The sequence below is a fragment of the Artemia sp. Qi Xiang Cuo genome, chromosome 16, assembly GCF_049724085.1.
Source record: "Artemia sp. Qi Xiang Cuo chromosome 16, ASM4972408v1, whole genome shotgun sequence".
NCBI lineage: Eukaryota > Metazoa > Arthropoda > Branchiopoda > Anostraca > Artemiidae > Artemia > Artemia sp. Qi Xiang Cuo.
In genome coordinates, this window is record NC_142809.1 from 6,604,529 (window position 1) to 6,676,617 (window position 72,089).

General features: G+C 36.0%; 2 protein-coding genes and 1 non-coding gene across 5 annotated transcripts in view; 2 read left to right on the plus strand and 1 right to left on the minus strand.

Annotated features, from left to right (window-relative positions):
* Positions 1-8,177: 8,177 nt before the first annotated feature.
* LOC148942510 (interferon-induced very large GTPase 1-like) lies at positions 8,178-58,457 on the plus strand. Of its 3 annotated transcripts, none has more exons than XM_089102171.1 (5): positions 8,178-8,295; positions 32,955-33,059; positions 44,534-49,058; positions 53,349-53,511; positions 57,379-58,457. In XM_089102171.1, exons 2-5 carry the CDS (start codon positions 32,973-32,975, stop codon positions 57,707-57,709), a joined length of 5,106 nt encoding a protein of 1,701 aa, XP_088958297.1. In that variant the 5' UTR covers positions 8,178-8,295; positions 32,955-32,972; the 3' UTR covers positions 57,710-58,457. The 3 variants fall into 3 exon arrangements, with proteins under 3 accessions (XP_088958297.1, XP_088958299.1, XP_088958298.1); XM_089102173.1 differs by lacking the exon at positions 8,178-8,295 and adding an exon at positions 19,070-19,159; XM_089102172.1 differs by lacking the exon at positions 8,178-8,295 and adding an exon at positions 22,140-22,276.
* On the plus strand, positions 31,537-31,642 carry LOC148942511 (U6 spliceosomal RNA). The gene has a single exon (XR_016143123.1). It is a non-coding gene; the product is annotated as a U6 spliceosomal RNA (small nuclear RNA).
* Positions 58,458-63,630: 5,173 nt separating the features above from the next.
* Positions 63,631-72,089, minus strand: part of LOC148942512 (ubiquitin carboxyl-terminal hydrolase 4-like) — a 124,728-nt gene continuing 116,269 nt past the window's right edge. Inside the window, exons 17-18 of the mRNA XM_089102139.1 lie at positions 68,385-68,582; positions 63,631-63,775 (exon numbers count right to left, since the gene is read on the minus strand). Of these exons, the coding sequence (XP_088958265.1) occupies positions 68,448-68,582 (135 nt within the window). The 3' untranslated portion in view covers positions 63,631-63,775; positions 68,385-68,447. The remainder of the gene's footprint in view (positions 63,776-68,384; positions 68,583-72,089) is intronic.

Genomic DNA, 72,089 nt, shown 5'->3' on the forward strand with positions numbered 1-72,089 from the left:
AATGCCCTTAGGACATAACTTAGAACGCCTTCCCTTGTGCCCTGGGGGGTTCTATTGACAACAGATTTTTTCTTTTCCAACCTTTGAACTATTTTTAATAAGATCTATATCTTAAAATTTTCATCAGATGGGCCTTGAAAAAGAAGGCGTGGGGGGGGAGGCTAGCTGCCCTCGGATCTCTTTTGACTATTAAAAAGTGAGCTTTCAATATCCAATTAAATGAGCCCTCTCTGAAGTTCATACGAGCATCCCTTTCATACGAACAATATATGCCCTAGGGCATGACTTACAACGCCTGCCCCCGGGCCCTGGGGGGTTGTGACGACACCTGAGTTTTGTTATCTGACTTTTGCGAAATTATTATCTTCATGGCTATCTCAAAAATTTTATTGGATGCATTTGGGGAATAGGGGGCTTGGGGGGGGGGCTAGTTTCCCTCCAATCTCTTTTGACTCTAAAAAAATTAATTAGAACTTTCGATTTCTAATCAAATGAGCCATCTCTGAAGTTTTTACGAGCATCCCTTCAATAAGAACTATATATTCCCCAAGGGCATAACTTACAACCCCTGCCCTCGGGCCCTGGAGGGGTGTGTCGACCCCTGAATTGTCATTATATGGTCTTTAAACTATTTTAAAAAAAAGCTATCTCAAAGTTCTTATCGGATGGGTTTGAGGAAAAAAGGGCGTGGAGGAAGGGGGCTAGGTGCCCTCTAATCTGTTTTGACTCTTAAAAAGGAAACTAGAACTTTCAATTTCCAATCAAATGATTCCTCTTTGAAGTTTATACGAGCTTTCCTTCCATAAGAACCATATATGCCCCCAGGGCACAACTTATAACCCTTGCCCCTGAATACTGTGGGGGGAGTGTCCTGCTCAAACATATAATTTTCATATAATCTTTGAACTATTTTTAACAAAATAGCTATCTTAAAATTTTTATTGGATGCATTAGGAAAAAAAGGGTTTGGGGGGGGGGGGGGAGGGAAGCTGGTTACCCTCCAAAATCTTTTGACGCTTAAAAAGTGAAATAGAACGTTAAATTTCCAAGCAAATGAGCCCGCTCTAAAGTTTATACGAGCATTCCTTCCATAAGAACCATATATGCCCCCAGGGCACAACTTATAACCCTTGCCCCTGAAGACTGTGGGGGAGTGTCCTGCTCAAACATATAATTCCCATAGCTTTCAACTACGTTGAACCAAATGGCTATATCAAAATTTTGATCGGATGTGTTTGGGGAAATGGTGGGCGTGGAAGGGGTGTCAGTTGCCTTAGAATCACTTTCGACTATTAAAAAGGGAACTATCCATTTAAATTTCCAATCGAATGAACCCTTCTTGAAGTTTTACGATAAAGTTGTCTATACAAAACCTAATATGCCCCCGGGGCATAACTTACAACCCTTGTCCTGTGGGTTGTGGAGGAGTTGTCATCCTCAAAGACCTAATTTCAATAACTCAAAACTACGTTTAATAAAATGGCTGTCTAAAAAATTTGATTGGACGTGTTTGGGGAAAAGGTGGGCGGGAGAGGGGGGTTATTTGTCCTCAAATCACTTTCGACTATTAAAAAGGGCACTAGCCCTTTGAATTTCCAATCGAATGAGCCCTTTTTGAAGTTTCTACGGCAACGCCTTCTATAAAAACTTTATACATATTTTCTCCCAAAAACATATTTTCTATCTGGAAATCAACTACGCTGTACAAAATGGTTATCTCAAAATTTTGATTGGATGTGTTTAGGGGAATGATGGGCGTGAGGGGGGATAGTTACCCTACAATCCCCTTCGACTATTAAAAAGGGGCACTAGCCCTTTGAATTTTCAATTGAATTAGACTTTTTTGAAGTCTCTATGACAACGCTTTATATAAAAACCTTATATCCCCCCAGGGCATAACTTAAAGCCCTTGTCCTGAGGGTTGTGGGGAGTGTCCTCCTCAAAAACAAATTTTCTATCTGGAAATCAACTACGCTGAACAAAATGGCTATCTCAAAATTTTGATTGGATTTGTTTGGGGGAATGGTGGGTCTGGGGGTTGGGCAGTTGCCTTCCAATCACTTTCGACAATCACTCACTCCAATCACTTAAAAAAAGCACTAGAACTCTCGATTTCCAATCGAATGAGCCCCCTTTAAAGTTTCTACGACGACCCCTTCCATATGAAGTGCCTCTGGGAAAAAATAATAATAATGAAACATTGGAGCCGTATGGCCTTTACTATAGGCAACGCTTTAGCGTTGTCTCTGAAAATCGAAAGTTCTGGTTGATCCCAGTTGATCCCAAATCGATACTTGATGATCGTAAAATGATGGGAAAAGGCTCATTTGATCCCAAATCGAAAGTACTGGTTTATCCCAGTTGATCCCAAATCAAAACTTGATGATCGTAGAATAGGCTCCTTTGGAAAAGGCTCCTTTGATCCCAAATCAAAAGTTCTGATTGATCCCAGTTGATCCCAAATCAAAACTTGATGATAGTAGAATGATAAGAAAAGTCTCCTTTGATCCCAAATACAAATTTATATTTGATCCCAGTTGATCCCAAATCGAAACTTGATGATCGTAGAATGATGGGAAAAGGCTCATTTGATCTCAAATCGTAAGTTCTGGTTGATCCTAGTTGATCCCAAATCGAAATTTGGTGATCGTAGAACGATAGGAAAAGGCTCCTTTGATCAAAAATCGAAAGTTGTGATTGATCCCAGTTGATCCCAAATTGAAACTCGATGATCGTAGAATAATAGGAAAAGGCTCATTTGATCCCAAATTGAAAGTTCTGGTTGATCCCAGTTGATCCTAAGTCGAAACTTGATGATCGTAGAATGATAGGAAAAGGCTCATTTGATCCCAAATCAAAAGTTCTGGTTGATCTCAGTTGATCCGAAATTGAAACTTGATGATCGTAGAATGATTGGAAAGGAATCATTTAATCCCAAATCGAAAGTTCTGGTTGATCCCAGTTGATCCCAAATCAAAGTTTGATGATCGTAGAATGATAGGAAAAGGCTCTTTTGATCCCAAACCAAACGTTCTTTTTGATCCCAGTTGATCCTAAATCGAAACTTTATGATCGAAGAACGATAGGAAAAGGCTTTTCTGATCCCAAATCGAAAGTTCTGGTTGATCCCAGTTGATCCCAAATCGAAACTTGATGATCGTAGAATGATAGGAAAAGTCTCCTTTGATTCCAAATCGACAGTTCTGGTTGATCCCAGTTGATCCCAAATCGAAACTTGATGATCGTAGAATGATAGGAAAAGGCTCCTTCGATCCCAAATCGAACGTTCTGATTGATTCCAGTTGATCCCAAATCGAAACTTGATGATTGTAGAATGATAGGAAAAGTCTCCTTTGATCCCAAATTGAAAGTTCTGATTGATCCCAGTTGATCCCTAATCGAAACTTGATGATTGTAGAATGATAGGGAAAGTCTCCTTTGATCCCATATCGATAGTTCTGGTTGATCCCAGTTGATCCTAAATCGAAACTTGATGATCGTAGAATGATAGCAAAAAGCTCATTTGATCCCAAATCGAAAGTTCTGGTTGATCCCAGTTGATCCGAAATCGAAACTTGATGATCGTAGAATGATAGGAAAAAGCTCATTTGATCCCAAATCGAAAGTTCTGGTTGATCCCAGTTGATCCAAAATCGAAACTTGATGATCGTAGAACGATAGGAAAGGAATAATGTAATCCCAAATCGAAAGTAATGGTTGATCCCAGTTGATTCCAAATCGAAACTTGATGATCGTAGAGTGATAGAAAAAGTCTCCTTTGATCCCAAATCGAAAGTTCTGGTTGATCCCAGTTGATCCCAAATCGAAACTTGATGATCGTAGAATGATAGGAAAAGGCTCCTTTGATCCCAAATCGAAAGTTCTGACTGATCCTAGTTGATCCCAAATCGAATCTTGATGATTGTAGAATTATAGGAAAAGTCTCCTTTGATCCCAAATTAAAATTTCTGGTTGATCCCAGTTGATCCCAAATCGAAACTTGATGATCGTAGAATGATAGGAAAAGACTCCTTTGATCCCAAATAGAAAGTTCTGGTGGCCTTTTAAGTTAAAAAACCACACACAGTGCGGCCAAGTATCATTTCATCGGAATTTGTTCCCCAAAGTGTTCCTACTACCGAGAATGGAATGGAGCCAATATGTTGAATATTGATTTTTATCATAACACTCGAAAAGGTAAAAAGAATACGCCTTTGGAGGCAACTTGACATTTGGGGCTCATAGGACAAGATTCCCAAGCTGTGGAAAACTCATTTTAGAATAAATCCTCACAGCAAAATTCTAGTAGAAAGGTGGGGGATCAATGCCTTGTAGAAATTGAAATCGTACGAAATATTTTGTTCTATCCCTGATACCTGATCCCTAAGACGTTACATCCTTCACTCCCTCCTCACTCTGACTTTGTAGACAAAAATATGTTGCACCTCTTTTGACTTGTGACTATAGAAATCCTTAAGAGAATGGTATTAAGTGATTAAATGGATACAACTGGAGGAGCATAAGCAGGAACCTACTTTTCGGCAATCATATAATTCCTCGTGTTATTTCGTCTAATTTCTGATCTCTGCTCTTTGAAGGGGCTCATCACAATAAAGCCGATGAACAAAATCATTCTCGACTTCTACTCTGTCTGAGAGAACCCATAAGGGATCATTTAAAAGACAAAACGGTGAGTGACCGGCGTAATGATGGTGCACGTACTACTGGACAACTGCGAAACTTGGCAGTTAAAAGTCTTGGATGCCAAAAATCTGGATGTTTTCGATTGTAAATGTCTGTAGTATATATTAAAAGAGAAGCTGATGACAACACGACAGATGTAGTCATCCCAAAACAGAAAGACCCAATCCAAGCCTCGCTCCCCCTGTAGAGGGATCTTTTTGAATTTCAAAAATGGCCCATTGCCTGGATGGTCAGTTTCAATGCATCGAAAACAAAATAGCTGAAGATCTCCCGATCAAAAGTGCCGCGCATGCACCCCGACTCTCTCTTCACGAATGAACCTGTAAAGAAAGTTGACAAGCTTCGCCTCATTGGAATCCACTTATCCACACATCTCTTTTGGAAAAAAACCACCTCGATCCGGTGAGAAACTCTTGTGCAAGACAGCTGGGATCCCCATTCGCTGCAAAAACCTTCTATCGCTAAGTTCGATCATCCCATTTTAGAAGTCTTGCATCCGACCCGTCGTTGAGTATGGATGCCTGTTGTATATTGGTGCTCCAAAAATGTTGGTGGCACCATTCCAAAAAAAAATATATACAGGGTTAACAGGGTGGGTTCAGTCATTCCTCGTGACTCTCTCCGGTATGTTAGTGAGAGGTTTGGCTTAGCGTCATGGCTGTTTTCTACAAGTACATGGATGCACCTTCTTGTATAGACCTTTCTCTTATTCCCCCCCCCCACCTCATTTTCGAATCAAAGAGGCATGCACGAAGGTACGCAGATCGGTCCAATTATCTTGAGGTTGGCACGCTGAGGACAGAGTATTTGAAGAACAGCTTCATCCGACGTTGCAATTCGACTTGGAATGACCTTCCTCGGAATGACATCCTTAAAAGTTTCTCTGTTGATTCTTTCAAAAGAAACCTCAATAGTCATTTAAAACATCAATTAAAGACTAGCAGCAAATCATATATTGAATCACACGTGAATTTACGAATAAAAAACAAACAAAAAAGACCCAAAAAAACGGTTCAGCCAAACACGTCACCTGTTCTGAACGCCACGATTAACAAGGGCTGGCAACGGGAAATAAGAACATGTAACCACGTCCTTCCTTACCTCAGGCAAGAACTAAACGCAGTTTTCTAAAATATGTAATGTCACATTCGAATCCCCGCTTGATGTTCATATTTTCCGTAAGAACCGTAGAGGTCAACCCCTTACAAATTTCTCACAATATATTTAAATCTACGGCATCGGAAAAAAACAAACAAACAGGAAAGACAGTTAAGAAACACATATACAAATTTAGACAGGCTTTAAAATTAGGTATGTTGGTGTCAATATAGTTTAAAAGGGGCTTGATATAAATGACTAGGCTAATCTTCATGTATTTCAGTGACTGGAGATGAGTTGCCGTTATAATAATGATACCAATAAAATAATAAGAAAAACACTAGTAAAGCTAGAGTCAAAATTAGACATTTTGAACTTAGCAGTTTGAAAATGTGAGTCTTTACATGTGAAGGTGAATACGAATTGAACTATATCCGGCTGAATTCAGCACCCGAGGCCTAATTGAAGTCAAACTAAACGATTCATACAACTTGATAAAAGGTGGGAGACATACATTGTTCTCTTTCCCTCCTTCTTCTGGCCATTTCTGGGTGGAATATGTATTTATTTAGTTGATTCAAAAGCAATATGAGTACATTCAGACCATGAACAACTATAGTTGACTACAGTTAACTTGACTGCAGTCAGAGTCAGAGTCACCGTAGTTCTTACTGCTGTATATCGTCTAAGCGCGGGAAGTTTACTTACTCTTTTGTGTGACAAAAAGTTGGAAAATGTTTACTAATTTTTTTCCAATTATAAAAAAAATGTCAGACGAGCTTAAATACTACTGTTAAAAATTGCAATATCCCTAAGTAGAATTCCGAATATCCTCGATTGACTATATGTTGGCTCTTTTCAGTGAGAGGAGTTACAAAAAGTCAACTAGAGTTCGAGTAAAGATTTTTGACAATTTTATAAAAATTCGAGTCAGAGTTCGAGTCACAAACTCATCTGTCAGAGTATTTTAGAGTTATTGTTTTTATTTTATTTAATTGACAAAATACCTGATTAGGTAGGCTATTTTAGTCAAATACAATGAAAAAAAATTGCCCGGTCCCTGATTTCAAAAAATAAATTTTAGCCATCCCTTACAATTTCCTTGAATCGGTGCCACCCACATAATTTTTAGCAGAAAAGATAAGGCCAATGAATAAAGTTATTTTTCAGAACACCATACTATATTTATGTAGAATTTAATACAGTATTTTACGTCATGTTGTGTCTTCTTATTGAGGTTTAACCCCGCCTACCCCGGTACTTGTTAAGAATCCAGTAGTCATGTGAGAAAGACTGAGATGCTACATAAAAAACTGGTTTTCTCTGCCTTGTAAGGTGTTGCTCACTCCGTGACAAAGATTTAAACTTTATTTTTTTTGGGGTTGAAGGGGCAATAAAAGATACCTAGGTTAAGTTACGTATTTAATATTTGCTAGTCTTTACCCCCCCCCCCCTTATTGTACATATATCTAGCCCAAATTTGTTTCTGAAATATTATATTTTCATCCTATTTTGTTTTATTTCATCAGCATTAACGAAACTTCACTTCTCGCGTGACTACTGGATTCTTAACAAGTACCGTATCCCCTTCCTCAATGCCATTGGCGTAACTGGGTGACTTACCCAACCCAGGCCTAGCAAGCTTTCTGTTTAGAATCAACTATCCGGCCTGTCTGCCTTAATGCCATAACCTTGTATCAGTAGCCCCGATTCACATACTATAGAGGGGCCAAATGTATTTTTCAGGCATTTTTCAATCATAATTCTAAAATAGGGTATATTTCTAAATCTAGATATATGGTCTAAGTGTGGAAAGTTCATTTATTCGTCAATTTGACAAAAAGTTTGGAAATGTTTACTAATTTTATTCCAATTGGAAAAAAAATGACAGATGGGCTTTCAGAAAACCATACTATATTTACGTAGAATTTTACACAGTATTTTACTTCATGCTCTGTCTTCTTACTTGGGTGTAAGTGTAAGCCCCTTCCTCAATGTCATTGGCGTAACTGGGTGGCTTGCCCCGCCAGCTTCCTGTGATGAATCAGCTGTCCGGCCTGTTTGCCTTAATGCCATAGCCTGATACCAGTAGCTCCGATTCAAGAAAATGTAGGGGGGATAAATGTATATTTCAAACTCTGGGGGGGGGCAATTTTTTAAGGCATTTTTCAATGAAAATTCTATAATAGGGTATTTTTCTAAACCTAGGGGGTCCACCCAACTGGCACCACTACTTATATGTTATTACCCTTTTAATCACCTTATTTTGCAAATGCATTCAGCCACGGTTCAACTCTAAACAATTTGAATTCTTGAAAGAAATGCAACCATAACTCAGTGTGTTTTTAAAGGATTGGTTTTTAGATGAAGCGCACGAATACTAGAGAATGGTTATCCTGTGCCTTTATCAACTTGATGATACAGCAAATCGCACAATGCAAGTTTAGTTGTATTTGCAAGCCCAAAGGAAGAACCACGTGCAACTTAGAAAGAGTGAGTTTAGCATTAGTTTTTCCCATTAGCTTGATTAACTTTTATTAAACCAGATAAAAATGGCCTGGTCTAAGTACATTGTTATATCTTCGATATATATTTTATAAATTCGTTTATAAGTTCAGCTCTGTTATAAATTCAGCTACTTTTTGCTATCTTGGAAAGTAGTTAGGTTAGGAAAAAGAAACTTTCAGGGATGGGTCTACAGACCAAAGTATGTCCCGGGAAGTTATTTTGAAGGTACATTTCTAGGTGGCCCTATAATTTAGCTAGGATGGAAGGGAAACATCATTTGATGCCTTTTTGGTAAATTTTTTGTTATTCATATTATTTACTTACGAATAAAGTAAACATACCATTCGATGCCCTTTTTTATGCTCTCCAATTATTATAATCAATTTTGTCAGAAATGAGTCGAATATATTTGCACAAAAGGGGGGTGAGGGAAAGTTTAAACTTACCGCTCTTTTATATCAGAAATAAAATTTACCCCCTCACCCCCCTAATGTGCAAATATATATCCTGAATTGGTATATGTAAGGGTGTGGGTAAAATTCATTTCCGACAAAAATGATTACTATATTTGGAAATAGCATAAAAAAAGGCATCGAGTGGTATGTTACAGATGTTTATAGGGAGGGAGGGAGGCAAGAATGGTCTACTTTCGGATGATCAAGGAGTATGGGCTATATAATAATTTTTTCTTCACATTACTGGGGGCAACTGCCCCCCCTGCCCCTCCCAAACGACAACCCTAGGGACTTCGTAAAATTCTTTAGGGCACCCTGGATTCATCACTGAAAGTTTCATTTTCCTAACCTAACCCCTTTTCAAGATAGTGAAAAGCAGTTGTCTAGAATTTTACTCCTCTCAAAACTGACGGGTAAAGTTCTGCCAAATTATATTATTGAGTTAGGACAAAAGTGAATACACCATTCGATGCCTTTTTTATGCTGATTACGAATATAATAATCATTTCTATCGGAAATGAATTTCAGCCCCCCCTATATATGCCAATTAAGGGTTAGGTTAGGTTAGGTTGGGTTAGGTTAGGTATATATAGGGGGGGGGGGGCTGAAAATAACTTCTGATATAAATGATTATTATATTCGTAAAAAGCATAAAAAAAGGCATCGAATGGTGTATTCACTTTATTTCTAACTCAATAATATGATTTGGTAGAACTTTACCAACTGACGTCATTTTCAAGGGGTTTCAGGCTAATATGGACTGTTTTACCTCTTCTGGCTTCATTAAGGGCTCAAAATGAATTTGCCCCAGAAACGATTATTCAACTACGAAAGAGGATAAGAAAAGGCATCAAGTGAGGTATCTATTTCCGTCCCAGCTAAATTATATTGAACCCTGCAAATTTACCTAAGTTTCATCGAGTCGAGACTGTTGAAACTAGACCCCGGTGCCGCGCCGATCAGGGAAGACCGGCGGCGTCGGGGATAAAAACAGCGCGTCGCGCCGCGCCACTGGTAATACATCGGCGCCGCGCCGCCGGTAAGACGTCGGCGGCGCGACGCCGGCGCGATCAATGTTGACCGCAAACATTAACGTTTTCATTAGTCTTTCTCAAATCACAGCTTAAATTTACAACACATTCGAGCCTATTCATGAGTTCAAAACTTCACATGTCGCTGGCTGGAAACTGGTCTTCTTTGTTATTCATCAAGAGAAGTAGAAATCTGGTAGAAACGAAATAGCTACCCTTGCATAATAGTTGAAGTATCTATTAGCTATGTATTCTTAACACAGATAAATATCAAAATTAGTAGTTTTTTTATCGAGCATTACTGCATACAAAACTTCAAATACCGTATCACAAAATTCGTCAGTTATCTGGATAAAAACTTTGAACATAAGTTTGAACTTGGAAGCTTAATTTTTTCATAATGCCCTTTGCCAGTATCTGCTTTGTCACCTTTAAAACAGTTGAAATGGGCGACTTTGATATTGATCGTTTTTTTTTTTTTTTGGATTCCTAAAGAGCCTTCCTTGTATTAAAAACGGGTTTTAATAACATTTAAAAAAAAATCAAGTATAACTCACGAAAATCTTGTTAATTTTTAAATTATCATAGGGACTGGACAAAGATGTTGTACGGAGTATTTTTGCTTGGCTTCTTCCTTCTTTAATTTACATGTGTTGATTAATATTTCAAAACATTATCCAACTGTCGAAATATACCATATATAAAACAAAACAATATTTACAATACACAAAAGAACATACAATGCAAGCAGAAATATATGTAAAACGCAAAAACACATCAACCTGTCCTACCAATTTTTTCCACAATCATTTATAATCATTTTGAATAGGATAGCTTAAAATTTCACCTTAAAAAATAATCAAATGTCAGTTCCCAATGACGAAATGTGGATGACCCACCTCAGTACTGGAAGGAAAATGGAAGTTAATTTCTAATCAATGTGTTAGTCTCAACCAATTAGCTTGGTCGAACTTAAAATGAATTTATATAATGGACGATATCAGAAAATTGAACAGCTTTTCGAAGAGCATGCATAGCAATTCAACGTAGGCTAATCTTGTATGATTCGAATAAGTTTCTCAATTATAACCAAACTAAAATGAAAACATTATGACGTTAGAAACTTTTAAGTAAGACTGTGAACATTTAGAAATTTTCCTTAGGGGTATTCTCATTGAATTTCCTTTCTTTTAAGATCGTGGCAACGCGTGACGGGTAAGCTGGTATGCTAATGAAAGTCCAAATATTAGTATGTGTAAAAAAAAGGTATTTTTCAGGATAGTGTGGAGGACGAAAAATCTAGGGGTCAACTGGTCGAAAAAAATTCCTTCAGTCAAACTTGAAAGTCTATTCTAACTGCGGGATGTGGCTATAACTGCGGGATGTGGCTATAATAATGATACCGTCTCTGCTTTAAAAAAAAAAAAAAAACTTTTTGGCATCCCTGCTTTCAATAAAAAAATCAAAGTACTATCACTTAAATATAATAACTCCCTATGCCCCCCACCCTCTGGATACCATCTTGATAGGATAACGTCTCTGCTTTAAATTAAAAAAAAAACTTTTTGGCATCCCTGCTTTCAATAAAAAAATTCAAGATATTTTCATTTAAATATAATACTTCCCTACCCCCCCCCTGGATACCATGTACCTTGATAAGGTACCTTCTCTGCTTCAAATTAAAAAGATAATTAATTTTTTGGCATCCCTGCTTTCAATAAAAAAATATCAAGGTGCTATCACCTAAATATAATAACTCCCTAAGCCCCACCCCCTTTGGATACCATCATTTTGATATGATACCGTCTCTGCTGTCAATAAAAAAAAAAAATAATTAACTTATTGGCATCCCGACTTTCAAAAAAAAATCGAGGTATCATCATTTAAATATGACAGCTCCCTACCCTCCCCCACCCCCTCTGGATACTACCTTGGTAGGATACCGTCTCTGCTTTAGAAATTTTCCTTATGGGTATTCTAATTGAATTTCCTTTCTTTTAAGATCATGGCAACGCGTGACGGGTAAGCTGGTATACTAATGAAAGTCCAAATATTAGTATGTGTAAAAAAAAAGGTATTTTTCAAGATAGTGTGGAGGGACAAAAAATCTAGGGGTCAACTGGTCGAAAAAAATTCCTTCAGTCAAACTTGGAAGTCTATTCTAACTGCGGGATGTGGCTATAACTGCGGGATGTGGCTATAATAATGATACCGTCTCTGCTTAAAAAAAAAAAAATTTGGCATCCCTGCTTTCAATAAAAAAAAACAACCAAAGTACTATCACTTAAATATAATAACTCCCTATGCCCCCCCCCCCTCTGGATACATCTTGATAGGATACCGTCTCTGCTTTAAATAAAAAAAAAAAAAATTGGCATCCCTGCTTTCAATAAAAAAAATTCAAGATATTATCATTTAAATATAATACTTTCCTAACCCTCCCCCCCCCCGTGGATACCATGCACCTAGATAGAGGCTATAATTGTCATGAATAAAAATCAACTTATCCACTTTGTGTGCCTGAGGCTACTTTCAATAAGAAAATTCAAGATATTATTATTTGAATATAATAATTCCCTACCTCCCCACCCCTCTGGACACCACCTTGATAGGATACCGTCTTTGCTTTAAATAAATAAAATAAAAAAAACTTTTTGGTATCCCTGCTTTCAATAAAAAAAATCAAAGTACTATCACTTAAATATAATAACTCCCTATGCCCTCCCCCCCCTCTGGATACCATCTTGATAGGATACCGTCTCAGCTTGAAATTAAAAAAAACACTTTTTGGCATCCCTGCTTTCAATAAAAAAAAATTCAAGATATTATCATTTAAATATAATACTTCCCTAACCCCCCCCCCTGGATACCATACACCTTGATAGGGTACCTTCTATGCTTTAAATTAAAAAAATAGTTAAATTTTTGGCATCCCTGCTTTTAATAAAAAAATATCAAGGTACTATCACTTAAATATAATAACTCCCTATGACCCCCTCCCCTATGGATACCATCATCTTGATAGGATGCCGCTTCTGCTTTAATAAAAAAATAGCCTTTTTGCATCCCTGCTTTCATTAAAATAAAATTCTAGATGTTATCAATTAAATTTAATACCTCCCTACCCCCCCCCCCTCTGGATACCACTTTGCTAGGATACCGTCTCAGCTTTAAATTAAAAAGTTATTTATCTAATAATTAACTAGGTCACTATATGGTTCAAACAAACACGAGAAATAACGTTAAAAAGATTAGTGTTCCTTTAAAAAAAAATTGAGGGTATGAGTAAAGGGGTACGAAGATGACAACAAAAAAGGCAAAATTATTCAGATATACCTCAGACTATTGGAAAGCTGAGTCATAGATTCGCCGTAGCATTCAATAAGATCCAAAGAATCTAATTAAAAGGGAGCACACACAAAAGCCAAATTAGGCCAGTAGTCTTATGAGAAATCCAAAAATACCCAAGAGAAGGAGCAAGTCCCAATCGGGGGTCCTGGGTCTATCAAAATATTTCAATGGTTTCGCAGGGAATTTGATAGCATTTTTTCCATCTCCGCTTTAAAGGAAAAAAATAAATATCTTTTTGGCATCCCTGCTTTCAGTATGAAAAATGAGGTATTATCATTTAAAAATGATATCCCCCTATCCCCCCCTCCCCTATAGGAAATAATTTAAAATTTATTTATGAATAATATTTTAAGGTCAGCTTCCGTCTCAATATTTAATTCCCCAACCTTTTGCATAGCTTAGTATTTAGCTAAATTTTTTATCAGTAGATTGTTGTTTTTTTTTTTGGGGGGGGGGGGCGGGGGGGGTCAGAGTATTTTCAGACATAATTTTGTATTTTCTTTATTATATCAGGCGTTAAACAAATGGGTATTAAACATTAAGAAATTCTTATCTAACAACAGCAAAAGAAAAAAAAATTCTGCAAACTTACAATTCACTTGTAGAAACGATCTTCGATCTTCAAAATCGAACTGTAGTGAATGTTGCGTTCTATAATTCTATTCAACTTGAAAATAAAATTCTTGAATACGAATGATGTAAGGAATTGCAAGTGGGAAACTGGATTCGAAATGATTTAAACTCATTTCATAAAGACGATATTATTTTTTTTTTCTCAACATATGAAGAACTGTGTATATTGCAATATTTGCAATGCAATTGCATAATGCATCTGTCTGGTTTTTAGGCAAAATAACAAGAGACGAAAATTAACGAACTAGAGAGTAGTAAAGAATTATGGTATGCAAAGGAATATTTGGCAGGGAAAGTCACTGGTGATAAATCGCTAGAGATGGCATCGTGATTGCGTGATTTTCGGGGATTCGGGAAACCAAATTTTTTTTCGGGGTGACGCATAGATTTTCAGGGAAATACTCGAAAATTCGGGGATAGTGCAAGCCCTGCTTGATTTCTAATCAGGAAAATCGAAATACTGAACCACACGAGAAGGAAAAGCTCCGACTTTGCGGTTGACGCAATAAAGAATTGCCGCAAAATTAATTTAAAGTTGACCGAACGCCGCCGCCTTTGCCGGCGGCGGCGTGCCTGCAGAGCGCCGGCGGCGTTGCGACACTTCGGTGGCGTTCGATCAGGCCTCTTGTCGGCGAGGTTCGGTCGATCCGCCGGCGCGGCGCCGGGGTCTAGTTGAAACCCCTTTTAACAAAGAAGCTGTGACGTATAACGAGCTTGAGTTGACGGGAAAATATATTTTTACGACTATAGGACTATCAAAGGAGAAGAGGGGGCGCATTTTCAGAAAAACAACCATGATATTTGTAACGAGCATAAAATAAATATTTAATATATATATATATATATATATATATATATATATATATATATATATATATATATATATATATATATATATATATATATATATATATATATTGGTTAGGTATTTAATGTAGTGCGTTCTGGGTGGCTTAATTTCCATAATTCTCTGTTGTAGTTTCCATAATTTTATTACTAAAGTATTATACTTTCGTCAATTTTGGTATATTTCGTTATGATTTACCTAACTTTATTTCTTGAGTGTGGTCATTTTAATACTTAAGTACCAAAAACTTGAAAATAGTTGTGTTAGGAGAATGAAACGGTACTTATGCATTAGCTGGTTCACACGCGAGAAGTCAAGTTTGGTTAATGCTAATGAAATAAAACAAAATATGACGAAAATATAATAGTTTAGAAACAAATTTGGGCTATATATTTGCACATTAGGGGGGGGGGGGGTAAAGCAAAGCGTATATTTAATACATAACCTAACCTAGGTATCTTCCCCCCTAAATCGCCCCAAAAAATAGTTTAAATGTTATAAACGCAATAACAAACCTAGTTTGGTTAATGCTAATGAAATAAAATAGGAAGAATATATAGCCTAACAGTTTAGAAACAAATTTGGGCTATATATTTGCACATTGCATAGCATATGCATAAGCATGGCATATATTATTACGTAACCTAACCTAACCTAGGTACCTTCCCCCTCTTTAAACCCCCCAAAAAACCACCGGTTAATTATCGCCTCCGCTCTGAACACCACGCTATACATTGTATTACTCTATAGCAGTGTCTTGAATTATCCCGTCAGAAACGGGTTTTTCGTGACTGGTTTCCATTGCAGTATATAAATGAGTCCGTTTAGTACAAACGGACGCAATAACAAACATCGCTTGTCATTTCTCTATTGACAGATACCCGGTTGACTAGGTATCCTTTAGTATTTCCCTATACAGTATATCTCGTGAATACCAGCTAATGCATAAGTGAAACTTTTAGAAATACAAGTCTTGTGCCTATCTTAACTATAGGAAAAAATGTCGTTAATTTTGGTTGAGTTTGCGGTTAACGTATACGAGATTCCATAACTGACATAGGGACAACACATTATTTGATTCTGCTTTGTTAATGCTCTTTCCAAACATTATAACTAATTCACTCGCAAATGCAACCCCCACCCCTGATGGTCCCATCTTTTATCTTCATTATGCTTTGTGTCCCTATACGTAGCGGTACTCCTATGTTATATCTACTCTTTTATATACTGCTAGTTTGGTTACTGCTAATGAAATAAAATAAAATAGGATGAATATATAATTAGAAACAAATTTGGGCTATATATTTGCACATTAGGGGGATGGGGAGGTGGGAAAGTAAAGCATAGCATATATTATAACGTAACCTAACCTAGGTACCATCCCCCCCCCTAAACCCCAAAAAACAACAGTTTAAATATAGTTCCCAGAGTGAGAGACCCCTGAATTCTTGTTTATGAAGCATCAGACGGCAGGTTTTCGTGACTGGATTCCATTGCAGTATATAAAAAAGTAGGTATAACATAGGAGTACCTACGTAGCCCAATAAGTATATGCTAAATGAAAACGCTAAAACAATGAAGTTCTTACTTTATAACATGCAGAATATTTTTATTAACCCGATTATCATTTTTCCTTTCCTTCCATCAGAGCCGTTCAAAGGGGGGGGGGCTGGTTAACTGCCTCGGGAGCCACAGCTGGGAAGGGGGCGTCATGGCTGGGAGGTTGCCCAAATTGATCAGATTTTTCTCTTTGATTCGCCTTTTTGCTTATGTTTGAGTCAGGAGGGGGGGGGGGGGTGCTGTAATTAATTTTTCCCTGGGCGTCACCAACCCTAGGAATGGCTCTGCCTTCTATTGTTATCCACGTTTTAAAATTATTTCATATAATATTTTGGTAAACTATGCATTCAATCAAATAGAGAGACAAATTTCAGACTGAGAAGATAACCCGTTTAATATAGGACCTACGACGTACGACTCGATTGAATAGTAATGGAGAAATACATTGATAGGGCTATATAGGATCATCAGGGATGGGTGATGGGGGAGGGGATATTTGTGAGTGAATAAAAAGGGAATCATATAGTGTGCTGCCCCTGTGTGAAGCTCGTATATATTTACCAACTTTTATTTTATTTTACTCTTGTGTTTTGAAAATACGATTGTCATGACTTGAGCAAGATTTTCGTAAATTTTTCGATTCTCTGATTGTTGAGATAACTAAGATACCTTAAGAATTGGAACTTCATCCTGAATCCAAATATAACATCAATTTTAGCCTTTAACTTACTTTAACCCCCCTCCTCCCTAACGGTCGAGTATATAACCTGGGTTGTATATAGGCTTGAATTTTTCATTGTTTTGATAAACCGTCAAATCAATTTGAGGAGAAGAGTTGCATAAAGAAAAGTTTGTACTTACGTATTATATCGACCACACTCAAGAAGTGAATTTAGGTAAATCAGAATGAAATATACCAATATGATGAAAATATAATACTTAGTAACAAAATTATGGGAACTACAACAGAGAATCATGAAAAGCAGGCCGCCCAGAACGCATTATATTAAATACCTAAACTAACCACATCTATATATTAAATATTAAATTGAAATATAACTGCATAGTAGTTTCTCTAACTCCGGCTAAGGTAATTATCTCCGAGGGCACACAAAGAAACCGGTTTCACAGCAGATCAAGAACAACAGTGCGGTTGATATAATACGTAAGCACCGGAAAATTAATGTAATATACAATTCAGGGTATATATTTGACCATTTGGAAGTAGTAAAGAAAATTTGCGATGGGAGTGAATAATATATTTGGATTCAGGATAAAATTCTGATTCTGAAGGTATGCTTACTACTATAGCTATCCCAATAATCAGTGGATTGAAAATTTCACCAGGATTTTATGCCTTAGCAGGATTTTTTTTTCTTATTAAATTTAAGACCCAGTTTTTCGAACTCTTTGAAGCATCGTTAATCAGGATTTAACGAAGTTTTTAGGCTCAAAACACGGTAAAGGTTTCGTATAGGGAAGAAATAAGATATAAAAAATATATTAGTAGATCCAATGCTTTTCCAACATATAATCATTGCGACTATTGCAATTTAGCCAAGCTCCCCTCCCCTTCATGGGGCCAGATATAGCCCTAGGCTATATAAAAAAGATTGCTGATTTAAATAATTTCAAACTATAAATTACTAATTACTGTATACTATAGAATTAATTTTTAACTATAGGCCTACATTTACCCAAAATATTTCCATCGGGCCTCTTGTGTGCTATAGATTTATTTCCAAAAGTTTCGCGTTTATGCCCATCAAGAGTAAGTGCCCTTTGGATAGGGAGGGTTGGAGGTCTTCCTGGGGCATAGTCTAGACTTTGGAAATATTCAGCGAACTTCCAATCGTGCAACTCAACTACTTTCCAAAATAATAAAAACCTCTCTTTTTCCCAACAACATTTTATAATCCCAAATAATCCGAATTTGAGAAAAAAAAACCTTAAATAATCGGAAAATTTGTGTATAGCCTGCATTCGCGTCAATTCATGGAAATTGGGGGGGGGGGTCATGATCAAAACTTAGGATTAACAATTTAGTTTTTTTCTGAATTAGTCAATGTAAATACTTAAAATAAATATGTTTCAATGAAAATACCAAAAAATATATTTTTCAAATTTTTCAATGTAAATAATAAAAAATTAAAAATTAAAAATTTCAATTAAAATACCCAAAAAGTTATTTTTCAATTTTTCAATGTAAATATTGAAAAAAAATTATTTCAATGAAAATACCGAACAAATTATTTCCCAAACCTTTGGGGGTGCAAAAATCATGAGTGGAGACGCCCCCCGCCCCTCTGCCAATTGATACCACTAGCCATTGGTCTGAGCCTATGTCCACCGATAGGGGAGAAGTAGGGGTAAATTATGCTCTGCGCCCCCTCTGCCAATTGATGCCACTAGCCATTGGTCTGAGCCTATGCCCACCGAGTAGGGGAGAAGTAGATGTAAGTTTGGAAATATTTCCATTACTGATCCTCTTTCCAAATATAATAATCATTTTAGTCTGAAATTCAATTTTAAGACCTTAATGGACCCTTAAAAATAATACACTTTTCTATTGTTTTTGGCTATAGAAAAGGGTTAAAAACAACAATTCTTGCTTCATAATATGCAAAATAATCGTTTTTAACACATTTGCAGATCTAGTATATTTTGCCCCCTTCCCCCTGATGTGCAAATATAGAGCCCAAATTATATATTTCCCATGCGTTCTTCGGTTCTTGATTTCGTCACAGTCAATTCAGTTTACGGGTAAACTGGTTAAAAAAAGAATAATGCTAAAGACTTAAAGTAAACATAATAGTTTTAAAAGTTTTATTTTCTATTCAATCTAAAATTTTCAAATTTTTTCAGATTTTTAAAATTTTCAGATTTTTTTAAAATTTTCTATTCAATTGGATTATGATGAATCAATGCCTGTGGATTACATAACTTCAACAGAATGGAGTTATAATCAAATAGTAAGTTTTTAACCAATATTTAAACCCTTTTATGTAGCAAAAATTAAGAGTAAAAGTTTTAAACTCAAGTTCCGAGTAAAACAATTATTATATTCGGGAAGAACATAAAAAAGACATGGACAAATTTGTAATAAAGATCACTTTTGGAAACACCGTATTATAATAACAGTAGCCCCGTTTTTAGCCAATCAATGTGCTAAGATCTTATATCTTTTGACAAAAGACGAATCTAGATTTCTAGGTTTCTAGACCTTTAAATTTCTTCGTTATTAAAATTAGCAAGTTGAGGTCCATGCACAAAGATGTTTTACTAGGTGGCCGGCGTTTACCCCCCCCCCCGGCGTTTACCCTCCTCCCCAAAAAATACCCCCCGGAAAATACCCCCTCCCGGAATATACCCCCCCCCGGAAAATACCACCCCCCCCCGCGAAAAATACCCACCCGCGGAAAATACCTCTTCCCCGTGGAAAAAAAGGCTTTCCAAATTTGAGAATTTCATTCGAGTTTTATTTTTTAATTCCTGTAGGGGGAAGGAATTTTGGTACTTGTGTATTGTGCTCCACTCACTCAAGTTTACGCTGTGTAAAATTCGAGAGTACACCGGTTTTTTCGATAGTTTCTTCGTTACTAGAAATAAATTTGGCTATAGATTTGCAAATTAGGGGGGGGGGGGGTAAAGTATAGAGAGTTTGCATGCAAAATTTGTTTGGTACAATTATTCTGCATATTAGATATATAGATAGATAAGTGTATTTTTAAGCCAAATATACGGCCATGTACATAGTAAAATAACATAAATGAAAGGCAAAAATACTATAAACTTTGATCACCGATCATCATAAAACACTTGAATGAAACACAACGTTAACCTAATATTAGTAGACTACTTAATACTTGGAAAAACGGTCATTGAAAAAAAAAACACTTAACACTTGGAAAAAAAACTTAAATGAAACATTAAATTTACTATATACTGGGATTTTTTTTTTTCTTTTTTAGTTAACAAAATTTCCAGATACCTCGCTATTCTTCTGTCATTTTTAGTGGCCATATACCTAGAAAGAATTGTTTTATAACTTCAAACTGTCCAAATAATTTACACCCCCCCCCCTTATAAGCAAATATATAGCCCAAATTATATATTTCCCATATATTCTATCACTTGTCTTTGTCTTGTCTCGCTCTATGCTGAAACAAACTAACGAAGAAACCAGTTTGTTCTCGAGTTTTACACAGCATAAACTTGAGTGAGTGGCGCATAATACACAAGTGCCAAAATTCCTTCCTTCTACGGAAATAAAAAAAAAAAACTCGAATAAAATTCTCAAATTTGGAAAGCCTTATTTTCCACGGGGGTATTTTCCGCGGGGGTATTTTCCTGGGGGTAATCGCCGTGGCGAGTGGTAAACGCCTAGAACCATTTTACTAATATCGAGGTTTAGCTAGTGCTAATTTGAGCTAATGGGATTTTTTTTCAGAAGTTTTTGATTGGCTGATGCCAATCATACTGGCTTAAGTTAGTGCTACCTAAATCTCAGTATTAATAAAATCTCAGTGTGAATGGGCCTTTACTGTTCCGGTTTTAGATCCATAGAAAACTGATTCGGGTGCTAAAGCCCGGGCTTTAAGTTTTACCATACCTCATTCTTATCGACAAAGCTTAGGCTAATGAACTTTTATTGGGGTTTTCGGCTAAATCCAAGTTTTTATTCAGTTTATTCTATCTATAGATTTCCAATGGATTAGTAGATCGCTTAACTACAAAAATCACTTCATAATGATTCGAGTCTGCTTTTCTAGGAATTCTTGCTTTAAGAACATAATTCTGTTGACTTGAGCAAGGATTCTAAACCATATTTTGAGTTTATGCTGTGTTTTAATTATTATTTCAACATAACCTAAGTCAATAAAGTGATAATTTCAAATACTTTAGAAAAGCAATGGAACTTGATTTAAATTTAAAAAGTAAAGCTTTGTTGAGTAGAATGTTATAATAGTTGTCTTATCATAATAGTTAATTCCCAAGCAGAATTTCGCTATACTCGGAACCGCCTTTTAAACCCTCTTTTGAGTTGCGTTAAATTTTGCACTTTTTGTTTAAATTTTGCACTTTTTTGTTGACAATAAACTTCAGGTACTGGTTGTCATAGTTCCATACTACTTATGATTAATTAAAAAAACTTTTTCCAACAAAGAAAAGTTCTTCAAAAAAAAGTAAAGAACTCCATTAAACCAAAAATGAACAAAAATAAAATCAAATAACCAGACTTGAGAGTTTATGCTGTGTTTTAATTATTATTTCAACATAACCTAAGTCAATAAAGTGATAATTTCAAATACTTTAGAAAAGCAATGGAACTTTATTTAGATCACGTTTGATTAAATCAATGACCATGTTGATTTAAGCAATAATTGTTAACAGTATTTTGACTACAAATTCTAGGTTGGAAAAGGAGGGGGATTTTAAATCATACGGATTACTGCTCTTTACAATTCTTAGTCTTCTATGGAGCTGAAGCCATTCTGATTAGCTGAAAAATTGTGGTGGACGGAGACGGGTATTATTGTTCATGTGGATAGAAGTCCTGCGGGACTTGGTCTTTTACGTGGCAAAATTGTAAAAAAAAAGTAAATTTGATCGTTAGTTCGACTTCAATAATATTCTGAATGCGATTAAACTCTTAGATTACCAGATTGCTTAACTCAATACGACCGGCGATTTAAATCCAGAGGGCCGAAAGTATATGTTGATGATTTTTGTACTTCAATGTTCAGGTTTCCTCGTATTAAGAAAATAAATATAAAGCATGCTATTAGATCCTTTGCTCAAATTTCTTGCAAATTTGCAGAAATTTATTGCTAGGCAGATCCCAAGAATATTGTGTTTCATTGGCTTTGGAATTTAATTGTTTTTTTGTTGTGCCCCAAAAGAAAACTTTATGTGGTCAAAAGCTAGCCAATAAAGGCTATTTTATTAGATTTTAGATTTGGAATTAGATATGTATTATGCTGAAACAGTTCATGCTATGAAAGTTGCGGCTTCCGTTGCAGTTCCTGCTGTTAGAGTGCATAGAAATACAGAGAAAAGGGATGAGCTGAGTTATCGTGAATTGTTATGTAAGCATTTTTCTCAGTTGAACCCATACAAAAACCTAGTTTGTTTTTCTCAATCTTCGGTTTTGATTCAAATTAGACCACTAAAATCCGGGAAGGCCCCAGGTCCAGATGGTATGTTGTCAAAGCACCCTTTGTATGATACTACAAAACTACTGATTTAAATTAAAGCAAGAATATAATTTGTACTTTACTGAATTTTTTTTTAAATGTTTTCACTTTTATAACTTTAATCAATCAAGAATTAATTAAGATTTTAAGGAATAAATATCAGCATATGTATATTAAACTAACAATGCACATTCATTTGAATTTTTAAGTAAAGTACAAATTATATTCTTGCTTTTAGAAAGCATAGGGGTTTTAAACCCTACTCATATTAATTTGTGCTCGTTTTGAGTTTGACTCGGTAATTTATTTGAATTTCTGTTCGTTTTGGGTTTCATTTATTTATTGATACTAATTTGTGGTAGTTGTATGCTTGGTAGATTATTTGGTTCTATTTTTGTTCATTTTGGTTTAATGGAGTTCTTTAATTTTTTGTAAAAAACTTATTTTGTGGAAAAGGTTTTTTTTAAAATTAATTTCTGTTCGTTTTATATTTACATAGTCTTTTTCAGGGAATTGAAAAACAGCTTGAGTCTTTCCGGTTTTCCTTTAAGAATTTATAGTTTGGCCTTCTATTTATATGCTGGAAAAACTTTTTCAGCAATTTTTAACAACATAAACTCATTTAATTCAGTCATATACATCATATACAGTGTTTAATTCAGTCATATACATCCTCTAGTTGACCTGATAAATAAAAGTTAATACCATTCCCAAAAAATTATATCTATCCTTTTTTACAGCCTGGATACAATTACAATCTTTTGATTTAGTGAAATTTTAGGAGCAGAAGTGGTAATAGAAGTAGCCCGAAAATTTGAACTTAATACTCTCAGTCGTTCTTGGTATATTGCTGAGATGTGTTATTGGCAACCAGCATACAAACAGTGTGTTCTGATTTAATTCCAAAGCAACATTTAGTTTTTAAGCATAATGGGCAAATTACATAACTGTGGGGGGTTGACTTACCCAATAACCCTAGAGATATAGTTACTAGACCATTCAGCTATGCTGAACAAAATGGCTGTCTTAAAATTTCGATTGGAAGTGTTTGGAAAATTATGAGCTAAAAAGGAGGGCTGATTGCCCTCTAATCATTCTTGACTCTTAAGAGGGCACTAGAACTTTTAATTTTCAATTAAATTAGCTCCTTTAAAATATCAATGATATTACTAGCTATGATAGAGTATTGCAGCAGAAATTATTTTTATACTACGTTGTAGAAAAAAAAAGCTCAACGACATATCCAAAGTTGCAAATTCTAGGTTGCCGCAAAACTAGTTTTTTTTTTTGATTTTGGTGTCAATTTTTTCAGTTAAAAAAAAATGAATTGTCGGTAAATGTTCGGTTTTCTGTGTACGAAGTACTGTCACGATGTAAAATGAAGAGCTGAGCCCGAAAATGAAAGCTAATTTGTTGTAAAATGTACCAGAAAAAAGTTTCATAATCAACAATATTGGATATTACCCTTCTCATCGTTGTGACCTCTTTTTCACCATACTATCAGAAGGCAACTATTCTGACATAAAATGATGAGTTGAGCCCAAAAATCAAATTAACCTGATGCAGTGTCTACTAGAAAACCCGTTTCATATTCATCAATATGCACTTTTTTATTTTCATTGGACATGTTTCTTTTAACGCTTATTGTCCACCAATTCTTAGATTGTTGGTAAAAAAAAAAAAGTGGGCTGATAAATTATGTTTGGCTCGTTAGAAGACACAGAAGGCAGCTAGACCACTTTCATTACCTTCGTATACAATTAATTATATCAACGTTTCGTCCCACGCTTTGTCTAAGTGATTTCTCGGATAAGGCCGTAAGCTAAAAAGTTACAATTAAAAATTACCCCGAGTAATCATTTATTAAGTCACTTTTATGCCCGTGTTTGATATCTTGCCATCTATAGATACAAACAAGTTATTCGGTATATCCGCCATCTAACAAGCTAAAAAAATTGCACTTCGAATGTTTATCAAGTTTTACTTCACTGTTTATCAAGCCTTCCAGAATGGGATGCATGAAGTAAATCTTCTGATGGAGAGTATGTCAGAGGTTTTCTATGGAACTAGTGAACAACATAAGGAAACTTCCGAGCCGAGGCAGCTAAGAGGCTGTAATGACACCTAGATCGTTATCGATTTCTTAGAAAAAGGATCACCATTTAATGGGGATCTTAAACTAAGAAACATCACCAAGGAATCTGCCAACGTCGATTCTGCTTGAGATTTAGGTCTAAAAATCATTGAGTCCATGTCTGGAAAGCTGGTCGCTGATTTCGTGTTTCGACAAAAACAACAGGCAGTTCAAATTACTACAAAGCAGAATCCAGGTGGAGATTACAAAAGACTAGACTCCACTCTCCTTTTGAGAGGTTCATCAGACTAGCAAAGAAGATCCATCTCTCGGAATCTGAGTACTTTCAACACGAACTGTGTTCCCACCCGGCATCACTTTTTGACAGTTCTTGCATGCTCCGGTTTCCGAACAAGCCAAAGTTTGCCACGGCTATAGCACTGGCTTGCAAAATTGAGGAGCGCTCGACTCCCCTTCCCAAAGGCATTCGATATATCATCGACGGTGGAGCTCTTCTGCACAAAATTTCATCAGTCAAAAACGAACGATATTCCGAATCCTTGACCATTATGCTACTTACGTGACCCAAAAGTATCCAACTGCCACTATTAGATTCGACGGCTATATTGGCGGAGCTACCATAAAGGATATGGCCCAGTCGAAGAAAGTTGTTTAACCGGCCGTGGGATCTTCTTCACATTAGACATGCAGCCGAAGGTAAGAAATGATGAGTCCTGTAAGAAAAACAAGGCCAGGTTTATCTGCGCGTTGGCTGTTTATCTCCGATCAAAGGGCTTCGTCGTAGTCCAGGCACCATGTGATGCAGATGTCCCAATTGTATAAGCTGCTGTTGATTCTTCCCGGTATTACGACACTGTCGTCATTGGAGACGATACTCATCTTTTGGTTCTATTGTGTTATCGTGGTGACTTATCAAGCAAGAAACTATTCTTTGCACCTGAGCCAAAGTCGAACAAAGCTCCCCGAATATGGGATATTCACAAATTCAAAGAGAAGCCGAGCCAAGAGACATGCCACCTGATTTTTGTTTCTCGCACCATCTTAGGCTATGACTCTTCTTCACGGATCCACAGTGTGGGAAAAGGTCTTGATCTGAAGAAGCTAATGCCAGATGCCGATTTTCGTACATCAGCTGCAGTTTTCGTGCTGAAGTCAGCTTCGGAGGAGGAAGTAAGGGTTGCTGGAGAAGACGCTCTGCTCAAGATATATGGCTCATCAAAAGGGGGAAATCTGAATGAACTCCACAGGAAAATTTTTAAAAAGAAGGTGACTATTGCTAGCTCGTTCATCCACCCAGAACAGTTACCACCAACTTCTGATGCGGCTAAATTCAACAGTTACGGGGTTTTGTACCAAGTTCCGGTAAGGTGTGGAGATCCTGATTCTGAACTGAAAGCCAAGGAATAAAGTTGGAAAAATAAAGATGACTTCTTGTATTCATTGACTTCTGACGTCCCACCAGCCCCTGGTCTGCTTCTGAAAAATCGTGGAATACTTAGGTCAACTAGAATGTGGCTGAACGAAACAGCGATACCTTAAAAAAGTTTTAGGCTTTCCTGCACCATGTGAAACCAGCACAAGGACAGCATGTTCTAACTCTCCAAAAATAGAAAACTATGACGATGAGGAGGACGTCAAACCTTAGGCATCTGAATCGAAAGAATAAGTTGTGAGTAGTATAGGGAGTTTTATTGTACATTTCAAATGTTCATGAAGTTGATTTGATAATTTCATCAGTTTTGATGGCTAGTCAGTGTGTTGATAATAGTTTTTTCTAAGAGGGATTTTAAATGTTAGCCGCTGAAAACTAGTTTCATAAATGATTTCCCTTCTCGTATATTTTTCATCTTTTAATAAACATCTTGCAATCATGTTTTTTAGGCCAACCCATCGTGTGATGAAGCCAGCGACGATTAGATTCAGGCAAACTAATTATTAGATTTCAAAACCGACAATTTAGCCAGCGCGTCCAGGGGACTTGTTGGTCATGTGTCAATCCTATGACACGGTATTCCACCTTGAGACTACAAGCAGCCAAGTTTATTAGGCTTAGGTTTCACTTGTTCGCCGCCTGTGAGTCAAAGCAAATTCAGTCCCAGATTTTGCATACAAGTCCAGTGGACATTGTCTGTCACGCGTCAACCCAAAATCAATCCAATCTTTCATCCCTTAATTTTATTATTATCTACCTTAGTTCTGCCCTAGGAATCACCTATGGATGGATGATAGATAAACTTATCTATCAACAAATGAAATGAAATCATTTTTATACAATCCTAGAAAAGGTTTATCCCAGATTTGCTTCTCAATCACTCGGGCTATCTGTCTTGGATTTTTCTACAATTAGCCATGTCTTGATGCCTGCAAATCACTTGATTTTAATTCAAGTATGCTAAAAAAAAAACTAGCTTTGTGTCGACCTAGAAATGGGCAATTTTGGAAATGTTGTTCAGCTTTTTTTTTCTCTGCGATATTGTGTAAAAATCATTTCTGTTGCAACTTGCTTTTACCAACAATCGCCGAATTGGTGGACAATAAGTCCTAAAAGAAACATTTCAAATGATAGTAAAAAAGTGCATATTGATGAATATGAAACGGGTTTTCTAGTACACATTAAATCAAGTTAATTTAATTTTTGGGCTCATCAATTCTGTTGCAATTTGATTGGGGGTCAAAGTCTAGTAGTTTGCAGTTTGCCTGTACTAAGTGTCTTCTGGCTAGCTCAAAATCCACGACCTATGAAGGTATGAAGGTGAAATTTTCAGGGAATATTTCTGTTGTACGGATGACAACCTGCCATCCGTGTGCAGGTTGTCAGAAGGGCATATCAGCAATATCTTAGGAACAGTTTCGCGTGTGAAATTGAAAGTGCTTGTTGTGGGGGATGTTGAACTAACCAAAAGACAATATTTGCATCATAATACTAATGCTTCTACTCCTACAACTGCTGCTACTATTACTATAACTGCTACTACTACTACTGCTATTAAAGTTAAGACCACTATTATTAACTGTTTTCCAACTGCTACTACTATATTTACTGGTGCTACTTCTACAACTAATAAACCTAAGGGTATTAGGGCAATATTGTAACTGTATTGAAATAAATCGGAACACACTATGCCGGTATAGGTTTTCAAGAGGACATATAAGTAATGCTTCAGGACCGGTCGGTGGTATTAAGTTAAAAATTTCATCTTGTGTTGAAGGGGATGTTGAAAAAAAAGGTACTATGTGCATACTGCTACTAATGCTACTACTACTACTATAACTATTGCTACGCCTAATTATTGAACCTTTCAACAATGCTGAAAAAATTGATGTCTACAAACTTTGTTTAGATATATGTTAGGGGAAATGATGGGCTTAGTGGGGGGCGGGGTTATCTCAAATCTTTTTGACTCTTAAAAAGAGCACTATAACTTCCAATTAAAAATAAAATGACTTAACACTACCCATCTGAATTTAACACTACCACCCATTCCATAAAATCCTTATATGCCCCCAGGGCATAACTTAAAACCCTTGCCAAACTTAAGGCTCTGGGGGGTTGTGCCAACCCTGGAAGCATTGTTGTAAGTTCTTTGGACTATTTTAAAAAAAATTCCTATTGCACAGTTTCAATCAGATGTATTTGGTGAAAAGAGGGTTAGTTGCATGGGGGGAGGGGGGTGGCTAGTTGATCTCCATCACTATTGACTCTTAAAAGGGAACTAGTACTTCCAATTTCAACCAAATGAGCCACTTCTAAAGCTTATACAACCATCCCTTCCATAAGAACCTTAAATACCCCAGGGGTATAGCTTACAACCCTTGCACTCAGGCTCTGGTGGTTTGTATCAACCTCAAAATCTTTCGTATACGAAATTTGGACTGTTTTGAATAAATGGACTATCTCAAAATCTCTACTATCTCCCAGACATTATTATATGTTCTTTGGACTATTTCGAAAAAAAAATCGCTATCTCATAATTTCAATCAGATGCGTTTGGTGAAAAAAGGAGTTGTAGAAGAGAAGGGGGGGGGGGGCTAAATGCCGTCTATCACTTATGACGCTTAAATGGGAACTAGAATTTCAAATTTTCAACCAAATGAGCCTCTTTTAAAGTTAAACAACCATCTCTTCCATAAAAAGCTTAAATACCCCCTGGGCATAACTCACAATTCTTGCCCCTAATCTCTGTGGTTTCTTTCAACCCCAAAAGCCTTGTTATACGATATTTAGACTATTTGAATATAATGGCTATCTCAAAATTTCTATTAGATACATTTCAGGACAATACGACGTGTCTGTTGGTAGGGGGGGGGTGTAGCCTCCTTCTGATCACTTTGACTCTTAAAAAGAGCAATAGAGAGGCTGATTACCAATCCAATGAACCCCCTCCAAAGCTTTTATGACCACGCTTTCTATAAAAACCCTATATGCCCCCAGGGCATAGATTACAACCCTTGCCCCGAGGGCTTGGGGGATTTGTTATCCTTAAAGACAAAATTTACAGACCTTTTAAATACGTTGAACAAATTGGCTATGCAGTTTCTACGACAACGCTATTTATAAACACATCATATGTCCCCAGGGCGTAACTCACTGCCCTGAGGGCTGTGAGGGGGCTGTCATCCTCAAAGAGCTAAATTCCAGGATTTTCAACTACGTTAAACAAAATGGCTATCTCAAATTTTTGTTTGGATATGTGTGGGGAACTGGTGGGGGTGCGAGGGGGGGTTAGCTACCTTCCAATCAAATCGACTATTAAAAAGAGCACTAGCCCTTTCAATTTGCAATCGAAAGAGCCCTTTTTGAAGTTTGTACGACAACACTTTCTGTAAAAAAAACTTATATGCCGCCAGGGCATAACTTACAATCCTTGCCCTGAGGGCTGTAGGGGGAGTGTCATCCTCAGAGATATAATTTATGGACCTTTGAACTACGTTGAGCAAAATGGCTATCTCTAGATTTCGGAAAAATTTTTGGAAAAATGGTGGGCGTGAGAGGCGGGTTGGTTGCCCTCCAATCACTTTCGACTATCAAGAAGGGTACTAGCCCTTTCAATTTCCAATCGGGTGAAACCTTCTTGAAGTTTTTACAACAACGCTTTGTATAAAAACCTTATCTGCCCCCAGGTATAACTTATAACCCTTACCCTGAGGGCTCGGGGGTGGGGGGTGGGGTGGGTGGTTGTCATCTTAAAATACATAATTTACGGATCTCTCAACTACGTTGAACAAAATGGCCATCTCAAAATTTTGATTTTATGTTTTTGGGGAAATGGTGGGCGCGGAAGGGGTGTTAGTTGCCTTTCAATCACTTTCGGCAATTAAAAACGGCACAAGCCCTTCCAATTTCCAATTAAATGAGCCCTTTTTGAAGTTTTTACGACAACTCCTTCGATATGAAGTGCCCTGGTCTAAAAGAAAAAAAAACATTGTGCCAACATCGTTCTTTACTTAGGCAGCGCGATTGCGCTGCCTATGATCATTAGTTTTCTTATTGAATCTGCTTTGAGTTCCGGAATTCACTTATACGAGCTTTGTTGTGAAAAAACAAATTTTTATCTGTAAAAGTCCTTTCTAGAATTTACAGCATATCTTTAATTGTTTTGTTGGTGAGTAATTTAAGACTAAAATAGGAGCAAAAGATGTGTTCACTGGAACGTCAAACTGTTTAAGGGCTCATTTGAAAGGAAAGTGTTATAGCAAGCACCTTTTGTGAATAAAAAAACATAATATTTAAAATAAGATACAATTTTTGACAAAAACTTCATCGACATATACAAGATAATGTCATATTTAAGTGGCTCTGCTACTTGATTCTGCAGGGTTCGTTCTTTACTAAATCTTGTGAAGAAAAAGCTGAAGACTCAAAATGTCGAGCCGTTTTCGAGATAAAACAAATACACATATAAAATTAAGAAAGAAAAATGCTGAGCATTGACATCTCAGAAGCTTTTTTCTTCATTAGTCGTACATGTCTTTATCTGTTTTTGAAAATTTAATTTGAATTGCTTATTGGTGAGAATCGGATTTATATGTTCTTTAAGATATGTTAGTGTTGAAAAAAAGACACGAAAAATTACTGAAAAAGCTGTGTTTGGGTCTCGCTCCTGGACGTTACCGGGGAAGGACCATGGGGGCAATTGTTCCCCCTTGGACACAGGAACATGTGATATATTTATAAAAAGTTGAAAATGAGAAATTTCCAATTAAGTCCTGATAAAAACAAACTACTGGTAGTCCCCCCCCCGTGACAATTTGCTGGTTGCACCTTAGGTCTCATTATGCCAGTTGTGTACGTAGGAATAGTTTCGAAGGAGGGCAGGATTCTGTAAGCAACAGTTATATGGGAATGAGACGGAAATTACAGAACAAATTATGATATATCAGGCAAAGCCATATCCCGGGGCGGGGGGCGGGTGGGCTTAGGGGGTTTGACCTCCCTCCCGAAATTCCGGTCCGACTTGTAAAAACGTAATTAAAATGCATATAAACAAATTTTTAATGCACTTTTTACAGTTTTTTTGTATCCCCAGGGAAAAATCTCCCACTAAAAAAAAATTCTGGATACGGCCCCGACCTCAGAAGGGCTTGGGCACACTGGCCCAAAACAGCGAAGAGTAGGGTTTTGATGGAATCACTGAAAATATGGAAATCATAAAATTGTTGATATTATTCCTGTCTCTTTCAATAGAATTCCCATTCGCTCAAATGTTTAGTGTGAAATTTCAAAGGGACGGAGAAACGGCGCTTTGGCACCGTTTTGCACCGACGGAGATAAGCACCACATGGCGCTTTCATACTGCGCCTCTGAAAGACATTTTATAACGCAGTAACTCACTTTTCTATCAATACTTCCATATTTTTGTTGTTGGAAAATAAAATACTATAACAAGACTATAATAATAATCATATTTGCTTTGGTATAACAACAAACTTAGTTTTCCACTTTGTGGAATTTTGTTGCCTCCTTTGTTTCGTTTGACAATTATTTTTACTGTATGCGTACTGTGTAAGATCTTCAGATATTTTTAGGTGTAAACATAAATTTTGAACCTATTATGTTGTCCTCCTTCGGGAGGACATATACTAAAATTGGAACGATACAGAGAAGATTAGCATGGCCCCTGCGCAAGGATGACACGTAAAATCGTGAAGTGTTTCACATTTTTTGCACTGTTTTTAACGTTGTAGTGGAGTTTATTTTTTCCTATAAGGATATTTCTTTTTATTCTTTTATTTTGATTCTTTTATCGACATTTTTGAAAGAAGGGGAAAAACGTTAAGCGTTTTTGACAGTATATTTATTTCATTTCAAAATCTATTTAACTCCAAAGTTACCCCTCCTCCATATACCTTGCTTCTATAAAGGTAAGTCACTAACATACCTGTGCACATGAGGGGGGGGGAGCCATATCCCTCAAATATGTTTAGAAGAGTATTTCCAAAAAAACTTAAATTTACTTTTAATTTACTAGGGGGGGGGGGGGTTCATTTTTCTTGAAGTTTGTGCCGTGAGCATCGATGCCTTATTCCTTTCGGAATTGGTATTTATGTTCAATGTCAGGTGTTTGGTATTCCTATATTCCTTTCTCTGTATTCCTAGAGTTTGGATGTTTAAACGTATGAGGACAGTTTTTGTTATCATTCAGTAGTTGGAATTAAGTTTTATCCATGTACGGAAATAAAGTTGTGAAATTTGCATTTTTCTTTTTTTCCAGATTAAGAAAAATGTTGAGAAAGTATGGAAAAAACGTGAATAAGAAAACTATTTTGCATTTTCTGCACGTTTAGATAGTTTTCTATAAAAGAGTTTAGGTAATATCACAGTTCATGCCTCATAAATTAAAAAAAAAAAATTATCCTGATGGAAACATAGAATTAAGTTGAAACATAAAACGAAAAAAGAATCATTGCTTTGCAGTTTTCACCGTACATATATGAAAAATTAATTCAAATAAACTGACCCGCAGTATTTCCCTGTATTCGAAGAATTCCGTAAAACTAGGGCTTTACTAAAAACACAAAGCCTTCTAAAAAGAACAAGTTTGCGAGCAGAAAAGTTCTCAAGTAGCTTGCAGATCTAAAAATAACTCAAACAAGCTCAGCTTTCATTGTATAGGTCTAAAAAATATGCCTGATTTCTGTCGAAGAAAGGTTACAAGATTCGAAAATGCTCTCAGGCCGTCCCGGCTCTCGTTGACCCTGGACTATGTTGAGTGAACCGAACAGAGGGAGGTGACGTCAAGTTACGTTTGTGAGGTCTGTAATCCTGAGCGGGTGCCGGGAGGTGACAAAGGGTGGCGGAGCTAGCTGGTTAATAGTTTTTATGCAAAAATAACTAATACCGAGAGCCTAATACGTATAGCAACCGTTCAAGTATTTAACGGAAGTTTCGCTTCTACACCGCATCTCGTGGGCATGGCTGCTAAAATTTGTCCACATGTATTTGTAGCGTTTTCAGTTAAGATTTTCATATTTTAGACTTAACGTGTGTCCAAAATGGACGAAAATGGCGAAACGAGGGAGAAGAGAAGTGACGTTCCAGGTACCATGATTTCAGGTGAAGAAAAGACGAGGCCAGTCATGGTGAATTAAGTTTTGATTATTCTATTTTATTTTATTTTACAGGCCAAATTAAATTTAGAAAGAACTGAATGAGGAATTCATTTGCAATGATGCAATGATTCGTTTGCAATGACTAAAAGATATTCAGTTATAAAACATTGTAGAGACCAAAACGCCTAAGAACAAACAAAACTGAGGGTGGACCATTACATTCGGTGTTCTTAACTTAGAACAATACTTCACATAGTGGCGGTTCTGGCCTCTCGTGTGAACGGGGCAAAATTTTGATTAGTACTCCTCCCCCCCCCCCTGTCTCCTAAAATAATTCAGGCAAAATTTTAACAAAATTTTCATTTATTAAAAAAAAATACCAACTACGCCATCTACTTTATTTTAATAAAATAAAGTGTCAAAAATTACAAAACAATTATAACCGTTTGATGATTTATTTGAAATTTCGCGCCCCAAAAATTTCTGCTCCCGGGGCAAGGGCCCCCTCTGTCCCCCTAAAATCGCCTCTAGCTTCACAGGCTCTTTGTCGTATACAACACGCTTCGTGGGTATAAAACGCTTGCCTTGCTCAGGTGGTATTATTGTGATACGTAAGGATAGCCACCCGATTTACAGGGGAGCTTTTGGAAGAGACGTCCATTTTGTTGGTGGTGGCTCAAACCTTAGTCGAATAGTACCTCGAACTTCAAAACCTAGTGACTGACAGCCATATGCCTACAGGGTAAATAAAAAGGGAAAAAGGCAAGCGTATATAGACCGATATACTCTAAGCTTGTGAATTTCGACATCTTACTGAAGTTACATCTTTTTGTGACGGAATTATTCACTAGGGAATCGTTCAAATAAGTGTTTGGAAGAGTTCCTTATATCCCTCATGTGCAGGTATCGATGTGTTGTATTTTGCACTAGTATCCAGGATCTCAAATTTTGATTTAAAATTCTGAGACAAACATTTATTTTGTAAATTTTAGGCTTTGAACTTAAAAGTACTAGAATGTCATAGTATGGTGCTGAAATTATCAGACAATATGTAAGAGCTGTTGATGGTTCTAATTACTGGGCCCGTTTTGGGTATATATTTTCATTTTCTGGCGAGAAAAAAAAACTATTGACTATGGTGTGATGTGTTTTTTTTTGTTTAAAAAGGGCACTAAAAACGAAATTTCCATGAAAGACGGGCTTTCCCCCAATTTTGAGTGACGAGCGACTCAATGCGATCAGAGCCAACGCTCTAGCGTTCCCTGTAGTGAATAGCAATAAGCTTCCAATGAATTATTTTATTTATGTACTTTTTCCTAAGAGCCAATTCATATGCAAGGGTTGGTTGTAAAGACTTTGGAAGGGGCTCATTCGATTTTAAATTAAGAGTTCTAGTACCTTTTTTAAGGATCAAAAGTGATCGGACGTCAACCAGCTCCTCTCCCTTACCCTTCGTTTTTGCCCGCCCCAAATACCCTTCAAAGCCATTTTATCAAAATTTTGAGAAGAACGTTTTGTTTAAAATTGTCGGAAGGTCTAATAACTATGCCTCAGGGGATGACATGACCCCCGAAAACCCGCAAGAACCGTAAATAATATAAATTGGCAGTTGTTTAAACGTTTCTATGTTCCCACGCACCCTCGTTTAACTGAACCCCGTGCAGCTCAACCCGTTTAACTAGACCCTTGTGAAACTTAACCCACGTTTTACTGAACCCCCATTTATCTGGACGCACGAGCATTTCAACCCCAATTTAACTCAATCCTCGTTCAACCCAATCCCATTCAAATCAACTTTCATTCAACTTAAATCTCATTCAACTCAAACTCCGTATAATTCAAAACTCATTTAAACCATCGTGAAAATGAACCCCCGTTTAACTCAACCTTGGTTCAACTTGTTGAACGGACCCCCGAACCCCCGTTGAACGAACCCCCGTTTAACTCAACCTCCGTTGCATGAGGTAGAGTTAAATGGAGTTGTTGAATGAGGTTGAGTTTAATGAGGGTTGGATAGTATGGGGGTTGAATTGAATGAGGGTTGAGCTGCATGGAGGATGAGTTAAACGGGTTTGAGTTCAATGGAAACTAAGTTGAAGCTGATTTGAATGGGTGCTGGTTTAAACTAGGGTTCAATTGCCCTGGGGATGAGTTAAACGAGAGTTAATTTTAATGAAGGTTCAGTCAAACTGGACTTCAGTTATACGCATATCATGTGAGCAGCATGGTTGTCAAAAAGGTGTATCTGGAAAATCTCAGGTATGGCTTAGTTGGAACTTATCGGCAAAGGTGAGGGGGGTGTTAGATAAACTAAAAAGTCCAATGACTAATCAGACTGTCAAGAAATTGGGTCCATTCTTCAAAACCAATGACTAACCAGGTTGTCAATAGGGTGTATCTGCTAAATCTTAGGAAAGACTTAGGGTATTAAGTGGAAACTTCCAGGAAATGTTGAGAGGGATGATGAATAAAATCAAAAGATACAATTTGTATCCAGGTTGTCGAGAAGAGGTGTCTGCAATATTTCATAAACAGCTAAGAGTGTTATGCTGAAACCTTCAGGGAGTGTTGAGGGCATTTTGAACTTAATCAAAAAATATTATTTCCATCCTGGTCGTCAAAAATACGTATGCACAGCATTTCAAGAACAGTCAATGGTATTAATTCAAAACTTACGGTGATTATTGAGGGGGGTGCTGATCTAAATTGAAGACACTTTTTGCATCCAAGTTTTCAAAAGGGTATTTCAGCAATGTATCCAACACGCCTAACTTTATTCAGTTGAAACTTTCAGGGAATGTTTAGCTAAATCAAAAGACGCAATCTGCATGCAGATTGCCAAAAGTGCGTATCTACAAAATCCACCGAACGGCTAAGGGTATTCAATTGAAAACTTTCAGAGAATACTTAAGGAAGGGTGAAAATAATCAATTAACACTAAGTGCATCCTAGTTATCAAAAGAACGTATCTACAAAATTTCAGGAAGGAATCAGGGTATTAAGTTGAAACTTTTAATGAACGCAGAGGGGGGTATTGAACAAAATGAAAAGACACAATGTGCAGCATTGTTGTCCAAAAGGCCTATCTGGACTGAAAGATCTTAGGAATGATTAGATAGAAACTCATAGGTAATTTTGACTGGGATGTTGAAATAAATCAAAATCCACTTTGCGTGTATCCAGGTTGTCAAAAGGCCATGTTTGCAAAATCTCAGGGACGGTCAAGGGTGTTAAGTTGAAATTTTTAGGGAGTGCAGACGGGGGTGATAAACTAAATCAAAGTACATAATGTGCTTTATGTTGTCAAAAGGCATATCTGGAGAATCTCAGTAATGGCTAAGTTCAAACTTATAGGCATGTTTAGGGGGATGCTGGGATCATTGCCGTGTGTTGAAGTCCTAAACGAGTAGGCTATATACAAATTTTACAATATTATTTGTAATATATATTTTATCATTTTAGTCACAATATGAATCTCGAAAAAATTTAGTTTGACTGAAATACCCATTCCAGAAAGAAATTGTGGTTGAGGCAGCCTTGATAGAGGTAGTCACTGACCTCACTAAACCTATGTTAGGTTAAATTATTTTTGCAACTTCTCTTTTACTGCTACACCTCTGGTTCTGACTCCGTCAACAATTATCGTCAATAATTATATCATATAAGTCATATCATATAAGTAATATCATCAATAATCTAAGAGCACATAACGACGGATTTACTGCTACAGAGTCTGACCCAACTAAACATTGCATTCTACTTTGATTAAAGTCACGACTAAGCTGTTAAATTGTTATCTCTGTAGTTTTGTGGCATTCCCCGTCACTTAAGACACCTTTTAACGTATCAACTAGGCCTGTATATATTGAAGAGTGGAGGCTTATCTTTACACCCCTCTTAAATCCCGCAAGTTTCGGTAAAACAAAAAAAAATTTACTTATAGAATTGTTCAAAATAATATATTTGTCTTTATGTAAAAGGGTTGGAAGTTTTCAGAATAAAACTCTCGCGTCTCGAAATGCGCATCTAAGTTCTTGTGGTTGGCTTCTGAAATTCCTTCAACAAAATAGTCAAAATATTTTTTTTTCAAAAATTCCGATTCCAAAAAATGAGATTTCCTGCTTCTCAACAGTATCATACACTACTATATTCACTCAGAAGAGGGGATGGTTTTTTCCGGATAATAAATCTTGGAGTTTTTGAGTAATGGGTTTTTCTGGTAAAAATGCATCTTTCAGAATTTTCTCAAAGTCATCCAAATTTCTGATTGTTGGAACGTCTCTACTACTTAAAAATCGTTGAATTTCACCTCGAGTGTAACAAACTGTTTGAATAATCATTGTTTATCATGGTTCCATGCTGGAGTCTCCAAAAAGAAGGCTCTAGCATAGGGATGTACCCAGGGGAGCTGGTTGTTCGGTCCAAGTTCTCCTCCCGAATTCGACGGACTTTTTGGTTCCCCTTAATCCTTTAAATTTGCCATTTTTTTTTCAGTTTTACTTTGTTTTCCAGGTTTAAACCCTCTCCCCTCCCACTTAAAGGAAAATTCGTTTTTCCCACTCAAATTTGAAAATTTGGTTCCGCGTATGCTAAATACCAGAAAATTGGATCATTTTATAAAAATGGTTGATGCCTCTCTATCTCTATCATGAAAGGAAGCTTAAGATCAGCTTGACAGCTTTTAATTTGATATCTCCAAGTCTCAAAACAGCAGGACAAAAAAGAAATAAAACCCCGTTAATTCATAAATGTCTGATAAAAATAACCACAGGCTGCTTTGACATGCTACAACAAACTGAAGCTTGTCAATGGCCCATATTGACTGGCAAAAGTTCAGCAATGAATTAACTGCATTAATTCATATAAAAATACAACACTTAAGACGGTACTGGAATAATGCGGAATGATAAGAGAAATAAATGTTAAAATGGGCACATTTATAACATATCTCCCCCCTTTTCAAGTGAAACGTACCAGAAATATCACGGATCCAACTCAATTCGAGACATTCTGCTTTAACACTGGATTTCTCAGGACGAGCTGGGATTTCAAAATCGAATTATTGCAGCTCAGCTGACCATCTTGCTAGTCGTCGGTTCGTTGACTTCACACAGTTGAGCCACTGGAGAGGACGATGACGCGTTTGTACCAAGAAACGTCTTCCACAGAGGTAGTATTTAAGTTTTGCTGCTGTCCGCTTGATGGCGAGACATTCTTTCTCTCCTGTGCTGTAATTGCGTTTCCTTGGTTGCAACTTCCGTGAAATGTATAAGATAGGATGTCAGCCGTCGGCAAGATCTTGCGAAAGAACGGCTCCTAAGATGAAATCATTTGCATCTATTTGGAGTTTGAACAGTTTTGAATAGTCTGGACTGTGGAGTATTGGTTGCGAGTTAAGTGTCATCTTCAACTCGTTGAAAGCCTGTTGGTGATGTGACTGCCAGGGAATCCTGTTGGGAATATTCTTCTTAGTGAGAACTGACAATGACTAAAGAAGCGTAATTCTTGATGGACTTCTGGTAATAGCCAGTAAGACCACGGAACGACCTCAGTTGTGCTTTAGTTTTTGGTTTCGGGAAGGCTTTCACGGCTTCGACCTTGCTAAACGAAGGTTCAAGACGTCCTGAACCAACGATGTATTCCAAATACTGTACTAGTTCACCAGCAACTTTGACCTTGTCCAGTGACTTTGAGTAGTGAACTGCTCATAGATGATCAAGATGTTGCTCAAGTGATATTGAGAAGATGCAAATGTCGTCGAAGAACGCTCTCACGAATTCGGATACATCCTTGAAAATTTCCTCCATGTTTTTTTTTTAAACAAAAATGGAGCATTTTCGAGTCCAAATGGTAAGACTGTACATTCAAAAATTCCAAAGGGAGTAATAAATGCATCCTTTACTCTTGCTTGTTTTGGTAACTTGATTTGCCAATATCCGCACCTGCAGTCGAAAACCTTAATATAGCGATAACCTGCAACCTCCCTTGTCAACTCATCGGGTTTGGAATAAATCTCATCTTTGGTTATTGACTTCAGTTCTCTGCTGTCCACATAGATTTGAATTTCTCAGGCTGAAAGGAAATTCTGTGCCTGTTCTGTGAAAATCTCATCAGGCAAACCGTATCTGCTGATCTACATAACCAATTCATCAGTAATATTCCTGGCAGTAACGGTACGGATACAAGTGACCTCAGGGTAACGTGTACTGTGGTCGATGATCACCAAGAAAAATCGATGTCCCGCTCGGACTTCTCAAGCGGGCCTACTACGTCCATGGCGATGCAATCGAACGGTTGCTTGATGACTGGCATATTGATCATGGAGAGTTTGTCGGAAGCGCGGTGTTTGGAGGTAAGTTGGCAAGCTTCACATGATCTGCAGAACTGAGCAATGTCTGAATCACTGTGTGGCCAGGAGAAGCGTCAGGATATGCGGTCACGAGAACGATTCAATCCCAGATGGCCACTCAATAGAGAGGGGTGCCCTAACTCAAGGATAAATGAGCGGAGCTGCTGGGGCACCAAGAGCTGTAAAATAGGTACTCTCAAGTTGAGTGCCCTGTGGTACAAACCATTTCGTCCCAGAAATCTTCTGCGGTTTGTTGTTTTCAAGTGCTTCTTCTTCATGTTCTTTAAGCCAACGAAGCGTTATATCGGCTTGCTGTAGCTTTCCAAACTCCTCATGCTTGACACCAAAAATTCTGGAGGCATCATAACACGCAGTTGACTCTTCTGAACTCCTGCTGGAGGCCCCATTTGTTCGGGCATGTAAATTTGCAAAATTCACCGGATCGTCACCGGTAGCTGAATCATCAAAACGCTTCACAATTGGTTTCAGTTTACGTAATGGCGGGACGAAACATCAGCTACTTAGAAGAGGCTGTCTTCGAAGTTTCCAAATTGAGGTTCGGAATAATTAGTTTTGACTGAGAATTCCTCACTCGCTGAAATTGGAGCTGCAGTCCCGACTAAAGTAGTCTCCTCATAAGACTGTTTGGCTTTAGACCGAGTAACTGCCATGAAGGCGGGATCAGATGTTTTCTGGGCTGTTTTAAACTGGATGAGTTTGGTGAACTCGAAATCATACCCAAGAAGGACATCTATCGCCAGATTTTCCACAATACCAACATGTATTACTTGAGTGATAGTTGAACCATCCTGAAAAGTCAGCTCGATTTCCACAGATGCAGTCAGGGCTTGATGCTTGTCACCAAACACACATTTGAAACGACATCTACCCTTGAGAGCACTGGCTCTCAAGGAGATCGGCTTGAACCAATGTTACATCGCTGCCGGAATCAATGATAATTTTGACAGGATAACGTTAAAATGTTAAAATGAGATTATTCTGCAACTCCAATTCTTGCTTTCTCAGCGCGATCTCTTCTTTCCGTTGACTTTCCCTCCTGATGCTGTTCTCCTGTCGCCATTTTTCTTGTGTAGCAGCTTGCTGATTTAGTATCAGCTGAAACATGCTAAGCATTATAGCTATTTGATCTGAATTTTATTTGTGAGGAACATGATTCAGAGGATAAGACTCAGAGTAAAAAGGCTGCTGAACCCAAGGATTCTGATGCTGTGGGAAACTGTCTTGGAAATTTCCACTGGGCATCTGATGTTGATTTTGATGTTGCTCCTATGTTTCCGTCGACTTTTCGGGCCTTACTGTGCTTGGTGTGTTGCTACCAGATGGAACCATCGACGAAGTTGTCGGAACTTGTTGGCTTTGCGTCGTCCGCATCAAGAGGGCTTGACTTGAAGGTGGAACTTTCACGTTGGCTAAGTTCGGAACCGACCTGGCTAAAAATTGAGAGCCACGGAAAGATGGTGGTAAAACTGGTGAACCAAAAACTTTAATAAGACTTCTCTCCTCGTGATACACAGGGAGTTTCAATATGTAAGGATTCAGACGAATCAGAAGTCTCTGAATGGACAAGATCCTGGAGCAGCTGAAGATGCTCGTTATCGGAAACGGCCACAGCGGCTATACTATCAGAATCCGAAGAAAGGGTGCAATAAGACGAATTGGACTCCTCAAAGGTTAACCTTCGACGAGTTGGATGTATTTGGACTGACCTCCGCCGTTACGCGCTCTAGAAACCGTTCTATATGACGTACGGCCAAAAGTTGGAACGCGAAACGGTCGGAAATCGTGATAAGAACCACGATTAATTAGCAATTCTTTTGGCGAACCCGATGACATGCCAGTAAATAAACGAACCGTACGCGTTACAACGTATCAAAATAACGAAAGGATCCAAAATTTCAATAATTACGGACAACAACTTCAAAGTTAAGGAAAAGAAAAGAAAAATTTTGGAAAAGAAAAAAAAATCCACTAAATTCCAACCCCAGAGTTCAAAGGGTCTTTTTTTCAAAATTTCCACGCAATTTCACCAACTGTCTTAAAACGCCAATTTAAATCCGCGATGTCTTTTCTCTGGTATTCCAAAAATTTCAATGATTACCAACAAACAACTTCAAAATTCAGGAAAAAGAGAAAAAAAAATCGGAAAAGAGAAAAAAAAAATCACTGAATTCCAATTCCACAGTTCAAAGTGTCTTTTTATTAAAATTTCCACGTAATTTCACCAACTGTCTTTATACAGCACTTTAAATCTGCGATATCTTTTCCCCGGTATTCCAAAAATTACATTAACACTGATAAAATCAGGGTAAGACGCGATTATAAAAGACTGGTAAGTTTAATGTGCTTTATCACACAGACGAGCAACCAGCAGTTCAAAATCACTAGAAACTGAGCGGGATATTTGATTTTTCAGCGCCGACTAATTTTTCCAAAAACGGAATCAATAATTGAAAATAAATAAGTTTTTCACAGAAAGTCAAATTAGTTTAATTGCCACAGGCTTCAAAAAACTTCTGGAGGGATCACTTCAGCTACTGCAGGATAGGTTCGGCTGATTAGTTGGGAGTTTAAGGGTACGGCTACTATGAGATCCTTCACTGATAATATTAGGGCAAGAAGCGATTATAAAAGTGTGGTAAATTTAACGTGCTTTATCGCACAGACGGAAAGACGGCAATTCAAAATCACTGTGAACTGAGCAGGATATTTAGTGTTTCCGTGCCGAATATGTCCAAAAAACGGAACGGATAATTGGAAATAAACAGGTTTTTTTTTACAGAAAGTCAATTGTTCTACTTGCCACCGGCTTCAACAAAATTCTGGGGACATCACTTTAGCTACGGCAGGATAGGTTCGGCTGACTATGCGGGCGTTTGACCACACTAGGATGGGCTCGGCTGATCAGTTGGGTGCCACTGTTATAGAAATGGTTGTTGACTCTCTATCTCTCTCATTAAAGGAAGCTTAAGATCAGCTTGACAACTTTTAATTTAATATCTCCAAGTCTCAAAACAGCAGGACAAAACAGAAATAAAAATCCTGTTAATTCATAAATATCTGAAAAAATAATAACCACATGCCGCTTTGACATGGTACAACAAACTGAAGCTTTTCATTGGTCAATATTGACTGGCAAAAGTTCAACCCTGAATCAACTGCATTAGTTCATATAATACAACACTTATGACGGTACTGGAATAATGTGGAAGGATAAGACAAATAAATGTTAAAATGGGCACATTTACAACAGGTCCATTCTTCAAAACAATAGAATCTTATTAAGAAGATTACTTTCTTGTCAAAGAAAAAAAATTCAAGACATAGAAAGTAGTAGATACTTTTTGAGACCACACTGCCTTTCCATGACGATAAAATAAAAGTTCAAAATAGGGATTAAATCCTTTTTAATAGACAGTGTATAGAAATTCACAAAAATACCAGATATTTCGGTCACATATACACTGACCGTCATCAGTAGTAAAATAATACTGATGACGGTCCCTGTATATGTGACTGAAATATCTGGTATTTTTGTGAATTTCTACACACTGTCTATTAAAAAGGATTTTATCCCTATTTTGAACTTTTATTTTATAGAAAGCAGTAGAAAGTAAAATTATAGAAAGTAAAAATTAAAAACTCCCTTTCAGAAAATTCAGCACTATATGACACTGCTCCGTGTTTAAGAATAATCAGTGTTTCTGGTATCGGTATTCAAAACCAAAAAAACCTAAATCAGAATTTTGAAAAACAGAAAAACCACTTTTTAATTATTAAGAAAAGCTTTTTTTTCAAAATCAAAGTTTTGGTGAGCTATAATCAAATGAACGGTTTGTGTCGTACTCTACTATGAAGCTAGCTTGGCCAGGCACTTGCCCCGAGGGTGGGTCTTAGAGTCTACACTACCCAAGATATCATGATTCTAGATAATTTTATCAAAATTCGCTGTACCTGACCTTTGTTGTTGTTTTTGACCGATTTACCCCCCCCCCCCCCTCCCTGTTTACTTGCGGAAACACCTAAGCAATTCCTAGCACATGTGCCTTATTCGAATTCTAAATATGTCTTGTTGGTGCTCTGTTAAATTATTTTGACAGAAAGTGCTTATTAGTCGCTCATTCATAATACCAAAATTCAGGAGGAGATCGGATTTGAAACTTACAACTATAAATACTGTTTGTTTTACTTTGATTCTTACATGAGCTTAACGATGTATCGTCTACACTAAGGAGCTTAAGATTTAATATTGTTTTGTTAAGATTACACTGATTTTGAAGTTCAAGTTGTGTTGTCTTAACAAAATAATACCTTACTGGGCCCTCAATTCTTCCTTATTTTTTCTTTTTCTTCTTCAATTAATCTCTATTCTCCTTCTTCAATTCTTTTTTACTTAAGATGTTATGTGAAATAATGGTACTTTCACACTACGCCGTAGAACCTTTCACTCTAGCATAAGCGAAGACCTTATGTCACATTATATGATTACACGGAGGAAATTTTTTTCGCAGTGTAGACGGTTCCAAGTAGACTCGAGCTCTACATTAAATTTTACCTTAAATGAATTCATTTTTTGTTATAGAGTAGTCGGCATAGTAGCAACGAAACGGAGTTCCTGGATTAGCAATTAGTAAATTTTGAAAATAAATCAGTAAATTTTTTTTTAAAAGCCTTTAACGCTTGATGAGAACATGTTTTATATCCATCCACATTTTTATGTTTGAATAATTTGCTTCTGATGATTATGATGTTTTTTAGACGATGGTTATGATGGTAATATGGATTTTCGCGTTAACGTAGCGTCAAAGGACTTGTTTAAGCGTGAAAGGTTGTACTTAATGTAACATAGCTTCACCACATGGCATAGAAAATTACATACGTAGTTAGGAAATTGCTTAAAGATTCATGATTTTTCATAATGTTTGTTTATTTGTGACAATATCTAGTTTATTGTCCTTGCCGTCGTTATGCAAAGATCCTATATATTGAGACTATTAAACGATTTGCCCTGGAGGGGAGACCCAAAAAAGTAAATAGTTAGGCTGTAGTATCCCTGGAAAAACGGCTCTTTGGAGGATTTTACCCTGTCCCGTATTTGCAGATGGAGTTACTAATATCATTAATATTTATCTTTTAGGATCCTTTGGTTACTTACGCCACAGTTTGCGAGAAGGGTCCTAAAATCGATACTTCGTCTGCATCTGCATTTGTTGCCTCCGTGAGACTATTGGAAAATGACGAATCTACCGAGAACGGCTTTCATGTGCATGGTGCAAAAGCTACAGATGTAAATGCAAATGAAAACGACAAGATATTTCTTGAAGGAGAAAATTTTCTGGCAGTTGACCTCACTGCCAACTGCTCAACTGGGAATACTTTTAAACAAGGTTGTGCAGAAATCAAAGCTTCCTCTTCATCTGTTGTGAATGCTGTCACTTCTGCAGGACATGCACAAAAGTTTGAGAGAAACAAGCCTACCCATGTTGATGCTACTACAATTAACGGAAAGGGTAGAAACTTTTGGCCTCCGGTAGTTTCAGAAGGGCATAAAACGCAGATGGCTGAAAAAAATGACAATAGGCTGTATGAGAACATTGTAGAAAAAGGTAAATATCAGAATGACAAAACCTATGGAAATGTAATTAGTCCTTCTTGGCCCACAGATAAACAAATCCATTCTATATTGGAGAAACTGCAATTGTCTGTTTACTGGAAATACAAGTTGTCTCTTGAAAAAGTAAAAGAGTTCAGCATGTTTAAACCATCTGGTGCAAACGGATCTGGTGAAACTGTATTCAAGTTCTTCCACAAGCTGTTTCACAACTTTGCAGATGCAAGAAACGAGTTTATTCTTGAAAAATCAAATATGGAACACAACTCCATGGACCTGATTTATTGTATCCTCCTAGTAGCCGATGATTTTTTAAGGCAAGAAATATTTTCTCGCATGGCAGTTCTACAATATTCAGTACCCTTTTGTATTAAAGATCCATCTGGAAGCTATCTTTTATTAAATTGGTCCTTATTGAATATTTCAAAGCGTTGGAAAACACTAAACGGCAAATCTTTTATTGAGAGTGATGTCCACGCAGGGGGTTTTGTCTATTGTTCCTTTATCAGAATTGGAGATTTGTCATACTCAAAGTCAAAGGCTATAAATAAATTGTTCCCAAAAGGGAATGAGCCTTTCCAGAGCTATGAAGAAGACGATGTTCTGCGAAGTCTTACCAGTGGCTCCTTAGAGATCTCTTGGCTACTCCCTGTGAGGGATGAAAAATTTGAACCATTAGCCATTGTTAATATGCGTGGAGACGCTATGAAGAACCAAAACTTAGCACAATACGCTGCAAAACATTCAAGTATTTTATGTATATTTGTTGGTGACACCACAGTAGAAATTCAGCAACTTATGTTGCGGTTAGTTAAAAACCACTTTAAGGTAGTCGTTATTTCAGATAAGCGGGTAAATGTTGACACAATGATCAACACGCTACCCACGAAGACTAAATTTGAATATATTAAAGACACTGAGTCTCGTATTGTCCCAAAGTTAAAGCAGTTAGTGATGGTTAATGAGAACAGGAAGAAGAGCAGCTTTTCAGAATGGGAAAAAGATGCCAAAAGCTTAGGCTTTTTACTAGAAGACGCGAACGAACATATGCAAGCTGGCAGAGAAGCTGCTCAGAAACTAGCTTCTGAAGTAGTGAAATCTAAACTGTCGAGTCTTCCTCTTGCTGGGAGTCTTTGGAAGGAGTATAATGAAATTCATAAAAAACAGAAGCGTATAATTGATAAACCGAGTGAAATTTCAGTTAGAAAGTACTCTGAAATGCTAGAAGCTAAAAAGAAAACTATCAGAACACGACAGGCAGCCTTAACAGCATCTGATTTTTTCAACGCTTTCGCTGAGAATTTGATAGTTTGTAAGAAAGAAAGAAGGTATTTTTTATTCTGGTTTTCCCAGTATCTTGAGAGATTCTCTGGAAATTATAAAAACGGTGGAGATATTGGTGTGGAACACATGATGAGAGAACTCTTCCAGGTGTATATACTGCATACCTTGAACGATTCCCCTTATAAGAAATCCACTTTGGCCATGATTCTAAATCGATGTGGCGAAAACATTGATAAATCCTTGCAAGTCACAATGACAGACATCCTTTTCACTGGGCAGCCAATTGAACTTTTTGACGGAGATGCTCAGGGGATCCCAGATATATTTTTCGTTGATTTAATGCAAGCCTTGGAAAGTCGAATGGGAAAGAGAAACCGCATTGGAGTGATAAGTGTTCTAGGCGTTCAAAGTAGTGGAAAATCGACATTACTCAATGCAATGTTCGGTTGTAAATTTACTGTTTCATCAGGTCGTTGCACCAAGGGTGTTAATTTGCAATTGATCCCCGTGCAAAAACAATACGCTGCGAAGTTCAACGTCGACTATATCTTTGTTTTAGACACTGAAGGTTTGAAGTCTCCTGAACGGCAAGACTTGATGGGAAATAACGAGCATGATTCTGAACTCGCTACGTTTGTTGTAGGACTGAGCGATGTTGTTGTTCTTAATGTTGCATCTGAAAGCATGGATGCTCTTAAAGACATTATACAGATCACAATTCATGCGTTCCTTCGAATGAAAAATGTCAGCTATGAGAAAACAAAATGCCTTTTTGTTCACCAAAACACCGGTGATCCATCGAACCACCAAAAACTGTCAAATGAAAGAAAAATTTTCGAAAAAACTCTCAAAGAGTTAACAGAAATTGCTGCAAAATCAGAGATTGGAACCACTGAAGTTAGTTTTAAAGACATTTTAGATTATGATGAAGAAACTAGCCATGAATATTTTCCTTGTCTGTATGATGGCACACCACCTATGGCAGCGATTAATCTGGGATACGCCGAAAAGGTAACAAGTGTAAAGGAATCAATTCTTTTGTCATTGAGTAAGATTCAGGCACAAACACCATCAAGCTTCTGTAAAAAAGTTTTTCAAATCTGGGAGGCAGTGTTGTCAGAAGACTTTTTGTACAGCTTCAAAAATTCAATGATCGCATTTAAAAGGGACGCTTTGGATGTCAAGTTTGCGGAACTTGAGTGGGAATTTCGGCAGGAATTAAAGAAGCACGTGGAACAATTCCAAACGGAAATTTCAAATAATGCAGATCTCCCTTCATTGCATTTTTACAATCAAAGACTTGAAGAATTGTTTGAAGAGATTCCTGATAAAATGCTCCAGCATATTGAGGAGTATCTTAAAAATGACCCAATGTCAAAACGGCTATTTTTTGAAGAAATGCGATCTTCAGTGAATCATCTTATGATAAAAACAAAAACTGAATTACTGGAATCACTAAAGAGTTTCGTAGAAAGGGAAACAAGTAAACGCGAAGTTGATTCAAAGGAAGTGGGTTTGGAAACGTATTTTCAACAGCAAATCACCTCTCTTGTAGAACAGTTTAGATCCCAAGGTAAAAGTCTAGACGATAACGAAGCAAGTAGAGAATTTGATAAGCTGTGGAATCGTCTCTTAAATGATATTCAGAACTATTCATTCAAAATGATAGAGAGAGTTGACTTCGAGTGGCAAGTGCAAGAAATTCTGATGCACAACTACAAAAGAAGAGAGCTACATTGTTTGAAGTCGGAATTAAAGAAACACGAGTCGCTTTCTGATTTTACTCAATACCAGATCGATATATCTTCCCTCTTAGATCAAGGATGGTTTTGGTGGTGGAAGGGAAAGCAAAAAGTTACTACAGACCATCTTCAATTCACCAAGCGACAAATATATGATCTTGTTAAAAGTTTTAGAACTGATATGGAAAGAGTGTTTGGAAACAAAGATCTTGATTTCGAACACTGGCCTATCATCATGATGCAATTTTTTTATGCCCTAGCCGAAAAGTTCGACAACCCTGCTTATCGAAACTTTAATGACGAGATCCGTGCAGGGGTTACGGTACATATATTTGGCACGTTTGTACTGGTATTAAAAAATTTCCGAAACATATTTTTGGAGAATCATGATCCTGTACGTAAAATAAGTCGGAAAAGGGAATATTTTAAGAAACATTTTTTAGGCCTTTGCGCCAGTCGTAGTTTAGCTTCAACCGCGGCTGGTAAGTTTATTGAGGACTGCTATATTCCTGGAATAACAGAAACAATCGGAATCATTATCGATCGTGTTCTAGCTGCTGAATTCAAACATGCAAATAAAGAATTCACCAATAGAAAAACTTGTGAAATAGCTCTTCTGCGAGACACACAAAACGCTGGTGATTTTCATCTCTACTTAAAGCTTATTCATCAGTATAGAAAGCTTCTAGATGACTGGCTTCATTTCAAAATGACAGACTATTTCAATAAGCCATGTGACTGCAACCCATGTCAACGATCAAGTAGAAACAAATTCTGTCACATCATTTTCGATAGAATGGATAATTTGAACCAGTCAATCTGGGCAGTGCTCGATGACATATTGAGTGATTCCAAATCAGATATAACTATTGGACAAGTCTTGCAGAGAATTTCTGATTCATCGAAACAGAACGTGATTCTAAAATTGGAAAAAATGACGCCATATCTGAACTTAGTAAGCGGTTACGAATTCGTGGAAGTTCTTGCCAAGGAGATGGAAAGATTTCAAGCTGATAGATTTGCAGGTAGGAAATTTAATTTTCTGTCTAAACATACTTTCTCTTCAAAATCAGATGCCTTGAAGTGTGGAAATCAAGTTTTGAGCAATGGCTCTTGGAATTATCTGATGACAGGGGTGGTCGCCAAAATTTGGGATGGTGCTAATATGGTAGGAAATTGAATTTTGGTGCTCTTTCGTGGCCTCCCGTGTTCTCTTTGTGTGTGTGTGTGTGTGTGTGGCGGGGGGGGGGTATAATGAGTAGGAAGTACTTTTTCTCTTTGATCCGTTCGATACCTACGGTCGTAAGCCCCTTAACCATGGGGAATCACTAAATATGCCTTCTGGGATTCACACCGCCCTAGGGATAGGAACCCTAAAATATATACTATTACTCTATAATAGTACTCTATATATGCAGGAACCCTATATACTCTGTCATTGTAAATTTGTAGTATACGATGGGTTTTCAATATGTTATTGTTATTATTATTATAATATAAGTTACCCGTTGTTCAGAGATCGGATTTAGCAGAATAAATACAAGTGTGTTTTGTATTAGCTGCCCGATCGGCCTGAAATCTTTGGGGATAGTTCTCTTGAGTTAAGAGAACCTCAAATTTGTCTGGAAATAAGAAAGGCCCGAAGATAGGCCATTTTTTTTGTCTCTGATCGATTTAAAAATTGTATTTCTGTGTTCTTAGGGCAAGGGTGCCCGAATATACAAGAAACAAAAAGGCTGGAGCTACGCATCCCCCAAAATTGGATCAACAAACTTTTCCCGATAAGATTTAAACTTTGTCCATAAATTATTGGATGATGGGAATCCCGAAGCCCTTGGTGATTCCCTATTGCCGAAGAAAGTTTTGGTTCACCTGAAAACAAGGCCCAAAAACGGTTCTGAAGATTTTACTTTTCTCTGAACGGCATAAAACTGATGTTCATAAACCCGAGGGTAAAACTTCGCCAAAACCTGAAATCTATATCCCAACATGGAATCTATATCCTAAAGTTTTAGGACCAAGAGGACCCCAATGCACAAAAAAAAAGAGAAACAACATAGATTCAGGTTAAAATGGGACCTCAAGAAAGGCCGACGAAGTATTTTTATGTCTTACGGACCTGAAACTTTCAGGTCCGAAACAGGGGAAACGTTCAGGCCAGGGAAACGTTCTCCAGGACAAAAGGACCTCAATTATTATATAGGAGGATCTTGGGGAGCACGAAAATAGACCAAACGCTTTTTCTAAACGGTTTGAACTTTTATCCTCAACGAACCTAGTAAGAAAAAATTAAGGCTGGGGACCTGACCCCTTCTAAAAGAGGCTCAAAATTCATTTCGTATCAACTTGAAAGTTATATTATCCGTAAGTAATTGGGTGAAGGAGCCCCGATGCACAAAGAAAAAAAACAATGGTTTGCTCGAAAATTGGGTCTAGAAATGGGCCAAAAAACTTGTGGCCCGACCGATGACGGATTGTTTGCGATCACCCAACATTAAAAGAATTTTAGTTTAATTTTATTCAACATTACTTTTATTCATTTCAGTTTTTGCTGGTTTTAGGTTCCATTTATTCTAGTAATATCTGCTTCTTTTTTTTAGATAGACTTTCTGTTTGTTTTAGGATTCATCTATGTAATTTCTGTTCGTTTTGATTTTGACTTGCCATGCGACTGCATTTTTGCTCGTTTTATTTGATTATGCAACCATGATCACTCTTTAATTTTGTTTTGAAACATCCTCTAGAAAATCTTTCATTTAAAAACAGTATTTTAATGTAAAGTAAAAACCGGTATCAAAAATCCAAACGATCATTACTTAACACATAAATTACTTAGAAACACTGAAAACAAGCAAAGACTGCATTGGATAATGAAGTTAATCTTGAAGCTTCGAGATATCAACATAAATAAGGGTAGTGTTGCTGCCCCTTAATTCACAAGACCTGAGTGTAATTGAGAACGGCGTATATTTAACCAGTGTCTTCTTTTCCTTTTTACTATATTATAGAAGATAGAATAATATTTTCCATTTAATTATATAATTTGTAAATAAACTATTATTTATAGTAATGAATATTTATTTATTGTATATATATTGCATTATATTTATATATTTTATATATAAATTATAAATTGTTATAATAGATACTTATTTATTATTTATTTATATATTCATCAATATTTATTATAGAACATAGAATAATATTTATAATATTATTTTGTGATATTATCATTTTATTAAGATTTTTTTTTATTATAGAAGTGCTAAAGTAGCCTACTGATCAAGCTTCTGTAAAAATATCGACGACAATCATTTTAATTGCACCATTAATTTGATACCAATTTCTTTAGAAATTGTCTTCAGTGTAGCACAAATTCGAATCTAACTTCCAAGAAAGAACCATCGTCTTGGCAGTGATCAAGACTGGTTTGGTGAAACTGGTGAATTCAATTTGGTTAAGCAAAGATATTGCTTGATTTAGGACCCGTTGGCTGTTATTTTTTTTTCTAATTTTGAAAATCCTTAACATTTTGTATGAATTTGAATGAAAATCACTATTTTCAAAAACTTATTACATAGGAAATTCTTGTCCGTAGATTGTTTCTTTGAAAACCCATTTTTTATTTTTCTATTGCTATAAGCCGTGGTTTTCATTTCTTTCTTACTTTTTTTTATTTATTTTTTTTTTTTTTATTCTTATTTTTGGGGACGGAGGTAAAAGTGAATTATATATTGGGAGAAATAGAGGTTGATGAAAATGGATTTGAAAAGTGTAATTTAAGGTCACGATGGAAGGGGTGCCATAAGGGGGAAGGGCAACCTGAGATATCGGATGAACCTAAAAGGTATAAAAAAAATTTAAATGTAGTATACCTCTATTTTTATACCCTGGTATATTTTGGAATGCTCAATTTTTATGTAAAATTTGAATAAATTGAATTTTTTGAAGAAGCTTTTTTTATTAAGAAAAGAGTAGGTGACATTAGATAAATTATGAGATAATTTTAGGGAATTTTTGAAGGTCACCGAGAGGAGAGGAGGTGGAATTAAAAAAAATAGCCGTGGTTTGCTCTTTACTAGGTTGTAGCTACTGTTGTAGCTACTTGTAGCTACAACAGGTTGTAGCTACTGATATAGAGTCTTTACTAGGTTGTAGCTAGTGAAATAGAGTCAATACAAAATAGACATGTTATTATATAGAATGCATGCAATATTAAAAACAGTTTTGCAGCATTGCATACTTGCACATCAACTATGGGTGTGATGTAGTTTTTAGTTTTTGGGGGGAGGAAAAGGGTATTTTAGGACCAAATTTTCCGACTTTCGTGTGAGGTCCTTCAAACAAATCTAAAGGGGAGGCGGAATTGTCCCCTGACATCATTTCATTTTCAAGAATATATTTGTACTTGGCGTTAATAAGGATGCTGAGGGGGTGATTGTTCCCCTTTTATTGCAGAAATATGCTTCGTCAGAAAAAAAAGATTACAGTCATATGCTGATCTGCACAAAGAAAAAAAAAGGGGGTATCTTGCACGAAGAATAATAGATCAGTGAACCTCCCATTGAACAATCTAAACATAAAGACCTTAAAATAATTTTTGGCATTTCAGGCCCCCCCCCCCCCTCACACAAAAAAAATAAGAGTGTATGAGGTATTTTTGTGGGTAGTTTTCATTTTACAAGGCAATGCTGTTCAAATATTAAGCTTTAGCATAAAGAGCAGTGGGTTGAGGTTCTCCTCACATGCAGAATAACTCTCAATATAAAATACTTGAAAATACTGAAAATGTACACAGATTATATAAAAACAAGTGGTGTTCAGGAAGTAAATAGCGATATTATAATTTAAAACGAACAGAAATCACCCTATGTATGAGATCTTCTCAAGTTGTCACCAGTTGTACTAATTTTTAAGTTATGCTTTAATGAGAGAATAAGTAGTAGCTTACCAATAATATGGAAAAATTTAGCGTGATCCTATACGTGTCCATCCTACGTATCCTCCTACGTGTCCATCTCTTTACACAATTGTTTGAACACATTTTATTTTATAGATACTAATTATACTCTCACTAAACTATAGGCTAAAATTCAGCGTCAAAAGTGGGTATGTAGGGGGGCATATGTAGGAATACTTCTGTTAGTTTTAAGTTTTAAATTCGCTCTTTGTTTTCATTTAATTTTTTTTTGGTGATATATGAGAATATCATAATGCCTCTATACTATCTTCATAATACGTGTTGCTATTCATATTTTGGCTGTCCAAAGAGAACTAGGAAAGATTTCTTTTTTAATTGCCCTTTTCAATTTTAGAGAAGAACAAATGGATCGACCGTTCTGTACAATACCTCATAGAATCTCTAATCGGTTGTGGTAACTGCTGTCCGTTTTGTGGAGCACCGTGTAGCTTAAGCTCTAGCCAACATGATGAACATTCTACCCATTTTCACAGGCCACAAGTCATTGTTGGATACAGGTAACATATTCTAACATATTCTACATGTTAAGACGATTTTCGCTCCTCATTAGGTGAAATTGTACCTGGCGCTAGCCCATTTTTCACGCTTTTCATCCGTTCCTTAAGTATATTAATTCAGAATTGGTTATCCAAAAAAGTGGTTTTTCAAAGTAAAGCAGAGCCATGTTAGAACCTAAAGCAAGCAGAGAAGTTCAATCCTATTTTATTTATGAAGCGCCGACTGTGGTGCTAGAAAAGGTCTTTCGAAGAGGAATCGGAGGTCAGAGAAAAAATTTCCCTTGCTAGTACCGGTTCTGAGGATCACGTGCCGCTTGCCATCGATGGCTGACGAGGGTTGTCTGACTCTCCTCTCTAACCAAGCAGTTCGTGGTAACTAACTGTAAGTATAGAACAGCTCGTGCTAAGAGTAATCGGAACTCTAAAAAGTCATTTTGATGATAACATATACATTAGAACAATTTCCTTTATGTAAAAAAAAAAACAACTAACCTTAAAATGTTTTATGTGAAGACCTATAGTCCGCGTGACACAGGTACTTACCTCCGGTTTTTCTACCTTTGACAGGGAGGGTTATGCATGGTTGGGGACAAATTACCCGAAGCTTTCCGTATCCCCCCCTCCCAGACGTCTCAGATACCCGTTTGGAGCTGGGTCGACCCTGACTGAGGTTATCACACCATTCACCCCCGTCCCAAATCAAATAATCAGCAATGCCCTTGGTACTTTCGACCATCTGACGTATTCACTTAAGACTGACTTCGCCGAATATAATGTGTAAAAGGTAAAACAAATACTTATCCAGCAACTTGTTAACTGAAACGCTGTTGACAACTAGGTAACTAATAACATTAATAACATGTACCTCACTTTAAACATAGCTTAGCTTATTTACAAACTCTTTAAAGTGGGCCACATTTCATAATTACTATCCCTTCTTGTTTTCTGCATATTATTTTATAATTTTTTTCCACTTCTGAAATTTTTTTTTTTTTTACATATGACGTAACTTATCCGACAACTAATCCAAACCGTCTCTCTAGTCCTCACAACTAATCCTCCTAACCTCTAACGTCATTGTCGTCTCGTGAAACGCTAAAGATAAGCTATCGTTGTTGTCGAAGTAATCTTAGAATGCTCACCCCGAAGGACGTTGTAAGTCTAGCGTACTAACCAGTCAGCTTGTTCAACTAGGCTAACCACTCACATTTTTATGGTAATTCGTAATATATAAAATTCATTAAGCTTAAAATTACTCACAAGCCGGTGAAAATTTCGCAGCACTTATGAGCCCAAGAGGCATAGTAAAAATGTTTCAAGCTTCTATGTACAAAAATGCGAAATTTTGTGTTTATCTTTAGAAGACCTGCCACAGACATGTGTTTTTTCCAGGGTTGAACCAGCGGTCCTAGGGTATTGGGAAGGACTCACTCGAACAGGAATTAAAAGTTCTCGTGTTTTTTTTTAAGCAAAAGAAATTTTCCCAAACAATAGTGGCGTTTCTGTAATTTGGTCAAAATCCAACCGAGTTATGTGATACCCAGTCTATTTGAAATTATTATTAAAAAGTACTATATCTTTGCTCCCAGTTTCAGAGGCCATAGTGCCGCACAGTGGCGAAATGATTCTCTCTCCTCTGGTTGGTTTAGACCTTCAAAAGGCATCATAAACTTTAATTTTCAATCAAATGAGTCGTCCGCCAACTTTCTACGATTATCCCCTCCTACGATCTCAGAGGTGATAGGTAAAAGAAAAGCAAATAATAACAGACGGAAGAGACATGGCTCTTTGCCAAGCAAACGCAGTTCTGTTGACACGAAATTTATCTAGAGAGTATAAGTGCAAATGAGTTAGTCTTGGTTGGAGCGAGCAGTAACGTTTCTGTACTGGTGAGGTTTTGGAGGGAGGGTTTAGGCTCTATGGCGCTACCTGTGGCCTTCGAACTCTAAAACTCGTCAATTCAGATATGATTTTGATTTATCAAAGCTGTAAATTGCCCGTCTTTCTGCTTTTATATATGAAGCCTCACTTTTCAAGTTCTGTAATAACTCAAACTAGCATGTCTGTCTCGGAGCAGCGCACATCCCCAAACCGTTTTGTGCCTGGATACAGTGTTGCCAAGGGTTTGGGATTTAGATCCAGAGACCCAGTTGTATGTTATGGAATCCGTAGTCAGATAAGTTTTTTTTTTTTTTTTTTTTTTTTTTTTTTTTTTTTTTTTTTTTTTTTTTTTGAAGGAAAGACATCTTATTTGGAAGCGATAAAATTTTTTTTGTCTTATGAAACTTGCACAGTTCAACCAACAATTCTTTTCAAAGACAGCGAAACCTTTTTGGGTTACAGCCGTTTTTTTCTTTTTTTCATAAGCCCTTCCTATTAATGCCAAGGCCAATATCAATTTTATTTAAAGGCTGGTAGTGCCAAAAATAGATTTAAAGCAGATGAGTTACGAAAAGGAAAAAATCAAACAATGTAATGTGGTGAATTACAAAAAGCTAGTCATAAAACGAAAGAATAAAAGTGAAAAAAGTTAATTGAAATGTACAAGTGAGCTCTTTAATGGTACCTGGACAAATGTTTGATGGTAAGTTGGCTTTGTTAACGGGTTGGGATTTTTTGGATCTAAAAATTGTGCAGCAGCTTGCTCGGCACTCAAGGAACTGAAAGGCGTATAAAAACAGGGATACAAATTGTTAATTTTGCTCCAACAAAATAATATAGATTGCCTTATACACACGCACATCTTATCGTCACAGATGATATCTTGCAGGTCTTCAAATATCGTTGCTAGAATGATTATCTTGAAATTTTTGGCCATGCGTGTAACTGAAAGTGCAAAAAGGGTAATCGAATGTCCCCAAACCATTTCGTGCCTGGAAGAGGATGTAAGATCTCAGAATTTGCAATCGGATGAGCTGCCTCCAAATTTTTACGAGCCTCCCCTGTTGACGATGGAGCCAAAAAATAAAAGATTAAAGTTGGGAAACATAAATCTCATTTCTAAATCTAAGCCATTGCTAAGACTAGGATCATAGCTCAAAATAAAATAAAATTTTAACCTCTTTTTTTATCGTATGACCTTATGTCATGCCCTATCCATTTCAAAAATCTACCGCAACATCAATGAAAAATCAACAAAAAAAGGAAGAATCATGACATCCAGCGCCTAGATTCACACCCAGCTCCCGGTTACTAAATTTTAATTCCGAATTTTAAAAACCTTTTTTTGGTATTCTTTCGTCTTGTATTTCTTAGTGTTGAAAACTATTGCCCGAATAATAAAATGGTTTTCGGATACCTGTCATTTAGATGGTTTATTTAAGGGGAGGGGGGTAACTCCTCAAAGTGACAGATAGTGTACTTCGTGTCAAACTTGTGATGGGAGGTAGTTAGATCTAGGTGACTCCCGTTCCTCTGAACACCTGCCTGGTTGACGTGCATGCTTATTTTCTATGTTTTACATTTATTTATAAGGTGAATTTTCATGTAATAATATGATTTTATAGACTGTTATTGTAGCTTCAAGGAATCCAGTAATGTCATATTGAAAATTACCTTATATTGCAAAAGAAGTTTACTTTAGAACCAGTACACTCGGTGGAAATTTGTGTCGTACAAATGTTACAAAGGCATGCATTGATGGCATTGTTACGCCGAGAAAAAATTCTCAAAATGACAGGTAATGATGCATCCTGCAAAAATTATAGGAAATGTAATGGGATATAAGGAGATCTGGAGTCCCGTCATGGTCCTATTAGCCTATACACCTGCCTGGCTGACGTGGACGTTTTTTTCTGTCATTTTTTATTTCATTTATGAATCAAATTTTCATGTAACAATTCTGAACTAATAAAACTTTCATTGCAGTTTTGAGGGATCCAATGATGCCATGATTGAAAACTGCCCTGCTTATGTGGCAAAAGGAACTTCGTTCCAGAACCAGGATACTCAGTGGCAGTTTGTGTCGTACAAAGACTATAAAACTATATACCCTAACTGGAATATACCACCCAATTTGACGATTGAATCTGGTATATTCTGGAAATGGGTCCTGGTTAACAGAGCTTCTGACTTCGAACTATACTATGGATTTAATTCGGATAATATCCACGCATACTGGAGAAACATCACATGGGAGTCTGTAGAGACAGAATTTGAATCCCAACTAAAAACACCAGGTGACGAAGAAGGTGTATAAAATGGTATCTCATCTCTGATTAAAGCAAGTTTTTTCTAAGGGTATAAGAAATTGAAAATTTATTTGTCCTACCACATATTTATATATAAATAGATAAACGACCACAAATGAGTAAATAAGAAGAGACAGTTGCACTTAATGTAGTTTTCTAAGACATTTTTATAAATTGGAGATACCGTAGAACTGTCAGGTGTGCATTGCCTTTAAAACAGCTAAAAGATTTTTGCTGAAATGCTACTATATACATGTGTACCATATTAGCTAATTGTATAGAAATCCTCGTGTATTCCAGTTTGAGAAGCCCCTGATTTTTTTGCAGCATCAAACTACAAGGTCAAAAAACGTCTTTTGCGAATATTCACAATGAGCTTTAAGTAATACCAAGATTTAGCTAGCGCTAATTTTCACCAATTATATTTTTCATAGGATTTTCTGATTGGTTGAAAAAGTGCTTAAGAATATTCTGATTGGCTTAAATCAGCGATGGCTAAACTCGTTACAAGTAAAATCTTATTGTGAATAGGGCATTAGCACATCCACTTCAAAATTCATCTTACTTTTGAGTCAGCAGTCCTGCTTCATTAGAAACAAAAATATATATATAAAAATAAAATATATAAAAATATATATATATATATATTTATATATTTTTATGTATATTTTTATATTTATAAAAATATAAAAGTCAAGGACAAGTAACTAAAAAGAATTTCTCATGCCCTTTGCAGTAAAAAGTTTTTTTGTGATCATTTCTGCGACTTCTTTTTCATATTTAATTTTGATTCTTATATATATATATATATATATATATATATATAAAATAAATAAATATTATATATTTATATATAATAAATATAAATATATATATATATATATATATATATATATATATATATATATATATATGTGTGTGTTTGTGATATTTATTTTGTCCTTGATATTTTCTTGATTTTTTTATCTTTAAATCGCACTGCATTATTCAATTTTGTCTTGGATTTAAGTGTACTTGATTGATGTTGCAATAATTGACAAAAGTTCATGTATTTGCAAATTCTAGTAAATAAACGAGGCTTAAACATATGCTTCACAGTTTTGAACTGCTATTTAGTCTTTAGGCTACTATTTGAGGAATAAGTTTTATCTTTCTTGGAATTTGATTCATGCAAAACCTAGTCTCCATTTCTACAACTTCTGATGGAGTTAACAGAAAATAATAACAAAAGTACTGTACAGTTCTGTTGGTTTACGCATATTTGAGCACATATTCCTCATGATCCAAAATTTGGTATGTAAGCAGATGGTCCCTAGCCCCCCTCCCCCTAAACCCTTTAATTTTTTCATAGTGTTGTTAAGCATTCGTTAAAATGTTCACAATTTGTAAAATTAGAGATATATAAGCGCTTTTAATGGTTCCATTGCAATTGAACCCCCGTGCGACTTACAAGTACTGTAGAGTGTCATTTGGTTTACGCATAGCACAGCACAATTTACGCATAGCACAGTTAGTTACGCATAGCACAATTTACAATTATCTCATGGCTCACAATTTGCTATGTACGTAGGTGGTCCTTCCTAAGCTTTATAATTTTTTTATAATGTCATTAAGACGTTGAAAATTCGTTAAAATGTTCATAAGTTGTCAAATAAAAAAATTATAAGTGTTTTAGTGGTTACATTGCAACTTAACTCCCGTGGAACTTACAAGTACTATATAGTGTCAGTTGGTTTACGCATATTTGAGCACAATTTACAATTACCTTATGGCTCACAATTTGGTATGTACGCAGATGTTAATTTTTTCTTAATGTCGTTAAATTGTCAAGTATTCATTAAAACGTTCACAATTTGTCAAGTTAAAAATTTATAATATTTTCAATGACCATTTTCGCCATCAAACTTGGTTTGGTAATTTTATTAAATTATTTCCTAAATTATTGGCAAATGGTACGAAATCATGTGAGATTTCGGGTTGAGTTTGTTTACTTTCTTAGGGTTAAATATTTTTCGTCTAGTATTTGCTGATATGTAGTTTTTTTTTCTGTCGAAATTCTCACTCAGTATTTTTGAGCAATTTCCAACCTTTGTAAGAATTAAAAATAGGATAATTGGTCAATCCCCCCCCCCGTCCACACTCAATGTATATTTCTCAAAGTGTAGAAATTTTCATTTAATATTTTTGCTCAATTTCTTCTTTTGATTTAATCTTTTTCAGAATTGAAGAGAGGTTGGTTGGTCAATAAGCACTAGCTAAACCTCGGTACTATTAAAATCCCACTGCGAATGGACCTTTAGCGAAGATCAACAAAAACTAAGCAATAAAGAGAACAAAGTTTGGCTTTAAATTCAAGGTCAACTTGACAACAGTAAATTGGCATGAAATGGCATTTTACTCTACTAGAACCCTTATAAATATCACAAGTTTCAAGGTTTGCTGCCTATTTAGTAAATAGATGGCGTCGAGGCTTGATATTTTGTCAATCACAAAACAGCCTTTTTGAGATATGTTCAAGCTATATTCAACTTCAGTAACAAATATGGATAAGACCTTAACAAATAGACGATAAGATGCTAACCTTGAAAAGTTGGCAATTTTTCAAATTACACATTAATCTACGCTTGTGTGATCTGAGCTGCCTTCCACTGTGGGAGCCCAAGATAATATATCCGAATCCATGTACCTGCCAACCTTGTCCTGTAATTATTATTATTTGTTCAATTTTTTATTCGTCTCATAGGGGGTGCTGCCATTTCGACTAACCGCTACAGCATCTAACCGTCAGAACCACTAACCGTAACCGGCATAACATCGACAAAATTTTTATAAGTTTATATAATAGTAATAAGTATATAATAGTTTAGAAACAAATTTTGGCTATATATTTGCACATCAGGGGGGTGGGGGTAAAATTTAGCAAACAATAAATACGTAACCTTACCTAAAATATGTAATTTTTCCCCCCTAAACCCCCAAAAACTAAAGTTTTGAAATTTTCGATGTTATGACGGTTAGTGGTTCTGACGGATTTTTTTTTTTGTCGATTTTATGACGGATTTTGTCGATGTCCTGACGTTAGTGGTCCTGACGGTTATATGTTATGACGCCTTCCCGTCTCGTATATATTCAACGCGTTCTGACTTTGCCAAAACTTTAGAAGTTTTTATATCCACTACTGAGTGTATATAGGGTTAGCAGTTTCGACCAAGCTTTTTTGTTCCGTCTAAGTTTAAAAAAAGGTAGGTGTTTTCATTTAAGCATTTGGCTTCAAAAACCGCCTTCATCACTTGGTTCCCTTGTTTCTGTTCCGTGAGTTACGCACTCACCGAGCGATTCCTACCGTAACAAAAAGAAATCATTTCTAACATAACAAAAAAACGGCTAAGTCGTACCGATTCCTACCATAAAAAAATAATTCCTACCACTATATGAAACAAAATAAAGAAGGAAAAACATTCGTACCATAATTATAATAATAAAACGATTCCTATCATAATAATAATAAAATCCTACCATAAAAACAAGACACTAACGAAGCTCTTTAGAGTAAGCAGAAAGGGCTGAGAAGAGTGGTCTTTACTTTTGTTTTTCTTTTTCGATCTTTATTTTATGATAAAAACGTGTGTTTCTCTTTTCGTCAGAGAAATATCGAGGGATCAGCACGGATTATTTTAGTTTCATAGGAGGGGGCATCCGTTTTCAGAAATCACGCATATCAGGTGGTGCGTGCCTGAATTGAGTTGCACACGTGCCGTTTTGAGATATACACCAGGTGGCGGAAATTGGGTGCCCCTTGGATTCCAGCAGAATGGATATTTCAAACAACAAAGCAATAGTGAATAAAGAAAACTACTACTACTACTAACAACTCACCGTAGCATCAAGCCGCCTGAGGCTAACAGCTACACACGCTCCTCTTCCATCCCAATCTATTCCAAGCCTCTCTTTACACCCTCCCAGGAACTTCCCATTTCCTTTAAATCTTTCTTTATGACATCCTCTCACCCCCACCGCGGAAAACCAACTTTCCGTTTAGCCCTAGACGGGAAGAAAACTATTATTGCAGAATTGTCTAAGGATTTTTCTTCATCATGCAGCTAGATGGCATAATTGTAAAATATTGTTCTGGCATGTTAAAACATTGATAGGGAGTCGTCAATCTGGAGTCGTCGTCCCAGTTAAAAGTTGGAAAGGAGCCACAAATAGTGATAAGGAAGGAGTTAATGAGAGACGGGCAGAACATTTTGAGATTGTGCTAAACCGAGATAGAGTTACAGGAAAAGATGTAGAGGAAAATGAAAAAGTTTGTGACATTTTGGATGTGAAGGAAGTTTTCTTTTGTGAGGAAGAATTAGCTACAGTACTAAAAGGCTAAAAAAAAATAATAAGGCCTCAGGTGCTGCTAGTGTGGTAAATGAGTTACTTAAATGTGATGGCTATGAGGTTAGAAAAAAGTTACTGAAGATTATAAATATGATTTTTGAAAAAATATGAAACGATTTCAGGAAAACCCTAATTAAACCCCTTAATGAGAGGATAAGAGTGAGTGTGGTAATTAGAGGCATTAGCCTGGTTTCTGTAGGTAGTAAATTACTTAGTATGATGACACTTTTTTAGAATGAGAGATGCTGTAGACAAAGTTTTAAGAGAAGAACAGTGCGGTCTTAGGAAGCGTAGAGGATGTGTCCGCCAAATTTTCACTCTTAGATTAATAATTGAGAAGACCTTGAGTCATCAACCCTCATTATTTCTCAGTTTTATAGATTACGAGCAAGCGTTCGATTCAGTTGACAGAAGAGTTTTAGAGAAGGTCTTATCATTGTATGGTAATTCAGACAAACACATTAAAGTGATTTGTGCGTACGAAAACAACACTACTGCGGTTAAGGTAGGAAATGAGGTTAGCAGCAGGTTTTGTATTAAATCAGGAGTTAAGCAGGGTTGTGCTTGGTTGTGCTTTATATGGATCATTTTGATGGACATTTGTCTTAAGGAGCACAGAAAAGGCAATGGGAGAACATGGAATCAAATGGGGAAGAAAAACTTTTCTGGACTTAGATTATGCTGATGATTTAAGGATCCTAGATAAAAGTGTGAGCAAAAGGAATGAATTTTTAGGGGTTTTGTGAATTCAAGGTGCTAGAATAGGTTTGAAAGTTAATGTTAAGAAGACTAAGTCACTAAGGCTAGGAATGAGTGAAGATGAAAAGGTAACGTTGGGTAGAAAAAAGATTGATCAAGTGGACCGCTTCACGTACCTTGGTAGTATTATTAGTAAAGACGGTGGGAGCTGTGAAGATGTTAAAAGTAGAATAGCCAAGGCTCATAGTGATTTTTCGCAGTTCAGAAATAGTTTAGAAGAATAGAAAGATAAGTCTCCAAACCAAGATTAGAATTTTGTAAGCTACAGTGATGACAGTGGTCAAATATGGTACCGAAGCACGGACGCTCCGAAAAACGGGGGAAATTTTTTAAATATTTTTCAGAGAAATTGCCTACGGGTTGTTTTGGATACCCAGCTGACTGACCGTATTTGAAACAGCAGGCTGTACAAAGAGTGTGGTTTAATCGCGCTTTCTAGGGCTATGATGAGAGAAAGGTTGAGTTGACTAGGGCACGTTCTGCGGATGAAGGCCAACCGTCTAGGGCTAAATGGGAGGCAGGTCGTCCGTGGTTCGGATGCGAGGATGTCGTGTAGAAAGATTTAAGAGAAATGGGAACTTCCTGGGAGGTAGTAAAGAGGCTTAGAATAAATTAGGATGAAGGAGGAGCGTGCACAGCTGTGTTGGCCTCAGGCGACTTGGTGCTGCAGTGAGTTGTTGGTAGTAGTAGCAGTTCATATAGAAGATTTTTTCCATCTTTAGCCGAAGCTGTAGAACTTGAAACCCTGGCTACTCCACGATTCTTGCTATAAAAAAGAAAAGAAGAAAGAGGCACCAGATTTTAATTGCTATTATTTAAATACACAACAGGCACTATAATTTAAATTTCCAAAATCCGATGAATATGCTTCTAAATAAATGAAATCAATATTTTTTTTCAAATATCCTGAACAGCACAGGTGCCTTTACCTGAAAATAAGGGAGAGGTTTATAAATACAAAACGCATTAAAGGTTAATACAAATCAATACAAAGAAATACCGCTTTTCCTACTAATAATATCCCTAGTATCATTTCAAATATCCACAGCAAAAGGGAAATATAAAGCCAAATAATGACATTGATGCTAGAGACGAATCATAGATTATTAGTTGGATAGGCAATCAATTGATTCTTGGTTGCACCAGACACAGGCGGTTTTAAGGTAGGGAGGGCAGAGGGGGCACTTGCTCCGGGCGTAGAAATTTTAGGGGCGCAGAATAAAAACAAAATAATCTAACAGTTAGTCAGTTCCTAATTTTGGATATTTTCATTAAACAAAGTAGATGGCGCAGTTAATAAATTATTAATTAATTGAGAGAATAAATTGAAATACAAAATCACTAAACAATAATAATTTAATAATAGCAATTAAAGAAACTAAATTAAAATAATAAATAAATAATTTAAAAAAAATAATAAAAACATTAATAATTTTGTAAAAAATTGGCCTAAAAATGTTGTGGGAGACAGGCATGGGTGCTAATCAAGATTTTACGCTAATCAAAGCTGGGCCTCTCTTGCGCCTCGAGCATAAGAGGGGCCAGAACCGCCACTGACTAGAAATGAATCTCTATTCTCATCAACTAATTTTCTTACGAGACTTTTAATTAATACGCAAGGGAATGATACATTCCACAACATAACCGCCATTACTGCTCACCACTCAGATAATTAATTTACTGTAACTGAATTAAAATGCACAGAAAATGGTCGATAACTGTGCTTAAACTCTTGACACAGTGAAGTAGCAAGGACAATGAAATTGAAATCAGAGAAAACAACAATCAATAGGTGGTACAACCGCCATGTTCAATAGCGTTATTGAACAAATATCGCCTGTGGGAATATGCAAATTGCAATCTGATGGTTTGGACCCCCCCCCCCTTTCAAATTTTCTCTTCGAATTCGTAAAAACGTAAAAAAAATGCATATAAATTTTTTTTTATCGATTTTATATTATTTTTCTTTAATATAAAAAATCACCCCCCCCCCCTGAAAAAAATCCAGAATTTTGAAAAATACAATGAAATTGAAATTTGTTTGTTAGCTAAAGCAAAAATTTATACAGGCGTTTATACGTCTTTCAAAATTACCTTAAAAAGGTAGGAACAATCGCAGCTCATAAAAACTGTAACTTTCCTGATTGCTACTGCAAAAAACAAACTGCAATAAATTTAAGCTCTGCATTAATACGGATATTATTAGATTTGTTCAAAATTAATCACTTCAAATTACTAGTTAATTGACTTACAAAAGCCTAGTTTCAGAAAGACCAATGAGGCTATCCTATTCTGTTTTATTTATCCCTTAAGTTGACTATTGACATATTAACAGAGTCCTTATTTCCTTCTGATTCAGAAAAACACTTTTATTACTTAATATTTACATATTCCCATTAGCCGATATTTGTTTAAAAGCCCTATTGAACCTGGGAGTTGTACCAGTCTATCGACTATTGCTCAACTATTAGATTCAGATAAAGTGGACGTTACAGCCGTTTGGTTGGGCTTGTTTGTAAACGAAAAAAGTTTCATTTGCTACCTTTTACGATTCGGTGTGACAACAAAAGAATTTACTCAACGAAAGTGTTTATTGTTGTATAATAACCTAAAGAAAAATCACGGGAATTCTCGGTTTTCAAGTATGAATAAATCGAAGATGCAGGGGCACCAATTACGGGGGAGGGATCACCCCTTCCAACCTAGACTTTGAAAATACCTTCTTATTTCTATTTCATAGCCATTTCTATATTATCATAGCTAACTAGTCGCCTGTGTGAAGATGGAGCCAGGGGGTGAAAAATATTTTCATTTAATGTCTCTGGTACTTCAATGATAAATACTTTTATTTTGCACTTATGCAGCTTTTGGTAGTAGCGGATGCCGGGAAGTGGATAAAGAAAAATATAGAAGCGGATGGCCTTTCATCACTATTGATTACCTTTATTTTTTTTTTTACACAAAATAGACATAACTTAATAACAGTAAAAAAAAAAAAAAAAAAAAAAAAAAAAAAAAAAAAAAAAAAAAAAAACAGTTCGGAGTTAAGAAAAGTTAGCCGTGATACTATTATTCTTATATGTAAACATAGATGATATCCATCTTATTAAACGAGCAATAATTATATATATATATATATATATATATATATATATATATATATATATATATATATATAAATGGCACCGAGAGAAAACAAAAAAGACAGGTTACGACTTTAGAGAAATTTTTCATGCCCTTAATTTTGGAATTCAATTTTATTCATCATTATTCGATTCTTCAATCGAATAATGATGAATAATGACTTCTTCAAACTTATTCGAATTAAACACCGAATTCAGACATCGAGATTGAAATTGATTCTTTGTTTTTATAAGATTTCTTTTTAATTATATTTCTTGTTTGTTTTATTTTTAAAGTTTGTTTTATCTATACGTAGTATAAAATATCTAGCAAAATAATCTTATAAATTTATATAAATTATAAATATAATGAAAATATAAATATATTATAAAAATATAATATAAAATGTATATTTTATGAGATTTTTACTTTTACATTACATAATATAAAAAAATGTAAATAAAAATTTGAATAAATTTGTCCAGTACAATAAATAGTAAATTGAATCATAAGTGAAACCTGCGGTTAAAATGAAACCTGCCATAAATGAAACCTGCAGAAAAAAAAAAAAAAAAATGAAACCTGCGGTTAGAAGAGAACCAACAGTCAAAATCACAACGAGTCCAAAAAGAAAACAAATCCTATAAAAAAGATGATTCTTTGATGCATTAACAGGAAGGAGGAATGGAAGTCAGGCCAGAATTTTTTTAATTCAATCAAAATTGCTGATTTGACACCTTATGATTTAAAACTACAGAATAATGGTCTTTTTTTCATTCAGCGAAGCTCTCCTTCTTAATGAATAATATTGCTACTTATTACTCTACTAAATATTCCTTTTTCTTCGAATTCCATCTTATTCATCATTACTCAATTTAGTCGAAATTATGATTCCTTCAATTTTATTCGAATTACATATCGAATTCGAACTTCAAGACTGAATTTGATTCTTTATCCTTTGTTTATAAACAAAGACTTTTATAAGACTTTTTTTTTAATTATATTTTTTTGTTTGCTTATGAAAGTTGGTTTTGATGCAAGCTTAGGATTCCAGCTATAGCCTACATAAGGAAACAAGTTAAGAAAACAATTCTTACTTCATAATATGCAGAAAAAACATTTGGAGAAGGAGAGCCTTTATCTTAACTTCTTTTACTGTTGTAAAATTTTTCTGACAAATATCTGAAAATTAAACATGGATTCGACCGTATTTTTCCGTTTTCAAATACTCTATTTATATGATTACATACCAACAAAGCCATCTAATTATTTCTCACAAAAACTTATCAATAAACAAATAGGGATACATTAGGTTAGGATTGAATGGCGTTTGGTGGTTTGTTTATAGACGCGTTTCAAGACTTCGAAAAAAGACACAAATATTTATAAATGTGATAGAAAACTGGATGTACAAGGAAAGAAGTGAAGATAAACATGGAGGAGAACGTTCCTCCTTGAACGGATGTACAAGGAGGAGAACGTTTTCCTCCTGCAAAATCTGTTAACTATGATTATTCTGCATATTATGAAGTAAGAATTGTCTTCTTAACATGTTTCCTTATATTTGAATAATTATTAAACTAAGTTCACCACCAAAAGATCAACCTTTAAATTGACACTTGGCAATTTTTCCGCCTAAATATTACATCCTTTGGGAAATATAACGTACCCACCCCTTCCTATCTATTCATTTTGAAGATTTTGACGAAATTACGCCAGTGTACGGTGGTATATTAAAAGTCTTTGTAGGTAAGCCGTCGCCCAATATTTATAAATTGATTGACATTTCACTGGAGAATTTTAATTGGCAATAATTGGAAGGATTCTTCAGTAACATAACTTTAAATGTGCACAGTTTCAGTTGTTGAAATTGGGGGAGAATCAGTGGAATGGGTTGGGGATAAAATGGGCAAATTCTAAGTAATACTTTTCCTATTTTGCAGAGAGGATCCTCCATACTAATCTTTGGAGGGAAGGGGTCCTTCTCCTATGTGCAAATATATTTGAATAGGAAGATGAAAGCACCAAGGGTGTTTTTTTTTTTGGGGGGGGGGGGTTGATATAACTTTATATTTATTCTTAAATTTATCTTGTATTTATTTTGTTTCCCCCAATAAAAAATTTTTTCCCAATCATTGCATGTGATTTTTACTTTTAAATTTTGTTTTATCTTTTATATTTGTTTTACTTACTTTTATTTATTTACTTGTTTTTACTTTTTATTTACTTAATTTTTTTACTTCTTATTTATTTTATTTTAAAATTTACTTTAAAATTTATTATTTATTAATTTACTTTATTTATTTACTTTAGTTTTTATTTACTTTTATATTTGTTTTATTGTTTTGTTACATAGATAGTTATTAAAATAAGTTCACCACCAAACATCAACCTTTAAATGAAAGAAAACGTTACCTAAACTAAAAAGAGGTTGCAGGAAGGTAGAATCACAGTTCATTAGCGGGCAAGAAAACGAGGTTAACATTGGTCCATACTATTTTCATCTTCACTTTCTATCTTAGATGAGGTTACCACGTCTGTGATGCCTGGACGATTGAAGTGAGAACTGTCCGGGTCCCTCCGAACGTAAAATAAAACGTATCCAGCCTTAGTCTAGAAAAGAAAGGAAACTCGTTAAAATTTTCCCTTAAGACTCTTTAAAATTAGACTCGTTAAGACTCGTTCCTTAAGACTCGTTCCCTTAAGACTCGTTAAGAAACTCGTTAAAATTTTCCGTGCCATGCTTAATGGTATGAGATAAATTCGAATGAAATATTATAATTTATATTTATTCTTATGATATATTCAATATAATTTGATGAGCATATTTATAGGTTTTAACTTAAAATTTAATTTAATGTTTTTTGTTCTGAATTTTAGGGGGGGGGGGAAATCCTCAAATCACAGCAAATTGAAAACACTTTTGAATTAAAACAAAACCAAAATTGCAGTAAAGAAACAAAGGGAAGAATGATAAAATATAATAGCAAAGAACAAAAAACGTGTAATTGCATTTGCGATTAGGGAGACAGGGAGAGAAAAACAGCTAGACATGGAGAAAAAGAAACGAGTAAAGGAGAACCGATTCAGTAAAAAGAAAAGACAGAACTCGTTGTATTTATAACTTAAATCGTATTTATAACTTATAATGTATTTATTATATATTATTATAAAATATATTATAATTTATTATAAAATGTATTTATAACTTAAAACAATGTTGCGTGTAGATACAATTAATATAAGAAAAGGAAACGATCAAAGATGGGGTTTTTAAGGCCAAACGAGAATACCGAATAAACAAACAAAGCGGATATTTTGATCGTTTCCTTTTCTTATATTATGGCAGGCCAATGTGGTTTAAGAAATTATCTTAGATACAATTAAAGGTAAGACCTTCATGCTCTAGCACTGAAACTGCTTGCCTTTACTTCACTGCAACATATTTGCAGCCCTATTTATATTTTCAAAAGTAGGCGAAGATAATAAAACATGATAATACTAATATCAAACAAAGAAAGGGCAATTTTAGGTAGAAAAGGCTTAACTTATTTTTCTTGATTATGAAGGAAACAAATTGTCAAAAATAGTTTTAAAACAGGAAAAAAGGAGAATCTTGAGTAGAGGATATTCTATTTATTTTCTTAATTATCAAAGAAGCAAATTTTGGAAAAACAAATAAAATGGTTTTGAAACAAAGAAAGGGCAATTTAGTGTAGAGGAAGCTTTACTACATTCTGAAAAAAAAATTTAATTTAAAAAAGGGAGCAAATTAAAAAAAAAGAAAAAAAAACAATTTTGGTAGAAAAGGTTTCCCTTATTGTCTAAATTTTGAAGGGAGCACGTTTTTACCTATTTTACAATAAAAAATCACAGCTGGGTCAATAGAGGAATTGCTTAGTAAAATTGTAGAAGGAAAAAGGGCAATTTTGTGTAGAGGGGGTTTCATTAAAATTCTTGATTATGAAGGGAGCAAATTTAAAAAAACAAAAACAATCACACTTTGAAAAATAAGAAAAAAACTCTTATTTTCTGAATTAATTTCAGAATTTTTTTTTCCACAAAACAAGTTTTTCAAAGAGAAGTAAAGAGTTACATTAAACCAAATATGAACAGAGATAAAGTCAAAAAAATTTTCAAGCGTAATAATACCATAAATTAACATCAATAAATACATGAAACCCACAAAGAGTAGAAGTTAAAAAGATAACTGAGTCAATTTCAAAACGAGTAGACTCGCTTTGAGTCTAAAACAATTCTTATTTCTAGCTGCGAGTTTCTATGTCTCATATTATATATATATAAATAAAAATCATCATGATAACCAAGACTACAGAAAAAAAGACAAATAATGCGGATTGACAGTCTAATATATAGTACAGTCATTCTAAGCTTTAACCTCAAAGAAATTGCAACAGTTTTGATTTTGGTACCTTTCGAAGCGGCAAAAAATTGTCTACAACATACAAGAAGTCGGCCAAAATCGGACGAGGCAAAATAAACCGTTTTTCGTCTTTTTTTCTAAAATGACGAATTTTTAAAAACCACTTAATTTGCACGTATAGAAAGTCGGTATTAGGTAAATCTGGTAGATATTAGGTAAATATTACGAATATTCTCTTCGTTTTTGTTTTGAACGCTCGTATTCATTCTGCTCAACAAAGTCAATGACTATTTGTGTATCTTTGTAGTCTCTCTGCTGCCTTGTTGGTCACTTGTGTGATACGAAAAATTCGTTACTTTTGCATCAGAAGATTATCATGAGCAAAGGCTAGACATCCCATTACCCACTGAAGTATCTGTACTTCCGTCATTCCTCAACCTCTAATCAATCTGGTTGCCGTTTTCAGACTTCTTTATCAGTTCTTCCTCTATGACCAAATCTGTAGATAAACTGAACCAAAATATGTCCAGGCTTCTCACAACGTGCAAGACTTTTTCAAAAGACTGGAAGTGTTGGGCTTGTATGTTCACGTCCGTTGATCTGCTGTAGGTACAGGCTCGCCCTCTTTGTATAGTCGTTGTGACCAGCTGCTGCGAGGTAAGGGAGTGTGTCGGAAACTGTTTGTAAATGAAGTTTCCATTGACCTGTACATCCATCTCTGAGGAAATTTCGAAAAATGGCAACCATGTCCATTTACAATATCCAAAGTTTTCCTGTTCGATTCTCATGACTTCGCTCTGATTTAAGAGCCGACAGAGAAGCTTTGACTTTCATGAGACTTGAAGACTGGGAGAAATGTTCAAGAGAAGCTCGCCCATCTATAATTTTCTCATATAGGTCTTGATTTCACTAAGCTCAACCGTATTCAATGCAAGTTCTGTATTTAATTCAAGTTCTGAATCTGAATCCTCGTCTAAATGTTCAATTATTAGAACCGGGTGAAACACAGTATCGATAATGGTATGGCTCATAGTCCTTTAGAATTGGTCTTACCACTTAGAAGATGTGGAACCGTATCAGAAGCCTAAACCAATTCAAAGATTTCTTCCAGTCCAGATCCATCCATCAAAGATCCAACTGCACCGACAAAACTCACGAGGGTGTAGAATCCTCCTAGTCCAACCACTACTTTTGCAACTCTTCTTCCAGGTACTTCTGCAGCAACAATCTCCATGTACCTCCACCACAACGGCCGGTCAAAGATTACGATAAAGGTCAAAGGTGCCAGAAAACAAATTGACCTACCTAAAGCAGTTTTTGGAATTTAACTTTTGAAAGGATCAATCAACCAAACTAGGAATTTTTCCTTAAGGCATGAAGGCTAGATGGCACTCTAACTAATTTTTGTAGAATTTTTCACCAAATGGTGTCCGATTAATTGAGAGTGTCTGGTTCAACCTATAAACGACTCAGGGATGGTCAAAAGACAGAACTGAGTCCATATTTCTGATCTATGTTCCAGATTTTCCTACCACTGACTTTTTTAAGTTGCAAGTTAATTTCCTTTTTGTAAACTCTTTATTTTAGAAGAAAAGACGAAAAAACATCAATTTCGCCTCAACCGATTTTAGCCGATTTTTATATGTTGTAGAGAAGTTTTTTTCGGTTCGAATGGTACCAGAATCAAAACTTTTGCAATTTGTTTGAGGTAACCCCTAAAATTAATTTAAATTGAC

Excerpts from the sequence above, each read along its gene's own strand:
- LOC148942510 (XM_089102171.1), top strand. The coding sequence starts at position 32,973 with ATGGACGAAAATGGCGAAACGAGGGAGAAGAGAAGTGACGTTCCAGGT. Across the intron at positions 49,059-53,348 it reads TCAAGCTGATAGATTTGCAG|AGAAGAACAAATGGATCGAC; the intron begins GTAGGAAATTTA and ends TTTCAATTTTAG. Across the intron at positions 53,512-57,378 it reads CAAGTCATTGTTGGATACAG|TTTTGAGGGATCCAATGATG; the intron begins GTAACATATTCT and ends CTTTCATTGCAG.